Below are 71,911 nucleotides of genomic sequence, written 5' to 3' on the forward strand. Positions count from 1 at the left end.
CACTGAGACAGTCACATTGCTGAAAAGCTGCCCACGCCTCGCTGCCGGGGAGCGGCGGGGAAACACGCGTCAGTCCTAACTCCCGGGGCGGGCACCCTGCCTGATGCACATGTTAGGGACACGAGAGAAGGATGCTGCTGACCTTAAAAATCACTAAACTACGGAGGTGGTGAGAGTTGAGGTCTGGCGGGCTCTTCACAGCGGGGCTGCTTTAACCTTCGCCTGAATCGTGTGCGACACAGAGGGGACGCAGAGTGGTGGCTCAGGCAGGCAGCACGCGGGGGCCTGACGGCTGGCGGGAGGGAGCCGCGGACCATCTCGCCTGCAGGTTCTGCGTCCCTCAGCACCGATCCTCTGCCGTCCGCCAGTGCCACGGAGCTCCCCGAAGAATCAGTCTTCGCGGCCCCGAAAGGGCAGCTCGCTTAGGGGTGCTCCTCCCTGCCTCCGCCTGAGTCTTCCTCCTCTCCTCCCACCCCTCGTCTTTGTTTGAGGAAACTTGGTTATTTTTCTGGATTTCTCAGAGGGAAATAAGGGACAGATTTTAGTGAAGTCGCCGTGGGAACAGTACCACTGTGGCTGTGTCTACGCCAAGCCCAGGAATTCCCGCTGCAGCTCCCTGTGGTCTGACCTTTCTGTTCTGTGGCAAAGGCTTCTTATAAACCAGAGCAGGAACTTTCTAGGTCAACGGACAGAGTGAAATTCAGATGCATAGAGGGTCGAACCATTTGCTTCTCTGAAAATCAGTGTCTTGGGGCTGAGTTACCGAAGTACTAAAGCTACTCAAGTAAAGGAGCGGCCCTGAGGGCTTTTTGTTTTAATTTTGGTAAAAAAAAAAAAAAAAAATCATAGATCATTTAATACTTTAAGGTTTCCAAAACACTTTCTCCTCCACTTGTTTTTTGTAGTTTGATTTTCTTAAAATCCCTGTAACGTGGAACAGTTCTTCTTATTTCATAAAAAAGATCACGGCGCAGGGCTGACTGGCCCGCTGGGGCCGCACAGAGCAGTCGCTGGGCCCGGTTCATCGACGCCACCCTTTACCTCCAGAACCTCCACAGGTTCACAAATGCAAATACTCTTTTGGCAAATGATTCTCCACTAACACCATTTGGAAAACTATTTGTGTTGACACATTCATTCATCCTTGTGTTCATTCATTCATGTATTTCTACAGCAAATAGTAATCAGTGTGGGCTCCCACGAATTCCTACGTCTTGTAAAATACAGGCCGTCTGTCCTAATCAGACTTGAATGGGTGGGCATGTATTTGACAGCACTAAATGATGTTATTTTGTTATGAATTTATTCAACATTTTAAAATAAAACATCACTGCACTAAACTACACGTCAGGAAATGGGGGTTAGGAGTCCCACCCTTACTATGTGATCAAATGAGCATTATTGACACATATTAATCAGCTTTTCTTAAAAAAGCTTGGCAACTTTCTAACAGCCCTTCACCTGCTGATGCCTAAGGCTACCAGGCACCGCGCGTCTGGTCTCCTCAGGTACCTGCAGTCTCTTCAAAAGCTTATAATCAGATAAACCATGAACATTTAAGAGGTAATCTTAGGTCATTTTCTAGATGCCTGATTTCTAAGCCAAAAGGTTCAGATGATGCGCATGGTGATGAAATGAGCAACACCTTAAACATCGTTGCTTGTTTCATTATGTGCACTAGAGACAAAGCAAATGCAAAGTCCTTCTTCAACACAACGGCGTCAAACATACGAGTGTCTCGGAGATGTCCTGACTAGGGAGCAGGTCACCTCGCTGGAGGAATGACACGCAGAGACGACGCACGGGCAGTCTGAGAGCCGTGCCCCGACCCAAGGAATGTTTGCTTTTGCAACCCACCTGCACTGCCCTGAGGCTGTGCAGGAAGAATCACGAACTTAGCATGAAGTTTTGCAAACAGAAATTGACACGGGAGAACTGTGACTAAAAGTTTAATGAAAGAATATCTGGAAGATATTATGCAGTGAAATATATTAAGTTATAAAAATGACAGAGCCTAATAGCTTTACAGACATCCTGCGGAGAGTGGAGTTGAATCTGTTCCTTGAAATACGTATATTTCTTTGGTAAAGGCATATTACACAAATGAGCCTGGAGCTGAGTAGCCATTACCCAATTTAAATAATGGAACCACAGTTGAGGAAAGTGTGAAATGGGAGGGTGACTGCACATGAAAGGAGGATCTGGAAAAGTCAAGTGGAAACAATTTTAGAGGAGCATAATGAGCGGGTTAAAGCTGATTTATAGGAAAAACTACTGCATAAAGGGTGACCACAGGCAGACGAGTATTTTTAAGGTGGTGAGTTCAGCCAAAAATAAAGATGTAGAAAAAGAAATAAAAATTTCATCCCCAAATATGTTTTCTTTTCCAAAAATATGATCAAATATTCTTTGAAGTCGATGTAGAAAATCAATAATGTCATCAAATATTGTGAGTCATCACATAGTCTTCATCTTGAACAACGAGGGGAAATCTTAGCGCTTAGAAGCGAGCACGGGTAACCGAAACGTTGCTATGGAAAGCATATATTTTTTAATGTACTGGAAGCTCTTTTTAAATAATAAAATGATACAAGTTTAGAAATATTTTCTACCAGAATTCGAACAATAAGATTCAAGATTAAATTCACACCAAAATGTGAGCTTTTTACTTTTCTGTTTTTTATCATCAGGCTCCAATCCATTTCAAGCCTTTAGGGAGGACTCTGAGCTTGAGACCCTGCACTCGCCTCCCACTGGCCCCTCGGCCTTCAGACCTGTAAGCCCCTTAATGATTCTCCAAATTAGCGGTTAGCAAACAGCTCCAACTCGCTTCAATATTTGTTTTAAAATTGAAGTACCAAACATTTAAGGAAGAAGTTAGGCCAAATCCCTACAGGTTCCTTCACAGGGTGAAGCAGAAGAAATGCTTCTAAGGCACTGCATGAGGCCAGCTTTATCCTAATGTGAAGACCAGGAAAAGACATTGAAGGAAATAAACCTGTGGAACAATATCCTTTATGAACATAGATACACAAAAGCTCAACAAAATATTAGCAAATTGAATCCAATGATGTATAAAGAAAACTGTATGCCATGACCAAGTGGGATTTATCTAAGATATGAAAGACGGTTCAGTGTTCGAAACCAAGAGATTTAATTTGCTATGTCCAGAGACTGGAAAAGAAAAATCACATGATTATCTCAACAGAGACAGAAAAAGCATTTGCCAAAATCCACCACTCAATCATGATAAATAACTAGGGACAGAGAGAGGCTTTTTCAACTTGGTAAGTACTATCTACAGAAATTTGTAGCCAACGTCATACTTGCTGATGAGAAATTCTAAGCTTTTCCACTAAGACCAGGTACAAGGCAAGGCTGTTCCCTCGCATCACTCCTTTTCAGTGCCATACTTGAATTTCCAGCTAATGCAACGAGACAAGAAAAGGGAATAACTGTGTACAGACTGGGAAGGAAAATGCAAAATTCTTTGTTCGCACATGACAGTATCATCCATGTAGAACATCTGAAAGCACTGGCCCCCAAAAACGAAAGGAAGGGAAACCCTCCTGGGACTAATGTGTAATTATTGCCGGACACAAGGGCAATGCACAAAAGTGATTCGCGTTCCTTTATGCCAACAATTAACAAGTGGAATTTGAGGTTAAAAACACAACTCTGCTTACGTTGGCACCCCCACTAAATGAAATACTGAGGCATAAAACTAGCAAGTTATGTACAAGATGTATATGAGGAAAACTACTAAGCTCTGGTGAAGAAAACAAAAAAGTACCTAGAGAAACGGAGCGATGGCTCATGCCCACGGGCAGGAAGACTCCCTCCAGTCAAGGTGGCCGTCCTTCCCAGCGTGACCTGCAGACTCGGTGCGGTCCCAGTTCAGGTCCTGGCGTGCTAGTTTGTGACTCTCAGGGGGACACGGGGAGGCAGAAGACCCAGAACAGACAACATAGTAACGAGGGAGAAGAACAAAACTGGAGACTGAAGCTCCTCGAGGTCAGGACCAAGGACCAGCGGCAGCACAACAGAGCAAAGATTGTCTTCCCAACAGACGGTGCGGGAACAGCTGGACGTCACGTGCAGAAAGACGGATGAGACACAGATCTTACACCCCCCCCCCAAGAGTAACTCAGTACAGACCATAGACTTACATGTAAAATCAAAACCATGAACCCCTAGAAAATAACGCGGGAGAAGAGGTGGGTGACTTTGGGCCTGGTGACGATGTGTGAGGTACAACACCAGTTCATGAAAGGGCTCACCGAGAAGCTGCACTTCATTAAAAGTAAAACTTCTGCTCAGTGGAGACAATGATGGGGAAATGAGAAGAAAAGTCAGACCGGGAGAAAATGTTTGCAAAGGCACATCTGATCATGGAAAAAGCACACAAAGAACTCTTAAAACATAATACGAAAACAAGCAGTCTGATTAAAAAAAACTGGCTAAAACCTCAGCCTATGCCTCATCGAAGAAGAAACACAGATGGTAAATAAGCATGTGAACAGATGCTCCGTGCTCTGCGTCATCGGGGAAGTGCAAACTAAACAACCAGATGTCACAACACATCTGTCAGAATGGCCAAAATCCAGACATCGACAGCACCAAATGCTGGCACGAACGCGGGGCTGCAGGAGCTCACTCGTGGCTGGTGGGGCTGCAGCACTGACAGCCAGCCACCCGGGAAGACAGTCTGGTGGTTTCTTGCAAAACTAAGCGCACTCTTATCATCCAGTCCAGAAGCCATGCCGCTTGGTGTTTACACAAAGAACTTGAAAACTTACATTCACACAAAACCCCACACACAGAGGTGCATAGCGGCTTTATTCGTAATTGCCAGATTTGGAAGGAACCAAGACGTCCTTCAGTAGGCGAATGAATTGACAGATTGTGGTCCATTTGGACAGTAGAGTGTTACTCAGCCCTAAAAAGAAACGAGCTACCCAGCCATGAAAAGACACGGAGGAAACTTACATGCATGTTACTAAACAGAAGACACCAATCAGAAAAGGCCCCCTAGTGTGTGGTTCCAACTACGCAACATTGTGCCAAAGGCGCAGCGGAGACGACGAAAGGGGCAGTGGTTGCCGGGGGTGGGCGGAGCACAAGCGGGCGGAGCACAGAGGACTCTCAGGGCAGAGAAGGTACTCCGTGTGATACCAGGCTGGCGGTCCCACGTCCCTGCGCGTTTGTCCAGACCCACAGGGGGTGCAGCACCAAGTGAGCCTTAGGGCCAGCTGCGGTCTTTGGGTGACCGTGAGGAGTCAGCGAGGCCCGCCGGTGGTAGCGTCCCCTCTGGTGGGGGACGCTGACAAGGGGGGAGGCTGTGCACGTGGGGGCACAGTGAATGGGAGCTCTCCGTATCACCCTCGATTTTGTTAAAAAGCTAAAACTGCTCTTAAAAAAATTAATTAAAGTGACCAAACATTTTTATTTAATACCTTACATGAGTGTGATATAGAAAACTGCTAAAATAAAAGACATGCAGTGCATCTAATCAGCATGTGGAGAGCAATTTTATATTGTTTGATACATGATATGAAATTCAGGGAAAAGTGATTAAAACAGAGGATTTAGCCTAGAACCTTACATTATTTGGTTGACACCTGTCTGGTACCTAGACGTGCAAGAGATTTACTAGATGGCAGATGCAGGAGAGGCTCCAGAGTGAGAGGCTGGCACGGCCCTTGGGAAGGATGACGGAGAAGGAGGAGGGTCCTGGGAGGAGCCTCAGGCTGCGTCTCTGAGGATGTCTGCGATTCCGAAGGGACACGAGGGAGTCACGAAGTGAGAGAGTAAGTGTTTCACATTCTTAATATTCTATCAAAATAATCCCATCTTCATACAGTGCATTGTCAGCCCCAGTTCAAGCACAAGGACATTCTTTATGTCTATAAACTAAGCAGGCTGGGAGGAGGGCGGAGCTCAGTGGTAGAGCGCACACCTGGCATGCACGAGGTCCTGGGTTTAACCCCCAGCGCCTCCATCAAAAAATAAGTAACACCAATTACCCCCCTCTAAAAAAAGGGTTTTAAATAAATGAAAAAAATAAGGTAAGCAGGTGGGCACTACCGTTTCAGCCTCCAGGAGAAACTGGCAAAAAGGCAGCAACAGCGAGCCACGTGCTGCCTGCGCGGACGGACGGCGGCCCGAGGGCTCGGGTGTGGCGCTCTGCCCGCGCCCCCAGACTCCAGAGGCACATTCTGTCCATTTCCTGCCCACAGTCTGAATTCCATTTAAAATGGAATTATTTTAAAGTTAGTTCTTCAATAAATTTAAAAGAACATAAGCCATGCACAAGAGGAATGACTTTTCCCCGGACGTCTGCAGCTCAGATCCAGGGTGCAGGCTGCTGAGTGTGACCCAGACCCACCCGGGTTCCTGCAATCCCGCCCAAGCTCCGAGCTCTTTGTGTCCCCAACTTAAGTACCGCTTTTAAGACTGAAAATTTAAAGGTCACCGCGCTCCGCAGCACGGTAGCTTGTGTCCCACGTCCAGGAAGAGGAATTTCCGCCTGTGCCGACCCGGCCCGGGGTGGTCCTGTGGGCGTGGACGTTTACTTCACCTCCTTGCCAACGAGCCGCTGAGATAGCACGATTGATCTTTGGTATCCAGATGTGCTGATTATTTAAAAATTGCGCATGTGATTCAGTGGGAAACAGTTCAAATGTGTGGCTGTGTCTTAGAAGAAAATGGAGCATTTAAAAAACCCCGCTCCCCAATTTGCATCTTGCACGTAGAACCAACAGGCAAAGCACTTAGTCGAAGAAAAATTGAATTAGATTTTCCCCATCGTCCACCATTTTCTTCTCTTTCAGTGGGAACTTTCCAGAAGCGGTCCCTGCGCTGCCGAGGCAGCCTGGAGCCGGGTGGGAGGGAGCGGGTGTCCCAGCCACCGAGCTAGAGGCCCCGGGCGCACATCCTCTCCTACATGTCAGTCCGAACAGAAAGTGGAGTAACATTTTTCCCCGCAGAATCTCAGTAGATTCAAGGAACAATACAAGAATATTAAACCTGAGAGAAAACTTAGACTTGCTTTATTTTATTTACTTTTTTTATTACCTAAATGTAGGAACTGAAGTCTAGAGAGGGGAAGCTATTTGACCCCAAATCAACAGACAGCTGATGACAGTGGGGAACCAAACGCCAAGAGAGGAGTTATGACAAAAGCTATGATCTGTGTAGCTGTGACACTGCAATACAGAGAGAGCCGTGAACTTGGGGGGGAGTGCCACGGGTAAAGCTCGGTGATGAATCCGTCAAGAAGCAGGAATGTCGGGAAACTGACTTTATTAAGGTTGGCACTACAGAGAACAGAGGCAGATTGGGGTTCTCGTGGCAGAACTGACTGAAGTTTGGGCAAACGTTCAAGTTAGACCGAAACCACTGTATTTCAAATATTCTACAGTTTTACTACAGAATTAAGACCTAGAAATACATCAGAAGAAACTGTAAGCTGAAAAACTGGGTGAACGCCTCTGGTGTTTCCCCACCGGGTGCTTTCTGGGCTCCCCGGGTCCGTGGTTTAGTGCCTGACACTAACCTGGGGGCGTTGGCAGACGGTGCTGTTTCACACCTTCCCTCTCCCCGTCCCTCTTTCTGCCCCCCTGGCTGTCCCTGACATGTGTGGGACACGCTGGTCTGCTCTGATACAGGGAAAATGGGACGCAAGCGGAGTCCCTGGGATGCGCCCCACCAAGTGACGATGCGCCCCACCAAGTGACGGTCCTTGGCTTTGCACAGGAAAGAACTCGGGAGCGAGCCGTGGCTGAGTGAAGGGCCGTCCCAGAGGCGAGGGAAGGTGAGAGCGCCCGGGACCTGGGGCTGCTGGGCTTGTGGGCTCGGGGTGTCCTGTGCTGACAGGGGGAGGGCTCCTCTGACTGCTTTGGGGGAGGGGCTGGGAGTCCCGGGGACCGAGCCGCCACCCACTTTTCGGCCTTTTACTGTCAGCTCTGGAACTGTCCCGGCGCCTGTGGGAGGGCCGGTTAGCAGCCGACGTGTCGCGGTGCGTGTGCAGTGAAGCCTGAGGTCCCCTGAACGTGGCGTCTTCGCCATCTCAGTGGTAGTTTCTGCGTCGCTCTTTCCACGGCTGTGCCCTGCCCCTCCCTCGCATCTCCGTGTTCCTCAGCCTTTGTTCTCTTTGCTCTCAAGGCTGGGGTCTCTGCGTGACACCCTCCGGCGGCTCCGGGATTCCTGCCCTCGCGTGCGCAGTCGGCCGTGGACCCATCGGAGACGCTCTGCCTTTCCTTTGCGTCACCTTTACCTCCAGCACACGCCCGTCTTTCTCAGGATTTCCGTCTCCGTTTGCACGGCTCGCCTGTCCTGTGTGTGCTCTGCTCCGCCCGTTAGAGCCCGAGGCATGCTGACCGTCGTGTTTGGAGTGCCCTGTCTGGTGACTCCAGCGTCCTGCCGCGTCTGGTTAAGGTGCTCGCTGTGCCTCTTCAAACTGGCTTTTGCCTTTTAGCCCGCCACGGTTCTTGCCCTTCCTGATAGCCAGGCTTGGCGCGCCAGGGGGCTGAACGCGGGCCTTCAGCGACGCGCTGAGGGGCGGGGGAGGGGGGCGTTCCGCGCCCCTGGGCTGGACCTTCTCGGGGCTTCTCAGGATGGCCAGAGGGGCCTGCAGCTGGGCGTCTCCCTCCCTCCTCCCCCAGGCTAGTGAAGCTCCGACGGAGCCTCCGGGGACGAGCCCCCCGAGGGCAGGCCTTGCTAAGAGCAGAGGGCCCTGGCCTATTTCAGAACGGCCCCCTTGGTCTCCCCTGCCGGAAGCCCCAGGCATTCCTCCCATCCAGCGAGAGCTCCAGGGGCAACGCTCACCGAGCGTGCGGGCCTGTGTCGGGCCCTGCCCAGCGCCGGGGTCCGCCGGCCTCTGCCCGGGGCGGTCGTGAGTCTCTGAACGTGCCTGCCCGTCAGTCTCCAGTTCCGGGAGCGGCAGCTTGCCCTGTGACCTCACTTCTCTCAGGGTCTGAGGACACTCATTCCCTCCTCAGTTTGTCCGGTTTCCTCTGCTGTCAGGATGGAGCAGTGACGTCCGGCTCCTTACCTGCTGGGCTGGAATGCATGTAAAATTGAGAGCAGTTCACATCAAAAATTTATAACACAGGGATTGTAACTCAGGGACTTTGTCTTCTGAAATTATGTGATTATTAGAAACACTCAACATTCGTGCAGTAGACGGTTGGTCGAATATATTATGGCTGAGCTGTGAAGTTTGAGAAGAGTATTTTGTGACAGAGTATGTCCCCAATATGCTGATAACCAAAAGCAGAGCATCAAAGACAGAATAAAAGCGACCTTGCCAAATGTAAGGACAATTCACATAGAATTCCTGCACATTTTTCTACCAGCTCCATGAAGGTAAAAATTAAACATTTACTCTGTCTTACTGATACTAAAAGACAGGCATGTAAATATTTGATGTGCGAAGCTATCAAACTGCATTGTGTAACTAAGGAGAGGAAACAGTGGGAAAATGGGGGACGACCCTGGAAAAGTGTGGCTTCTCCTCCGGCTGCCCTGTAACTGCGGGGTTCCGCCGCATTCAGCGTGCGTGCGCGTGCCTGCGTAAGGGGGCCTGACAGGTTGAATCTGAGTCACCAGCAGTAAGGGAGGGGGGCTGGCTACGCTTGCTTCAGAATGTATTGCAAAGCTGCGCCAGTAAAGGCACAGAAACCATTAACCAGGTTAGTGGAGCCAAGTAGGGGTCTAGAAATTTGCCCTCACACGTGGGCACTGGACATGTGACAAAATGCCGATACAGAACAGCAGAAACTGATGATCATTGTAATAAGAGGGGCAGGAATAATCATGCATCCACGTAGGGAGGAAAAAGAGAAATTTTACTCTCATTTGCAACACATAAAATTCAGGTCATGGTGGATCATAGATGTGAAAGGCAACACGATGAAGCTTTTCTCCGACTATAATCTAATTCTTATTTTTTATTGACCTGCGGTCGACTTACAATGTTAGACTCAGAGGTACAGCAAAGCAACTCAATTATACATGTACATACATTTTTCTTTCAATTTCTTTTCCATTATATGTTATTTAAAAAAATCGAATAGTTCCCTGTGCAACACAGTAGGTCCTTGTCATTTATCTGTTAATTCCAAATTCCAAATCTAGCCCTTTCCCCCCGGTAACCGCAGTTGGTTTTCTATGCCTGCAAATCTACCAAAACCTCACAGTAGCCACAAACCAAACTCTATGATAGCTGTGCACACAGAAGAGCAAGAGGAATTCAGATGTAACCTTAGAGTCATCAGCTCATGAGAGAAGGAACAGAAAAGAAAGGGAGAGAAAGGCCGACAAAAACAAACCCGAAGCAACGAACAGGACGGCAATAGGAACAAGCACATCGATGTGCACACGCGACCTTAAATGTGAATGGATTAAACGCTCCGGCCAAAAGGCACAGACTGGCTGAATGGACACGGAAACAAGACCTGTGTGTGTGCTGTTGACAGAGACCCGCGTCAGAGCCAGAGACGCACGCACACCGAAAGTGAGGGGACGACGGAGAAGGGTGTTCGCGCAAACGGAAACCGGAAGAAAGCAGAGGAAGCGGAACTGCAGCCGACAGAGTGCTGTAAGGGCGACGCGGGGGCCTCTCCACGGCCCTCGGGGGAGAAGCGTTTCACACAGAAGACGCGCAGCCACTGCGACGGGAACGTCTCACTAAACGGCCGAGGAACCAGTGTGATGTGTCACACGGAGTTTCAGTTTATGTCAAATCATTTTAAGCTCTGCTTTTCGGCTATATTTTCAAACTTGATACATTAAAAAATGTACCGCCCAGGTCGTTTGAAAATCACCCGCAGCAGTGAGCAAATCCGCACGTAAACGCACGAACTAACGTGCTAGAAGTAATTTCTCCCTGGGAGCACGATTACAGGACAGGGCGAAATTTGTGAGTAATCTGTTTTTATAGTAAGTGGACTTCTTTCATAGCTGGATGGGAAAGCCATTTAAAGCTGTGTGTCTAAGCTTTACAGAGCAACCGAGTGAGTTTCTGAGCAATCTAAACTGTCAGCAGCGTGCTCAAGGGCTAGAGAGCAAAACCGCACACCAGGATGTCGTCCCAGAGACCTGGGGACGATCGCAGAGCGGCTGAACAGAAACTAGCAGGACGCCTGAATGGGACTTGACGGTCACCGTGACCCGAGGCTGAGCGCTTTGCTGTGCAGCCGTTTAGTTTTCTAGTGTTTAAAAGAATCCAAAACCAAAAAATACACATGTAAGTACATGGATGACTGAATCGCTTTGCTGTACACCCGAAGCTGACACGGTAAATCAACTACACTTCAATAAAGTTTTTTTAAAAATTAAATAAAACAGAATGCCTACACCTTAGAAAATAAATGCCACACGTAAGAAACCGCCTGGATCAAACTTCAAAGAAACTAACGCGTCCAAACCTTTAGGTGACGTTTCTATGGAAAACTGTGATTACTGACACTGGGCCTCGGAGGCATTAAAAAAGTGGGTGCAGAACAGGAGGTGCGGTCCTGCCTTGGCTGCCCCGTGTTCAGACTATTCCCGGGGCCTCGCGGTGGGGGTGCTGACCGCCCGCCCCGCCCACCCTCCACCCCGCGCCCACCCGGCCATCACAGCTGCTCCTGTTGGGGGCGGGCTGGGGGGAAGGAGAGAAGGCAAGTTTTTAAACTGTAAATGGAAGCCTTCTAACATCGTGTGAAATCATAAAATCATATGTACTTACAAATGGCTTTTTGTTCTTCCCAGCCCGAGTTTGAACACAAAGTTGTCTGGATTCAGATGAAAACGCGAAGGCAGCGTGTGACTCCTCCCTCAGGGACGACCGCGCCGGAGGGCAACGGCTTCAGCCTCAGGGCGGTCCCACCTTCCCACTAGACTTGCCACACTCTCGTGGTCTTGAGGTGAGACAGTGAACTTTGATAGCCCTGCTGGTTTTGAATATTCACATTTTATATCTGTCATTGTTGGGGAACACTGTCCAAATTCATTTAAAAAATCATTCTGTGGATCACAGGAGAGGAGAGAAGCACAAATATGTCCAGGCGACCGAGAAAGATGGCATCACAGGGACCCAGGGAGGGAAAGGCTGGCTGTGCCTCTTACAGGAGGGCCCAGGCTCAGGAGGGAGGTCCACGCTTAGAATAGGTGGTCCAGGCTTGGGGAGGGTCTGGGCTCAGAAGCGAGAGTCCATGCTCAAGGAGGGGGCCCAGGCTCAGGGGGGGGAACGTCCAGGGTCAGGGTGGGGGATCTGGGCTCAGAAGACGTGGCCCAGGCTCCCGGGTGGGGGGTCCTGGCCCCTCCAGTGTCCGTTCACCGGCTGGTGCAGAGGAGGCCCAGCCCCTCACTCCGACCGCTAACCGCTGAGGGCGCCTGTGCCTCTGGGCTGCTCTAGTTCACTTTTTCGCTCTGATATCAGCCCAGTTTCGGACCAACAGCAAGTTTTTCCTTGACCCTCCCTGCTCACCTTACAAATTACATTTTAAAAATCCTCCCCCGAGGACTGATGTGTAAAATGTAATTGGTGGAAAAGCAAATGGTTGAAAAGAGGGTCCTCCTGCCCCGCGGCAGAGACGGCGCGGAGTCGCAGGGTGGACACTCCTCTTCTTCTAAAACAAGGCAGGTGCTCCCTGCCTTCGCTCCTTTTCTCTCTGGTCCGACTGCTTGGAAACGGCACCCTCTCCTTCCTCCAACGTCCCTTTGGTGCACTTACCCCGGGTGTCCACCTGCAAACGGGCCTTGGCTCCTGGAGGGAGGAGGGGGTGCGAAGGTCTCCTGGTCCCTCCCGCGCTGGTGATGGAGCCCCCTGCCTCAGCCACCCTCCACCCATGGCACATCTGAGCCACGTGCTGTCTGTGCCTCCGGGAGCCTCCTGCCGGGGCCCCGGCCCCTGCAGCTCACCGTCCTTCTCCGCCAACATCGTGGGATCATCAGGGGAGCAGGGTGCTGTCCCCCCACCACCCGCTGCTCCTGCCGGCTGATGAAACACCTGCCCCTGCCCCTCTCAGCAGCCCCTGCGGCCCTCAGGCAAGCCCGCCTTGACGCTGCTCACGCACCCTGTCCACCCCTGTGTCCCCTGTGGCCTTGGAACATCGAGGGGACAAGGAGCACCACGCTTATCTCTGGGGCCTCAGCGTGGGTTCCGGTAAATCTGTGCAGAAGCGAGTAGATGGAGGGGCTCATCAGAGTCCCCAGAAGAGGGGAGTTAACCACAAGAAACCGGCTTTGAATTGTGGGGCCGGGGAAGTGGTGTGAAACCCACGGAGCCAAACAGCAGTGGGGGGAGGCCGGGAGCAGCGGGAGCCTGGGGCAGGGGCCCTCCTGGTTCACGGCTCCTGGCCGAGCCCGCAGACTGATGCAGTCAGGCCCACCGGGGTAATCGCCCCCTTGGCTTAAAGGTGAAAAACCAAGGGCTTTAACCAAGTCTGGAATGATGATCTTAGACTTGGTTATATAAGAGCAGACACACAGGTTCTCGTCTGGGTTGCTTGATGCATTTATGGTGATATTTCAAGATTACGTAGTTACACAAAGCAGCTGGATAAGCATAGCCTAGTATAAACCACCGAGTGCAGATGAGTTAAAACGGGTGATTTATTTAATTCAGCACAGGAAATAGGAACTTGGCGTTCAATTTATATATTCCAAATATTCAGTCCTCCACACACACAAAAATGTGCAGCCTAATAAAATACAGATTACAAAAATAGAGACTTCCACACTAGTTTTATTGCAAAATGCTACTTCGAAGCCTTCCGTTATCTCAAAAAGCATTTTCTTCTACAAGGTCGCGTGAGACGTGGTGTGCAGGCTTGAGGGAAGCTCGGCATGAGAGAAGTGACTGGTTATTAACAGAGACGTGTAATTTGTCTGAAGCTGGGTCTCACTCTGGACGCTGGCTCTGTAAAGACGTGGAGAGGGTGTTTCAGCCCCGACCGTGTCCAAAGTGGAGGCAGAGGCGAGGACGGGACGGTGGCTCTGATGCGGGGACCCCCAAGGCTGTGGGGGGAGAGGGCAGAGGGGGAAGCTGGGAAACAGGCAGAGACCGACCAGTGGGAGCGCAGGGTCCGCTCGGGACCCCACTCCACACTCGCCTTGGGGAGGGACCCTGCGGACTTGCTGCAGTGGAAGCTCCGTCCCTGGTGCCCCGCTGGCGGGAGCAGCTTCACCCAAGTCCTGTGCACACACGTGTGTGACGAGTGAAGACGCGAGGCCGCTGTCCGGAGTCGGGTCCAGGGCCTGACCGAAGGATCCAGCAAAGATCTGGAGGTCTCGCTGGAACAGCCTCGGCTGGCGTGGGCAGAAGCCACGTGGTGCTCCTCTGCCCCGGGAATGAGAGGCCGAAGGGGGCCGGGCGCTCGGGGCTCGGTCCAGGCTCAGCCCAGGGCCGGTGGCCGGTGCCCTGCGGACCGCGGTGGGACTGCCCCTGGCGAACACCGGGGAGCCCGTCTCCCGATGGGGATTCGCGACTGTTTGCTTTTCAGTCATTTATTTTCTCTTCCCCAAAAGGAAGGCACTCCTGGCGTCCAGGCTGAGCCTCCAGGCACGAGGCCTGGAATTTTCTGTCTCACAGAAGTGTCCCCTCTGCTGACTGACAAGCCTCCTGTTCGGCCCCCACGTGCTCCCTGGGCTCCAGGTGAGAGCGGCGAGGGCGGGGACAGATGGACAAACGAACATGGAGACTTGTGGGCCTCCAGGCTGGGGTGCGCCAGGCGGGAAGGCCTTGGAGATCGGCTTTCTTTCCAACACAGCATCTCTAGAACATTAGCTGTTTATTCTGATTGTTATTTTGAGCTCAGTGATAGGTCCCTCTCAGTACCAGGGACTCAGGGTGTCCCCCACGTTTGCTTAGGGGCCAGACACCAGGGAGATTCTAAGAAGTGCCTGGGTGTACCTCGTCCGCCTCTCCAGCTGGCGGAAGAGGCCGGTGGGGGCAGCACCAGACCAGATGCAGAAGCCGCCCTAACTGGGGTCTCCCGCACCTTCTTGCTGCTTTGGAAGGAGCCCGCGGTGCACACAGAGTAGCTGAGAGCCACCGTCTCCAGATGGAAGAGACAGTCACTAATGTGCGAGCAACTGTCTTAATAACCCTGAACGACAAAAATACCTCCTGGGAAGCTACTCTGTTCCAGTTACTGTTTTAAAAGCTTCACAGCGTCAGCTAATTGATCCTTCACAGGAATCCTCCGAGGGAATTTCTGTGATCAGATCCCTTTTATGGATGAAACCAGGAAACACAGGTTTAATGACTGGCTGCTAAGTGACCGATTACCCTGAATCAGTCCTTTTCTCCTTTGTCGTTCGGAAAGCAAAGCATCAGAATAGAGGGAAGTTTAAACGTCTGGCAGTGTTTCAAAACTGCTGGAGTTTCCTCTGTAATTTGACAGGATAGTGGCTAAACACGTTGACCGAAAAGGCACTAAGTTAAATGTTCATTCGGAAAGCTGTTTATCCTGGGGCTAGCATTCCTATCTGTGACTCCCTTTAAAAGCTTGTACTACAGGAAACTCAAATTTGAGGAAGAGACAGCATTTTGGGAACTGCGTTGTCACGAGAACCTCCGTCTGGTGTGTGGTCCCCCAGCGTCTCTGCGCATCCCCAAGTCCAGGTCCCCCTCTGTGATGTGGACCTTGGACCTTCTGCAGTGAGCCCCACTTGCCCTTCAGGGGCAGGGACAGGCACGTCTCAGGGCTCCAGGGATGCGGACCCAGAGCATGAGGACAGCGTCCGTGAGCCGGAGGGAAAGGCGCCCAGCAGAATGTGGTTCCCTGTTTGTTGTCTGAGCTAAAGCTGGAGCGGTTCCTGGTGTTTCAGAGCTCGAAGGAACCAGGGGCACTGAAATAAAAATGCTGCAACTTATCCAGGGCAGAGCTGATGCTGGAGGCAGCCACCCGTGTCCCCAGTGCAGACAGCTGCTCACGCAAACCCTCCACTGAGCGCGGACCACGAGGCGCAGGCGTGTGTGTTGGTCCCAGCCCCGTGGCGCCACGCGTACCAGGCCGATCAGCACCCGGGGCATCATGCGTCTCCCCGGCGCCCCGGTGATGAGAGACAGAAGCAGGTCAGTGAACGCTCGTATTTCTGTTCGGGGTCGTGACACCCGCATCTGCAGGAACGCGCAGGGCGCAGTCTCCTCAGACAGAGGACTTGGGGTTCAGACTCGTGAGAGACCTCCCAAGTTCACGGGGGGCCCGCCACCTGCCTGGGCCTTTTCTGCTTCACCCACCGCACGAGGCGGGTCTCTGTCAGAAGCCAGGAGCCCCGCTGTCTACGAGAGAGCTGCCTGTTTGGAGTTCATGTGACTTTACCAGCATCATCCTGAGCCGATCACAAATCCTGGTCTGATTTCGGTCACTTCTCTTCTACACACGACCCCCCAGAATCACTGAGACGTCGCTCAGTCACGGGGTCCAGGGAGGCTGAGTGCAGACGGGACTAAAAGACCCAGCTGTGTGGAGGACGCATTTCAGAAGGACTTTTTTGTAACTGCAGGTGCCACGTGCGGACTGTGGGGAGCCAAGTTCTCCTCTGCAGGAGGGACTGTCTGTCATGAGCATCTGCGTGACTTAATGCGCGCTGACTGAATTCAAAGATCGGCCCAGTTTACACTCAGGCAGGGCCCCTTCCTCCCGCCGCAGGGACGGAGCAGCCCCCGTGGCTGCGCGCTGGGTGCAGCCTCGGGGTGGCGAGCTCGGTGCTGCGACAGTGCGAGTTGGCGGGAACATGCCGAGCGCAGGGTCTCCCTGCAAACTCAAGCTGTTTATTCGTGTAAGAAAAGCAAATCGCTACCTAAGCCTCAGGGAGATGGTGCGCGTTTAGCAAGACGGCAAATGTCCTATGGTCGCACCTCTTTTCATCTGCGAGGAAGCGTGGACGTGCTGAGGTGTCCAGGCCCCCTCGGGCGGCGCCTTCCAGCAGCTTTTCTAAGGACACGGGAGCTTCAGAAGCTCTGCAGATGCTTGGTCGTGGACGTCCGGCCCCAAACCTGAGGCGATGCTGTTCGCAGCTCCAGCCGCCCCGTGCGTGGCACGTTGCCCCCGCGGCTGCCGGACACCAGCGCGCCCCGCGGCCCCGCCGGCTGCTGCCCGGGCCCCCGCGCACCCTGTGCCTCGTCCCACGCGTCCCGGGCTCCCCTCCATCTTTGCTCCTGTTCCAATTGGCTTGTTTATTGGGGTGCTTGTTTGATCCCTAACCTAGACTCTCGGGGGATGGCGTTTGGGGACCTCGTAGGTACTGGGGGACGGTGAGCAGAAGGGGGAGGCATGAGTGTTCGCCTCAGTGTCTCTGAAGGATCCCGCCGCTGGGACTCCTAAGTCAGTAAGGCCAAGCTGGTCTGCAGCCTTGAAGTTTAAGGGTGACAGACGTGATGGTCCTGTGGACCCGGGGCGTGTCCTCCCTCACCCCTCGCCCCAGTCAAGACACACCTGCCTCCATCCACGCGGCGGAGGGTGTCTGCGTTCCACGCCGGTCATAGCCCCCCAGGACGGCGACGGGGCGTCGTCTCACCCGCCGTCGGGGTCCCCAGCAGCGGGGCTCTGATGGCGCTTTCTCTGCTCCGCTGTGGCCCGTGCGCCTCATCTGGTCCTTGCCAGCGATCTGGGAACTTGCTGGTCGGTCGGAAGCGGATCGCAGAGTCTGTGCAGCCCGGCACGCCCCGCCCCGCGCCCCGCCCCGCGCCCCGCGCCCCGCCCCGCGCCCCGCCCCGCGTCTCCCTCTCCATTTGCGGTTTTTCCTGCAAGGCTGAGAAGCAGATGAGAACAACAGAAACAGATGCGCCACTTTGACGAGAAAAGGTTTCTCGGAGCGATCGGTATCCGCCCCATTTTCCACTCTGACTGACGTCATTTCGGTTCTGCTGAGCGCGGAACCCTTGCAAGACCGCGCCTTCTGGGACCCGAGGGCGCCGGGGTCAGGGGGCCGCTCGCCTTTAGCGATAATCCTGGACTTGGAAGAGTAACAATGTAACCTCAGGCACGAGGGAAACAGTGTCTGCCCAGCACAGATACAGAAAACATTCATCTTTGCTAACTTGGGGAGGCTTTATTTTACACTTTGAAAAAAATGCCAGGGGAAGGACAGTAAAGGGCCCAGTCAACCTGCCTGAGCCCTGCGGGCTGTGTCCACGGGCACGTCTGTCTGTGCAAATACACCCTCGTCTGCAGCCTGAACTCCCTCTGTGTGCCTCTCAGACGGGGCGACAGTAGCAAATGATGGTTTTTATTTCAAACTTTTGTTTACGGTCCGTTCGCAGCGCGCCGGAAGACGGCACGCAGACGCGGGGGCTGGCTTTCCACGCTGGGTTGTTCATCGTGTTGCCCTTTTTATGTCCAGGGCTGTTCGGGCCCTGCCCATGTTGGACAGCATGTTTTTCCTTGTGTTTTATTCATAATTTCTTCTTGAATTGTATGAAAAGTCAAAGTATTGTGAACCCACCATCTTAACAAAAATGCCATAAGCCAACTTTCTCCCAACTGTAAACAAAAACCTTTGACTCAATATTCATTGAATTAATTACACATTAAGTGCATGAATATTGACGAGGCTTAAAAATTAAGACCCGTTTTCGGGAAAGCAAAATCACCACACAAATGAATCAAGATGCTGCTTTGCTGTACTTTTATGAAACCTGTTTCATATGGTTCACGGAAAAAAACATTCTTTGCTGAAGCTTGGAAAACCAGACATGCCTGTGGTACTTATAAAAATCTGTCTGGCGTTTCCCGTAATTCACTCGGTGTGGGCACAAAGGCAAGAAAATCATCCTATAGGCCACTTCCATCTGCCGTCACAGCTGCCCCGAGAGGGTCCCACACAGGGAAATGAGACAAGCTCTTTCCGGCCACATGCCTGGGCTAAGCGCGCTGGCTCTGGGCACGCCCCGCTGCCCCACCTGGACGCCAGCCGGCTCAGGCCCGGCCAGGGGGTCTCCCCTCGGCCCACCCCTTCCTTTCTGTGCTGCTTGTCCTCCAATCACTAAGCCTCTCCTCTGGCGGGGGGTCTGCGTGGGTGTCTGGGAGACCCCAAGGACGTCTGCCTCTCGGGTCCTCCAGTTAGGATCAGATGCCCTGGAAAACCACACGTGGGTTACACCTGTCGTCTCTGCCTTTGACACTGAATGTGACCACAGAGCAACCAGAAGGAAGCCGAGGAGGCAGAGCGGAGGCGGCAGTGAGAGGTGGCTCGGCGGCCCCGGGAGCCCCCCCCCGGCCCCCGCCCCCGCCACGCGCTGTTTCCAGGAGACGCCACCTGTGCTGAGTTTCAGTCTGTGCTCTGCCCCGTGACCCGTGACCTCACACTCCTGCACTTTTTACGCAAACTCATCTTTGTCACTTTAAAGTGTCTTGCACCTCGTAGGAGTGTTCCGTTGTGCCGGGTGATGCTACAAGTTAACACGCCAACAATGAATGGTCTCTGCTCTGTCCTGACCTGTGAAGTGTGGCCTGTGGCTTTACCCCTGAGCCTGCCGGTGCGGGCATGATCCGAGACCAGATGGCACACGGGCCTGAGCCCCCGGGAGCCCAGAGGGACGCGGGGCAGCGGGTGAGGGCGGAGCCTGGTGGGGGCGCAGGAGGACTCGCCAGGCCCAGAGGACCGTGGGTTCTGCTGCGCGTGATCGCGGGTTGAAGTGGGCCTTTCCAACAACACGGTGGTGTCCAGCCTCTCAGAAGGAGCCAGAGAGAAGGTAAAACAGAGTCCTGGTCTGATAAGACGGAAACTCGGGGGACAGGGGATGAGTGTGGCCGCTCCCTGGGGTGTCAGGACCACCAGAACTTAAGTTTGGGGGGTGACAGTTCTAATGGCTCCCAGACTGTAGGACTCAGAGGTTTGGATCAGTTACAGAGGAGGAGTGATGCAGAGGATGCAGGAGGCGGGGTGAGGGTGGGGGTGGAGGGGGGACACCTGGACAGGATGGGGCGCTGAGCAGAGACGGCGGGTGAGGTCCACATCTGTGGTCTGTGAGAAGAAACAGGATGAAAGGATAAAGGTGGGATAAAGTAGCCCAGTGAGACCTCCGCCAAGCGCGGAGCGTGAGGGGGAAGCCACAACACAAGCACAAGCAGAGCAGAGCGCCTGTGCGGGGCGCGGCGCCGGGAGGACACCAGCGAAGGCCAGCGCAGCCTTCCCGCCCAATCGCGGCCTCCCGTCCTCCGCGCCCGCGTGGAAAAGACATTGCCGCCGCTGCGGGACCTGGACTCCGAGCCCAGCCACTTCACCAGAGATGTTTACATTAGGGAAAGCCAAGGTCTGTCTGAACTCTGGACAAAAATAGCAGTCGTGCTGCGTGCAGACTTCTCGAGCAGGTTTCATCATGGTCTTTGCAGTCAGGTGGACGCCCTGGAGTCTTTTTCCCCCTTTTTGGACTGCCACTTTCCAGACAAAATTTTCCTCTCTTTGAAAAAGCCGTAATTATGTCAAGGAATCCTCAATAAATTATACTCATTTAATTTTTTATGGGGGTGGAGGTTTGCGATGTATGGCTGCTCATGGAATATCAAGGTGTAGTATTTGAAGCACACTTTCCAAGAGTAGGTCTGGCAATTTTAGAAGCTTCGAGAGTTAGCAGACAGAACAGTGACGTCAGCTTCAAGAACGCAGTGCCCGATGGCAAGCGTAAAAGAAGGACACATTTTAACGCAGTGGGAAGCTAAGCATTCACGTTACAGGAAACAATCAGCAAAGCGGTAACTCTAGGGAACGCTTTCTTTGGAATCAGGGACTTTCCAAGGTGGCTGTTGAGAACAGATCGCTGTGCGAGGACCACGAGCCCACCCAAAATCTCGGCAGCACCGTCAGTGCGACGGGCATGATTCTAAAAGGTGGCTGGTGACTCGGGAGGGCGTTTAGATTCACACATAAAACGCTAAGGTGTTTTCTTCAGCAGGTGGAGTGCAGAGAGCTACATACTCTCCGATGGAGCCATGAGGGCCTCTGGCCCCGAGGGAAAGAGCCAGCCACCCGGAAGCATGAGCAGGAATGGAAACATCAAGACGCATTGAACGTGCCAGAAGCTTCCAAAGGGACGCGACTCAGGGGGCAGCAGCTCATGTGAACACACGGAATAAAGGGTCCCGGGCTGACGGAGCTCCTGGAGGGAGTAGGAGGGGTCAAAAGTCAGCTAAGTGCACACGCACACGAGTACCTTTTCAGTGGTGTGTGTTCCACGTCAAACTGTCATGAGAAGATCCAATCTGTTACCAAGAAATAGTTACTGCAGGTGATGAGTCTCTGTAATTTAAAAACAGACGAAAACCGACGGCCATGAGTGGGAGACTGGAGGCCGCAGAAACTCGAGGGACACGAAGGTGCAGCTCGAGGAAGAGCAGCCATCCTGAGGACAGCGGGCACGGAGTCCTGGGACCCGGGGAGGGCCGAGGAGGCAGGCCCCACGTCGCCAGCCACTCACTGGGGCTTCCGCATCAACCACGCGTCCCCAGAGGGGCGAAGACGGTCGCTATTTTAATTAGGCAGAACCATACGGACTCGCAGGTATTCACCCGCCTTTGACCTGCCCTGCGAATAAAGAGGCGTGTCCACGTTGCTCAGCTTCGTATCAGGCAGTCATCGCGACCCGTGCTTTTTCTACTGGCCTCGCTGGTTTCCATGGTAACCCCCTTTTCTGTGGTTCTAAGAGCACTGACTGGCTCTTGTGACCCTGGTCCTAGACTGGGACTCCCTCCCTGAGTGTGTTGGAGGAACACCAGACGCCACCGAGTCTGTGAAATGGGGACAATGCTACCGACTGCAGGAATTTGAGGGAAAAATAAAGTGAAGACCAGAAGTCCACACACGTGGTCTGCAGCACACCGGAGATGGCGATTTTCACACCTCCTGCTCTTGGAAGCTTCCTGCTCCTCCCGTGACACCCCTAGCCCCGTCACAAACAGAAGCAGGTCCCCATCTCCTCTCCTGCCTCTCCATCTACTTGGCAGCCCCTCTGCCTGGAGGACCGTCCAGTCACCTCCCACCTCGGCCTTCAGCGCTTGGCTTTTTTCCTGCTGGACTTCATGCGTTTGAACCAGACTCGTGGGAAACAACGTCTGAACTGGAATTGTGGGCCAACTCCTCCTGCCATCCAGACGGGCACGGACTTGCTGGGTCTGGGGTCAGAGCGGCTGTGGCCTTTCGGCAGAGGGGAGGACCAGACCGTGGGACTGGGGTGTTCTGACATCCCAGCGGAGCAGCAGGCCTTCCTAGGAGGGTAACTGCTGGTCTTTCCAGGTTTCTCTCACCACCAGCAACCCTTGCATCCTGAACGAGAAATTAGCTTTTTCAATCATTCTGAAGATGTAAGAATGAAGGCGAAATCAGAGAGCAGCGTATGTCGAAAAAGGGATGATCTTCAGGAAACAAGCTGCATTTTCTGAGTTCTCTCTTTCCCTAAGCCTGAAGACATGATTATTTCTGAAACTTGCCTTCCAGTAAGGCTGGCATGCCATTGTATCACACTGACATTTCCCTTTACTTATTCAGGCTAAGGATTCTGAAATTACGGAAGGCAGGAGTTGTGGGTTGCTACATGTGTGCCCAATAAGAGGAAATTTTCATCATGCTGTCTGCAGACTGGGTTATAAAATATTTTGAATGAAGGGGCTCCCCCTCCTCACAGGCTGCATTTTATTTCTAACGTGGATTTTAAACTTTAAACTTTGTGGCTGATGGTTACTGCCCCCGATAAAAAACAGTCTCAGAAGGGATCCCAGGAAGCGGCTGTAGGTAACCTGGCCAACATTCCAACGGGCATGGCCAGCTCCAGGCACCCACGGACAGCTCTGACGGCTCAGCGGCTCCCAGGCCACCAAATAGTAACCGCAAAGTGTGGAGGGTGAGGGACCAGTAAAAGAAAAACAGAGTAAACTAAAGATACGTTCCATTTGTAAGAATGAGATGGTTTTTAAGGGGCCAAGCAATGAAATATTGAGGAAACGCATGTAAGAAGTGTAGGGGGTCCTTCCCGTGCATGGATGGCATAACTTTGCTCACTGAGAAGATGAAGGGGACCCCTGAGGACCGCCCTCTGCCTTCCGTGACGTGGCAGTGTCCTCACAGGGGCGGGATCTGTCGTTTCGGCGTTTGTAGGGATTCCTGCCTGTCTACTGAGAGTCAACCGGTTCTCAACACTCATATCATGTTTTTGGTTTCTGTTTGTTTGTTTGTTTGTTTGCAAAAATAAAAAAATAATAAAGAGATTGTCTTCATTGCAGTTAGTGAAGAGATAACTTTTTTATTTGTTTTTACATTTGCTGCTGGTATTTGAGATTGTTGAGTTCTAGCATAAGAAAAAAGTAAGTACTTTAGTAGGGGTTGAGAGTGGAGAAAAATGAAGACTTCTTACTGGGTTTTCATTCCAGTGGCTCAACGGTCCGTAGCTCTTTGTTTCCATGGCTCTAATTTCATTTGTCGCTGCTGGGCCTTTGGTCTGAGCAGAATCGGCTACAAAGAGCGATGATGTGAAACTAGTGACCAGAGGCCAGGGCCCTGTCAATATCCTTTCTTCACATTTCAACTTGGACAGATGCACAAGAATGTGGAGACCTTTCGCTGCCGTTGAAGTTTGTGTTAAATAAGGCTTTGGATCATGCGTAGAATGTTCCAGCATAACTGAGCCAGATGCAAACTCTTCCTGTGAGACTGCCGATGTGCTTAAAATGCTGCAAAGTGGTCTGCCCTCCTTCCTCCCCCAGCTCACCACCCTTCTGCCGTCACGACTCTTCTGGATGGAGATTGTGGCTCTGGTGTTTTCTTTTTCATTTCAACTCAGGAGGAATAGAAAGAGCACAAGGGAACCATAACATAGGGTTTTGTGGTGGCTCCTGTGGTCTCTGGGGGCAGCCGGCACAGACCCTTGGTCTTCACTGCAGAGTGACAAGCAGGGCGCGGGCTGATAACTGAACAGAAGACCCCCTGGCTTGTTTCCTTTTCTAAGCGCGATCCACAAAGCAGTGGAATAGAGCTTGAATTCAGCCCATAAATAGTCATCTTGGGGCCAGGACCTGGCCAAGTATGGCTTGTTTGCATCTTAGGGCTGGAGAGTATTCCAAGTGCAGGAAGTTAGTGGGGGAAGGACGAGGAATAAAGGGGAGGTGTGTGGAGGGGAGTCCCTGTTTGCCTCTCCCCTGCCTTCCCCGTGGGTGAAGCTGGAATGAGCTCTACGGAAGATGGTCTTTGTCCACGGGCATCCTCCAGAGAGGAAGGCTCTTGCCAGGGCTCAAGCAGAGGGGGTTCTGGAAGGAGGCAGGGGACTCCTCGTGAACCTCATCACCACAGCCAGGCGTGGGGAGGGGGGCACCAGGGGTCCCTACCTCACGGCCCATGACCTCAGACTCGTCCTGCAAGATGCAACCGACACCAAGTATCTCAGAGGAAGGCTGTCATCTAATGTGCGTGGTGGGGCGCGAACACTGCGAGTCAGTGTCTGCCGCATTCAGCCAGAGATATCTACAGAGGGAACGTGAAGAGCAGCTCTGAGTAATTCACCCAGGATGCGGGCAACTACTTTCTACCCAGCGCGGCTACACACTGAATGAATTTCAATAATTCACTTACTTTTATTTCACACTTTCATTTTAGGAAGCACGACCTCAGGAACAGATATTTGTTTATCAGCGAAGATGCGACGGTGATCTGAGTGACGCACACTCGCCATCTCAGGAGCCTGCAGTGCAGAGAACACACGTGAACGTTTCCTGCACAGCCCAGGACTTTGGGCAGCTCCAGGGTCGCCTCGTTTAGGACTCTTACCGCTGAAGGCGATGGGTCGGAAACAGCTCGCGCTGCTCAGGGAAGGAAGGGGTAACTGCGTTGGCTCCTGCTCTGGGGACCGTGGGGCACGTCTGCAGCTGCAGGTGGAGCTGGACTCGGGAGCGCGTGTCCACTGGGATCTGGTCTCACCTGCCTGTGTCTCTGACTTGTCGGAGCCCTTATGATGCAGTTCACCTGGGGACAGGTTTCTCCCAGATGGTCCCAGGTTCACGTCCAAGGGCACAGAGCAAACGCCCGTCTCTCTTAGCAGCCTCGTGGGAAGGCCTTGGTGGATTCTTATGGGACGATATATCTACCTCTGAATGGTGGTGCTCTGATTAACCGAGCCTGTGGTAAACTCCAAACACATAACCTGCAGGAAAGAAAACACTGCTGTAGATTTAGCAGAAGTCACTGGAGAAATTGCTGAATGCAAAACTCAAGTTATTTCCATTTCAAAAGTATTAAACCTTTTATTTTTTGTGATTTTGAGTGGCTTTTCCCTCAGTTTTATTGAGAAATGACCGACATACGTTACTACGTGTGTTTCTGGTGTACAGCCTGATGGTCTGACTTACATACACTGTGAAGTGATTGCCACCGTAGGGTTAGAGAACATTCATCAGCTCACAGAGACACAATCAGAAAAAGAAAAAGATTTTTCCTTGTGACGAGAACTCTTAGGACCCCCTCTCTGAACAGCCATCCTGCGTGGCGTGCGCAGTGGTAACTGCACTCACCGTGCCCTATGTCACACCTACCATGTTTATTCATCTTAAAACTGGAAGTTTGCACTTTTTGACCGCCTTTCTCCAATCCCCAACCCTCCCCCCTCCGCCTCTGGTAACCGTGAGTCTGACCCCTTTTCTCCGAGTCTTTTTTTTAAGTACAGTCCACATGTAAGTGAGTCGCACAGCATTTCCTTCTCTGGCTTATTTCACTTAGCGTCATGCCTTTAAGGTCCATCCAGGTCGCTGCGAATGGTGAGACTTCCTTCTTTTTAATGGCTGAGCAATATTTTAGTGCATGTTCATACACCACATTTTCTCTGCCTGGCCACGCACTGATGGACACGTGGGTTGTTTTCATGTCTCGGCTGTCGTAAATAATGGTGTCATTGACACAAGGGTGCAGCTACCTTTTCAAGTTAGTGTCTTAACTTCCTTATAGATATATTCCCAGAAGTAGAGTTGCTGGACCATATGGTAGTCTAATTTTCAGCTTTTTGAGGCACCTCCATACTGGTTTCCACAGTGGCTGCACCAGTTTACAGTCCCACCCACAGTGCACGAGGCTCCCTTCTCTCCCCGTCCGTCCATGGCAACGTTTGCTATCTTTCATCATGACGGACTGAAAACTAAGTCTTTGGGGAATGCAACCCAGTGGATTCTTAATAAATGCCTGAAGGTTGAATTGACGGCAACAGAAATCTGCTTCTGCTGTTGATTGTGTCTGAGCAACACATTTCTTCTCTTGTGTCCTCTTGTCACCTGTTCCTAGAGCCATGACCAAGGAATCTGAGCTCAGTGTCACCCTGCGATCTATTCCCTAAGAGTTTTACATGACAATGTTATCAGATTAAATTGTCTTAAGAATGTCTTTAGAAAATTATATAACATGGAAACAATGCTATTAATCACATAAACTTAATTGACATTTATAGAATGTTCCAGCCAAAAACTGCAGAAGAAATATTCTTTTCTGTTATACATAAAATATTCACCAAGCATTACAGTCACATTCTGGGCTATAAAACCAATCTCAAAACATAAAAAATGCTTAAAATTGTGCAGAGTGCATTCTCTCACCATAACGGCATTAAGTAGAAATCAATCACACAGCGCTATCTGAAAAATCCCTAAATATTTGGAAATAATCCAACATACTTTTTAAGTAATTCATGAGCTGAAGGAACTATGAGAGCAGCTAGCACATATTTCCCAGTAAATAGAAGTAAAACACAGAATTTCCAAAATTGTGAGATACTACTAAAAAGATGTTTAGAATTTGAAATGCTTATAATAAAATCATTATTTTCCTATGAAATGAAAAAAGTAGATTAAAATAAACTCAAATGAAGTAGAAAGGAGGAAAAATTTTAAAAAGAGTGAAAAATCAATTCAACAAGAAATAGACAAACAACAGAAAAATCAGTGGAACCAAAAACTTGGTCTTCGAAAGGTCAATAAAATCTGTGAAACTCTAGCAAGGCTGAATATAAAAATAAGGAAGATATTATTTACTAATATGGGGGGTAAAAGATGAAACATTTCCAAGATCTTACAGATATTAAAAGAATAATAAAGGCATTTTATGTACAGCAACGACTTTGACAAATTACATGAAATAAACACATTACTTGAAAGTCACAAATTATTAAAACTGACTTAAGAAGAAATAGAAAATCTGAAAAGTCCTTTATACATTTTAGAAAAAATATTGAAAACTTTCCTCCAAAAAGTCCGTATCATAGCCCACGTAATAAGGTAACAAAAAAGGGTGTATAGATTGGAAAAAAAGTAAAAACATCTTTATTTGTAAATGACATGATCATGCAAATGAAACACTCTATAAAGACTCTACAAAATGGCAACTAGAACTTGTAAATGTGTTTAGTCGGGTCACAACACACAACACAGAAATGCAAAGATCAGCTGAATTCCTACGCACTTCTATAGGAATTTGAAATTGAAGCCCTATTTACAACAGCATAAAGTATGACTTACTTAGGGGTTAAAAAAGTACGTAGGGCTGCTGAGAGGAGTTAAAGAAGACGTGAGCACGTGGAGAGGTACCTGTTGTTCTTGGATCAGAAGCCTCACTGTTGTTATACTGTTAACTTTGCCCTTTTTGGCCAATAGACTCAAAGCAATCCTAGTCAAAATTTAATTTTAAAATTTAGTTATAAATACAAAGAACCTAAAGAGCCAAACAATGCTAAAAGAAAAGCAAACCTGTGCATCTCACGGCATCAGATTTTGAAACTTAATCTGAAGACGCCGTCATTGGGAGAGCAGGGCACTGGAAACAGAACAGACTCGCCAATCAGAGGAACCGCTGGAAAGGAAAGAAGACATGAACGGCTCCTTGGTTTATAACGTGTTCAGCAATACCAGTCGAGAGAAATGACAATGTTTTCAACCAGTGGTGCTGGGACAACTGGGTAAAAACAGGAGGGTAAAACACCTTGACATCTACTTCATAGCATAAATAAAAGTAAGTTAAAAATGGAATGTAGACCTAAGCATAAAAGCTCAAAACATAAAACTTCTGAGAGGACTCATAGGAGGAAATATTTGAGATTTTGTGGTTATTTCTTATATGGGAAACAAAAAGTATGTATAGCAGGAAAAATTTAATAATTTGGACTTTAGACAATTTTAAAAAATTAAAAAATAAAAAAGAAGAGAAAGGCAAGCCGTGTACTGGGAGAAAGGATGAGCTAAAGGACTTACATCCAGAACATAAAGAGCACGCCGGCAGCTCGGCCACGCAGGGGGCAGCCCGGCCACGCAGGGGGCAGCCCGGCCACGCAGGGGGCAGCCCGGCTGAACGCGGAGCAAGGCATCTGAGCAAGCACTTGCAGATTGTTCATAAGCACATGGAAAGATGCTTCCACATCTCCAGTAAACCATGAACATTAGAGCTGCGATGACCATTGCCGACATACTAGAACATGAATTTGAAAGTCTTACATAACTTTTTAGAATATTTTCATAAAATCTAAGTGAGAACACAAAGAAGAAGTAAGGTAGAAATGAATGTTCACTGCTCCGCATTAGAAGCAGGGCTGTGCTGGAACAGCTGCCCTCTGATTTAACCCTCACGTTCCCCGTGAAGACTATACCCCACTCCATACAGAGACGGAGTAGGTTTAGTCTGAGTTCTCTGAGTCCAAACCCTTGTCGTGGTCGTGGTATCGCACGGTCAGTGGGGGGACAAGATCACGTGCCACGGGACTCTCCGCCGTCCCTTTCTGGATCCAGCCCCAGCCCCACATCTGCGAGGGGTGCGAACACGAGGTTGAGGCGGTGAAGGGGAGGGCTCGCAGATCCCTGCAGGTTTCTGGGGTCGTTGGTCTTGTTCAGAAGCCACTCCTGGGAACCAGCACACCTTTGAACTATGGAAAAGCAGTCACCTTCAAAGACAGCGTATTGTCTCTAAATCTGGGACAAATCTTGTTTTGAACTCTGCTTGTTTGAGGAAAAATACGCCATCAATTTTAGCCTGAGCCTGTGAACCACAAAATAGTCCAGGAAACAGACACGGTCTCCAAAAATCTATCAAACATCTGAAAAGAACTGAGTTAAATGTTACCACAGCTTCAAGTATGTTGACAGAATCAGCGCATTCCTTTGCTCTGTACTGAGTTTAAATCTGTCACACGTAGCTTAGTCACAGGGCCCTCGCCGTGTGTGAGGTCAGCCTTATTCTCATGCCAAGTGACTTGCTGGATAATTTTTACGTTCAGTTGGGGACCTGAGGTCAAGTGCTTCTCTTGCTCACAAGCAGTGTTTCAGTTTGAATGGTCTGAATGGTCTGAATGGTCTGAATGGTTACCCCTCACATAAACTGGGTGAAGTGGAGCCAGCTGGAAGCCAGCACTTCCTAAAGACAGAGAGCGTCTGGTTCCTTACCTGGAAAACCTTCCACCAAAATAAGGACCGTCCTTTCAAACAGGTAGGTATGTGAGGCTGCTCGGTCCACCTGCGACGTCGGTAAGAGACGGAGGATGCCAGAGAGGCTCCGATGGGTCACTAACTTGCTGACAAAGACAAACGCAAACTTTGCAGGTTTCCTTTGTGTCCGTGTTTCTGACCACGTCCCTCCTCCCCTCGGAAGCTGCCGTCTTCTCTGTCCGCCACCTTCTCTTCTGTTCCGACCCTCCCTTCTTCCTCTTCTCCTGCCAGGCTTGGGGTTAACTAAGTATTTCTTTAGGAAAACATTTTATTTCTGCTCTTTCTGCTTTTCATGCTATAGTCCTTCACGTTGTATTTCAGTATTATTACAGGGTTTATAAAATCAATCCTTAATTTAATAAAGCCTCTTCTAAATTGATATGATATCACTCTGTACATAACGCAAAACCCTTTACAACAGTGTGATTCCACGCGACTCCTCTCACCCTTTGTGCTGCTGCAGGTGATGTATTTTAGTTCAACATGTGTTGTCGGCTCTACGACGCATTATTATACCCTTTAAAGAATCAGTTACCTTTTAAAGATATTAGTGTTGAAAAGCCTTTTATACTTATCTACGTTTTCATAATTTCTAAACTCATAAATGGAAATTCCAACTGAAGGACTTTCTTTGGCCATGATGGCATGCCAGCAACACATTCTTTCAACTGTTGATCCTGCGGAAGTATCTTTAATCCGCCTTCCTTTGAGAGCTATTTTAACTGGCCATAGAAACCCAGGTTGGCACTTTTCGTTTCTGTCACTTTACAGACGGCACTGTGTTTTTTTGTGGCCTCCACTGTTTCTAAGGAGACATTCTCATTCTTACCATTAGTCCACTCTATAAAATGTCTTTTTAATCTGCTTGCTTTGAAGAATTCCTTTTTAAAATAAACTTCTCATTTTAGAGTAGTTTTAGATTTGCAGAAAAACTGCACAGACAACGCAGAGTTCCCACGTGCCACACCCAGGTTACTGTCAGCGGAGCACCGTGGTGTGACCCACTGACCACAGCCAGCGACTCAGGCTTACGTATTATTATTAACTGACGTCCGTAACTAGTTGAGATTTTCTTAGCTTTCCCCGATGTCCCTGCTCTGCTCTGGGACACCATCCAGGGGCCCAGGACGCTCCGTCATCTCTTTCCTTAGCCTCCCTTGGGCTGTGGCGTTTCTCAGACTCGTGGGGAGTTCTGGTCGGGAATCTGGCAGGATGCGTCCCGGTGGCGGTCTGTCTGTGTCTTCCTCGTGGCTGGACGGGGGGCAGATGCTCCGGGCGGGAGGAACACGGGGGTGGGGGCCGTCCTTCACCGGGCGTCCGGGGCGTCTCTCGTGTCTGATGATGTCACCTGACCACCTGGCTGAGGCGCTGACCGTGAGGTGTCTCCCCTGTGAAGTCACTTTGCTCTTTGGAAGGAATCGCTGTGCGTGGCCCACAGCCAAACAGGAAGGGCTTACGCTCCACCTCTGACGAGGCAGAACATCCGCGTTAATCATCGGAGCTCTGCGCGTGTCAGAGTTGTCTTTTTGCCCCCGTTCTAATGCACTTTGCGGTTTATTTTTACAAGTATGAGCTCATAGATGTTTCTCTTGCACTTTGGGTTATGTTCCAATCTTGGCCGCTGAGAGCTCTTTGGCTCCAGCGTCCCTGGAACGGACCTCATCTTTGTGCATTTGTGAATCACGTCCTTGCTCTCTGTCCTTACAAGACACGCAGGCTCATCTGTGCACGTCCTGCCTCGTCCCTAGAAACAGCCCCTGCTCCGCGGAGCCCCAGGGCGGCTTCCTTTTCTCCTTGGGCTTGGTAGGCTTGAGCGCCACGGGCCCCAGCTGGTTCTCCGTGTGGCCAAGCTGCTCGCACCTGTGGGCCGGCGCTCCCTGTCACGCGTGGGAACTGGCGGCTGCCTTGGCCTGCCCGTCTCCTCGGCTTCTCTTCGCCTCTTCCGCCCGGCTCTTTGCAGACCGCGCGCCGACGCCGACGCACGGACCTGGGGCCTGGGCGGCAGTGAGGCTCTTGTTTGGTTCTTTCACAGAGTTTCCTTACCACCCCTGAAGTTCTCCATCGCTTCACCTGTTCGACCTCCCTTTTCCTGGAACGTGTTTAGTATTTTTTACGACAGATCATTGAGAGTTTTGCCACGCTGCTCCCAGCGTCTGGGCCGTCTGCGAGTGTGCTGAGGCCACCACTTCCCTTCGGCGGGCGTCACGTTTCCCCGCTTCTCTACAACCCATACACCTTTCTTTTAATGGCCTGCTGGCCATTGTGAATGACAGACTACTGTGCGGAGGCTGTGTCTTATTATTTCTCTTCTCTGAAGAATGTTTTATTTTGTTTTAAAGGGCAATTGAATTACTGGAAAATCATCTTGATTCTGAGGAAGGTCGGTCTCAGACCCTTCAGCTCCATCCGCAGACCTGAGACGTGAGAAGGCCGTTCCCCACCGTGCACTCGGAATCCGGACCCCAGCCTCTTCCTCTCCGTCGTCACACTGACCCCAGCCTTCCCGCTGCTGCTGGGCCATGGGGTGGCCTCACGCTTAACGCAAAGATTTAAGGAAAAGTCCTGTGCCGAGCTCAGGGCTCCCGTTCAGTGGCTCCCTCCCTAGAATTTCTCCTACACCAGCAGCCATCTTTGTGTCTTTAAACTCTGACCTTTGAATTCCCAGCCCCATAAGGCAGCCGTTCTCCACCTCAGCGCCCCCGAGCTGGGTTTTCTCAGGCCCAGAGCCTCACATTCTTCGTCCGTCCAGTTCTAGGAGCACTGGGTACAGACAGGAATGGCGGAGCAATGACCCCACGCCCACGGACCTGAGAAACCATGCACAGCAGAAGCCGATGGGAAGACGTCTCAGTGCTAATTCCAGGGTCGGTCGAGGCCGTCAGCAGCCTGAGGCCTGCGCCCCCGCGCGCCTGCCCCGGGCTGGGAGTCGCCACGCTCTTTCTCTGCCCTTTTATGTAGCTGTTCTTTCTCTTTTTTCCACTCTATTTTTATTCTGGGGGGGGGACGGAGGTACCTAGGTTTTTATTTACTTATCTTAGTGGAGGAGCTGGGGACTGAACCCAGGACCTCACGCCCGCTGGGCACGCACTCGCCTGAGCTGCACCCGCCGCACAGTTCTTCCAGACACAGCTGGCGGCCTCGGACCGCCACGCGCCGCAGGCGGCACGAGAAGCAGAAGTGAGGCACGTGTCTCTTAACGCTGACCTTCAAGTCTGCACACTCGCCTGCATCTTGACACCGTATCTTGTCTTCCGTCTTCCTCGGGGCTGATCGCACTGCGTGTTCCCTGGGTCTCATCTCCTAATTGCCCCCCGACGCCCGTCTCTCTGTCCCTCCTCGCTCTCAGTTTCTTTGTATTTTCTACCACCTAAAGCCGCACCCACTTGTTAAGACCCCTCCCCTGGTCCCCGCCCTTGTCAGTCCTGCCACTCTTCATGCTCTCAACTGGGCTCAGCCTGTTCATTTCTTCCCCACTTTCCACGTCTTTGTCTGTTTGGCTGTCATTTTCCTCCGCGGTAAAACACACAAAACGTAACGCTTACATCCGAGCGGTTTCTGAGTCCAGGTCAGGGGCACTGAGCACACTCACACTGTTGTGCCGCCATCGCCACGCCGGCTCCGGAGCGCTGTTCATCTCGTAAAGCTGAAGCCCTGTGCCGATTAAGCCCTGGCCCCCAGCTCCCCCCCACTCTGCCTCCCGCCTCTGGGCGCCTCGCGGGGACTCACAGGGTCTGTCTGTTGCGTCTGGCTTACTGCGCTCGGTCTCACGCCCTCGGGTCCGTCTGTGCGGCAGCACTTGCTAGAACCACCTTCCTTTTTAGGCCTGAACATTGAAGCCCCCGCTGCGCACCCCCCCCCCGCGTCCTGTTTGCCCCCCCAGCCACGGGTGCACATGGGGGCTGCCTCCTCCCCTTGGCCGTCGTGAGAAATGCTGCTGCGAACGTGGGTGCACAGATATCTCTTCAAGGCCGTGCTTTCAGTCCTCCTGGATGTGAGCTCAGAAGCGGGCTGGCTGGGCTGCGTGGAGATCCTCCTCAGTTTTCTGAGAAGTCACCGGTGTTCCCCGCAGCAGCGGGGCCGTCCCGCGTTGCCACCAGCGGCAGAGCGTCCCTCCCGCTTCTCCTCTAGCCCCCGTGCCCTTGTTTTGCACCAGTTACTTCCTGAGACTGTTCCTGACAGGACTGCTTGCCCTTCCACTAAGTCTGAGAGTTCCTGTTCAGTCCCGATCTGTCTTCATTCATCAGTAAATATTACTGAGGCTTATCGTGTGCCAGCCATCATTCTACTTGCTGGGGAAATAGTAATATGAGGCAGGAGAGAAAAATTGATCTCACTGAGCTGTGTTGATTAAAAATAAAAAAATTTAGAAAGCATGTATGCTGATTATAAGTGGCTTGACACCACACTATAAACTCACTACATTCAATAAAAGTATATTAAAAAAACCGTAAGTGGCAAGAGGAAAACTCAAGGCAGAGACAGTGCACAGGAACGTGGGTGAGAAGAGGCTCATGGCGGGCAGGGGGCAGGCTGGGAGAGCTGGGTTAGCAGGCGCTGAGCGCTGTGTGCGCAGCAGATGAACAACAGGCCCTGCCGTGCCGCGCAGGGGCCTACGCTCAGCACCTAGCAAGAGCCGGTAGTGAACAGGAACACACGTGTGCAGACGTGAATCACGACGCCGTACCCCCGAAATTAACCCAACATTGCGAATCAACTAGACTTCAGTCAAAAAAGGTATTGAAAAACGTAAAGAACTGGTCGTGGAGAAATCACTGAAATGGCGGCATCGGTGTACAAAGGAAATGTGCGCCAGAGCGTGCACTTAAGAATGAACTTGGGGGCAGCTGATACCTCAGTAAAGCAGTTTAAAACAAATACGTTGTTGAGAAATTTATTGTCATCAGTTAAAAAAAAAGAGAGAAGAATCTGGTTTGAGAATAGGGGAAATTTTGCACTAATTAGACAAGTGGGCTTTGAGGCCACAGCAGAAAGCTAAGGCGCGGGTGCCGCCGGGGTGGCGGGAGTGCAGGACGAGGCCCGGGAGGGAACCGGGTGAGCGGTCGCAGGCGCCCCGGGGGCCGGCAGGCCCGCCTGCTTCGTCACGGCCCTCCTCCCAGCAGCCGAGATAGACTCCTTTGCAAGTGTCACTGCCTCCTTCAAACCACTAGCTCTGGGTTCCTCTGTTTGTATTTTACCCATCGACAGACTGTGACTTGTCTCCTGAGACTACAATTGGATGCTTGCAGTTCATGGCTAAATTTAAAGGTCATTTAATTCTCGTGAGACACACAGTCACAGTTACTCACCTCACCGTCACGTAGATGCCGTCTCATAAGAGACAATGGTAGTGCTGTTGTGAAACTTAAAGTGCATTCTAAAACATTGAACCCATTCTCCATATAACTTATGTGGCTTATGGAGTTTTTGATCTGTTTTACATTTGGTCAAATACAGAGTGCCAAATGCAGAATCAAATTCAAGGCACTGATTTCAAGTTTCATTTCATTTCAACAAAACTGGGAAGGTTTGGTTCAATGAAAGAGATTTCCAAGGATTACTGGTCATTAAACATTTCTTATAAGGAGCTTTTTCAAAGACCTAACGGTAACTTAATCAAATGCACATGGTTGAACATGGCTTTGCAAATCCAGGGGCTGAGGGGAAACAATTCTGTGCACAGTGTGTTTGCCAGGACCTTTCAGAAATAAGCTAAGATGTGTTTTGTTGAAAATGAAAGGCTGCCGGTTTCACCCATCCCTATCAACAGAACCGCTGAAAACAGACCGGCCAGGGCCCCGAGTGGTCCGGCACGAGGACCAGATGTGGATTCTCACATGGGGAAGGTTTCACGACGTTCCAGAAAACTAACACTACAGTCTGGTCCCCATCAAACGGAAGCCTTGCAGCTGACGGGCCCCAGGCCTTTGGGGCTGTTTCTCCAGAAGGGTTTGCCTGCTGCGCCCACGCCCCGGGGCTCGCTGTCGTCCCTCTCTGAGCTAGCATCCTTCCACGTTAGCATAAATCTTCAGCACATCACACGTATGCATGCACAAGCATCCCCACGCGCGCACATGGCCATTTTTGAATTAAACAGAACCCTGCTCTACTGCATCAGCCTGTTACAGAAACTCGCCCAAGCCTAAGAGTCACCAGCACGGCGGGGCGAGCGTCGCCAGTTCAGCAGAGTGTCTGGAAGGAGGCCCTAATGTCAGTGGCAGGAACCCAGGGGTCTCTGGTGTCACTTCAGCACAGCCCTGGTTTGGCGACTCACTGTGTCACCACACCTCTGTGTCTCATTTATGTGGCAATCCGTATTTTTTCAGTTGTAACAGAAATCCAACTTGATCTAGAATAATAAAAAACAGGATTTATTTGAAGAGAAGGAAGGTAGATGGCAGGACTGTGGGAACACTGAAAGGAGCCTGGGCACCTTGCAGGCCCCTGCCAGCAGACCCTCCTCTCCCGCCCCCTCCCTCCTCCCCTCCCCGCCTCCTCCCTCCCCCTCTTCCTGCCCCCTCCCTCTCTCTCCTTCTCAGTGTCTCCCTAATTTGTCTTTGTTCTTTACTGTTCTCTCTGTGCTGGCTTCGCACTCTTGTTAATTTCATTGCTATATTTTTTTCTTTCTTTTAAAAACATCCTTACTGTGGTGTGATTCCTGTAAAGCAAACGACACGGATTTCAGATGTGCACTTTGATGACGTTTGCTGGCTGTGTGCCCCCACGAAACCACCACCACCACCAAGATCACTGACATGTCCATCACTCCCCAAGGGGTGCAAATTTCGAACTCCAAATTTACCCCTTCCCACCCCCTTTTGCCGCTGGTAATCGCAAGCCTGTTCTCCATGTCTGTGAGTCTGTTTCTGGTTTGAGATAAGTTCATTGGTGTCCTTTTTTTCAGATTCCACATATAAGTGATATCATATGGTGTTTGTCTTCATTGCTTCCTTCGCACAGCTGGCCACCCAGATGCTGGGAGCTCAGGAAGCGTGTCCTCAGAGAGCTGGGAGAATGTAAAGACGATGACCCCAACCCCCGGAGATTCCGACAGGAGGCGTTGGCCTCTGGAGGGGGTGTCCGGCGGCCGGCCCTTTCCTCCTGGACCAGTCCTCATTCTGGGGCGTGGAGCACCGCTTCCCCCAGCCCAGCAGGCCCGCCAGGCGCCGGAGGGTGGGGGGCCGTGGAAGCACCCCTCCTGCAAGAAGCAGATGGTCCGGAAGGAGCCCAGTCCCTTTACCAATGGAGGGAGGGATGTGGTTTCAGGCAAAATAATTTCTGTTCACTATAAAAGCAAAACAATAATAAGCTACAATTAATGCCATTGTGTGGTGTGAGTGTGTGAGTGAGTGTGTGTGATTTCACACACCATCTTTGTCTTCGAGGCTTTCCAGGAATACTAAAATATGAAAATAATTGAACAATGTGGATTTTTCAAATCATTAGAGTATTTTTAAAAATTTGGATAAATAAATCCTGGCCAAATGATGGTGGCAGTCTATTCACAGCGCAGACGAGCAAAGAGAAGATGCAGATCTGCCGTGGGTGGTTCAGACGCTTTTTCAGCAAAGAGGTGACTTGGAGAGTTCTTGTCCCCCGTCATGACCTTTGACTCTTTCCTGAGAGCGCTGAAGCCGTCAGATGTCACCCCGGCCCCGTGAGGTCTCCCCCACCCTCCAGCCTCCGCTCTCAGCCACCTGCTGGGGAAGCGAGTTCGCCCGGCACCAAGCGCTCCGCGCTGCTCCAGGAGCCGGCGCCCCGCAGGCAGTGCTACGCCGAGGCGCCCGGACACCCTCCGCATCCTGGGCGTCGCTCCTTGATTGTTTCCCTTCCAGACACGTAACAGCTCCTGCCTTATTCTCCATGTCTCAGTTAACAGAGCATTTTTATAAGGCGATATTAAATCGAGTATTTTCAAACTTCTTTTTCCTTTTGTTTAGATACAGTTTTTTCAACAGCGTCTGACTCAGGCACTGCGGGAGGGGCTGGGCGGCCCCCGGCCGCCCTCCGCCGCTTCACTTGACTCAGCAGTGCGCCGCACTTCCTGAAATACTGTAACGTGGACTGTTTTTTTTATTACTTTGAACGTCCAACTCTTCCACCAGAAAGCGATTTCCATGGAGCAAGGGTTTTATCTTCTCTGTCTGATCCCCAACCCCAGCACCAAGAAAAGGGAAGTGTCTGGCCTCTTCCAGTCTCCTAAAGTCTCTTTGCTGAACTGGGCACAAATGGGACATGATGTCAGTCTTTAAAGAGATGTTGCCTGTTGAGGAAAGCAGACATCCGAACGGTGATGGGCGAGGCGGACGCTGCCTGTGGCCGCGTCCTCCGCTCAAGCTGGACCACGGGAGACAGAGAGGATCTCAGCAGTTTCCACGCAGAATGGACGGGAGGAAGGCCACGACGGAGCGCCTCCTGTTCAGAGTGTGTTTCCCTCATCATCTAGTCCTAGTCCTTGAACGCAAATCGTTAAACTAGGTTTTGTCACTCAACAGAGAGCTGTTTTTCATTCTTGAACTTAGAAGAAAATAATAGGAAAATGGCCACACGGGGGATTTTCAAGACCCCACTTGTACTGAACAGAAAAATACAGACACTGCTAATGGAGGCGCCTTCTTTCTCTTTTTTAAAAAAACAATTAATGAATTAATCTGTTTTTGTTCTGGGGGAGGTAACTGGTTTTATTTATCACTTACTTACTTTAGTGGAGGCAGTGGGGGTTGAGCCCAGGACCTTGTGCGCGCTGAGCACGCGCTCTGCCGGGCAGCTGCCCTCCCCCGGGAATGACTTCTTTCTGGGGAAGCCTTAGCCTTTTCCCCTTCTCAAGTCCAGGGATGTTGCTCAGGCAGCCCAAGGCAGGCAAGAAAGCCTCCTGCTTTGAAAGTTTCCCGACACCCAGGCCCCGGAACCCAGGCTGGATGAGGCAGCCGGTTAGGATAAGCTGGGGGGCGCCACTAAAGCTTTGTCACCTGCTGGGCCAGACAGACCCGGGGCCGAGGGAAGGCAGCCAGTGAGGAAAAGGCAAAATCTTATCTGAGCGAATATTAAGGTGAAAAACTTAAGGGCGAAAAGCTCAGGCCACACGCCAGCATGTGGGACACGGCTGGTGACGTTTCTTATTCGGGCTGAGCTGACCTGTCAGAAGACCTGCAGGTGTGCCAGCCAGTGCGTTGCTACAGATGAGTCACCTTTAAACATGTGTCGTGGGACCAGCCTTTCCCATCAAGACGCTTGGTAAATTCATTTTGCGTTGGTTGCTATTTGGCAGGTGTGGCAGAGGACCTGGGGACTGGATGGTGCCTATGAGATGGTGAACCTGGAGATCCCGGGGATCAGGGCCAGGAAGGTCACCAACACTTCTACAAGAAAGCACCAAATTACTGACCAAATCTGATTTATAAAGTCCCAAAAGAAATCACAAATATTTAAAAGAGGTTCTCAAATGTGAATGTGTCAAAAGAATACAAACATTTTAAAAACGCATGTTTCCAAGCACCATTCTTAAACATATGTGCATTTGCACGCCTGCCTGTATGACACACACGTGTGTGCACACGGTCATTTACACAAAGCACACGTATGCTGTGTACACACATGTATATCCAGGTACATCCCTGCACACGCTTGTGCATGCAGCGGCATCCGTACACACGTGTACAAGCACATGTGACTTGTTCCAGGAGGTTCCAAATGGAAACATTCACTCTGTCTGACTGCCCCTCGGCACCCACAGGTGGATGGTCCCAGGAGGCCTGCAGCTGCGGGGGGTATCCTTGCCGACTGATTTGGTTTTGGTGACAGCAAACACGGCTCTGGAATGTTGAGAGCAGGCCGGCGCAGGCTGCGGGGGAGCGTGGGAGAAGGGAGCCAGCCCGCCGTGTCAGGTGCAGGAAGGAGACTCTCACCCACCGTCCCCCCGTGATCCACACAGCAGTGCTGACGTCGGGCACACCCTCTTTGCTGGGCAGCCGGGCGAGCGGCGCTCAGGGTGATTAAGGACATGCCAAGGCCTCACCTGGTGCGGGGCTCCTGGGGCTCCGGGCACTGGCCTGTCCACGGCCCCACTCTGGTGCGCGGGCTCCGAGCTCCGGTGTTGATCCTGGGGCGGTGTGTCTGGGGACTCCTGGGGCTCGGGGGGGGGGTGCACCTCACGCCTCGGTGGTTGCGCAAGTACACGTGCTTGTTTATCAAGCTGTAACTTCCAGATTTGTGTGTGCTTTGCTGCATGTACATGCACCTCGATTATTAAAAAAACAAATGACCAGATGTGCCCTCAGAATTAGACTTGGGAGCTAGAACAAACCAACTCATTCATGACAACAGGGTTCCTGGACTTGGGCCCAGGCTCAGAGCAGAAGTGACAGCGGACGGGCTGCAGAAGTGGACGCGGCCCCGGAAGATGGTGGGACCTCGTGCTGGTGAGACGCCCGGAGCAGGCGGGCGCTGCAGACCTCCACCAGGGGACAGGGAAGCTGCCCCTCCTCTGGCTGCTGGGGCCGGCGCTGCGGCCGCCTGCTGTCGCGCGCTGAGGACGAGCACGCGGCAGGGAATGAATTTGAAAAGAAAACGGAAAAGAAATGAGAATTGATGGAGACATGAAATCAGTGGGTTCTTTTAAAAGCACATGAAACTTACAGTGGAAAACGCTGTTCTAATAGGTTTTGAACCAAACCCTGACCTTATATAATTGCGTGGTGACTGCATGCGTGGGGAGTCCCCTGTAACTGGGAGTTCACGGAACCTGAAGCCTGGGCCTGAGGCTCGTTCTCAGGGGAGAAGCCACCATGTTGTCTCCAAGTAGGATCTGGGCAAAGGAACAGAAACATATATAATTTCTTACTGAACTTGCTGACAGAAGTCATGGAGGAATCATTTTGGTGGGACGGTGACAACAGCAGGGTTAGTCGCTGTCGCTGGAGATTCACCTCCTTTTTCTCCAGCCCCTCGGTCGCACCGTCCACATACAGATAGACTCTGAGAGCCGTTCAAGCACGTTTTTATTCTTTGCTCGGTCTTGGATAAACTCTGCAGCTGGACAGAAAGGACTTTCTGTGGGTAGATACGAAAAAAGCATGAAACCAGCCGAAATTACCTCTGGCAATAAACCTCTCACCAACGTTACCAACGGAAAACGAGATCTCCTTTTTCTGGGAAACACACGACTTGAAATAAGCTGCAGGGATTTTCGGGTCCTTGCCACGCTCCCTTCTGCTCTTCCCTCTGTGGGAACATTTCAGAGTTTGTAATCTTTTCCTTAATTTTGTGATCCTTTATCAGCACCTGTCCCTCCAGGGACTGCTCCTGTCCGTTCACGGAGCATCTCCAGCGCCTGGGACAGCACAGAGGACCGGACCGACGTTGTCAGTGCTAATTTAGGGGCAAGATAGGAGCCGGCTGAAGACGGCGGGTGGTAGGCGGGGGGCGGTTCAGACCTCCGACGTCGGAGAGCCTGCAGTCAGATTGGGGAGGAGCGGTGACGGGAGAACGTGAGGATGTGGGGGAGACTGGGAGGGCCTCCACCGCTGGACAGCACGGGGTGGACAGAGGGGGATCCAGGGGCTTTGAAACAAAGAGAGCAACAAAGACAGAAGCGAAGTGACCTTCTGAGAGACAGTGGGGGCTTCCCGTGTAGACCTGGTTTGGGGAGTTTAACGCCAGTGCGCACGGTTACAGAAGGATGAGGGGAGGCTGCCTCGTGCCAAGTGACGAGCCTGAACCGATCTGGCCGGGGCTGGGGCCACGGAAAGGTCAGGGCCAAGCGGGGGTCAGGATGGCAGTGGAGCAGGATGACTGGGTGGTCGTGTCAGAGAAGTGGTGTAAACGAGGCAAGAGTCTCCACTTGGACGACAGCAATGTGAACGGGGGGAGAGGAAGTGATGGGAGAGGCATTCTGATGGAAGAACAAATACGTTTTTGCCATCTGGTTGTGGCAACAAAGGAACAAAGGCCAGCAAAGCGGACCCGTGGGGCTTTGTGACTTCTGAGAGTGCTGTCTCCGTCCACAGGAGACTCTGGGCAGGCGTCACGGGGTTTGGGAGTGACAGGAGAGCAGTGGGCGTGGCTTGGAAGGTGTTTGTGTGCGAATAGCCCGCCCCAGCCAGCTGTCTGGCCAGAGCAAGTCAGCTGTCTGTTTACTGTTATTTTTATTGAGACACATCGCCCATCAGATCAGATTTATTCTGGCTTAGCGTTTAATGACGCTGTGACACATGGAATATACAGCTGGAGGGGGAGTGTGCGGGCTGGTCAAAGCCGTGCGGGCAGCTGAGGACTCGTGGGGAGAACAGACGGGGGGAGAACGAGGACGAAGCTGAAGCCTGAGGAACAACGCAGCTCACAAAGGGAGCGCGGGGGAACCGGCCGCGAGCACAGACCGAGCATTTGTTAAAGCAGACTGCTCACATCGGAGGACGTACAGCGGCGGGGCAGAGGTGCCAGACGACCTTATGCCACAACTGGACGCTGGAGGGGGGCTGGACTGAGCGTGAATTCAGCTCACGGGAGAGCCGCTTGTACACAAGTGTGTTAATAGAAAGGAAAGAAGAAAGGCGGCACTCTGGTGAAGAGAAGGGGCTGCTGCCTCTGACATCCTGCTGGAGGAAGGCTTGATTTGGCTCAAAACTTAGTGATAATGGCTTTTTTCCCCCTACAACCCACTTCCAAAAAATGTGCAAAATAAATAAGCAAAATTTCTAGCTTTGAAGCCCAAGTCCCTCCCCTCTCAGAAGCCAGGGATCGAAGGCAGTGTGCTGGTGAGCGCGCTCAGACGCCATCGGAGGACGTGACGTCGCTCTCGGTGCTGCTGGCTTGCGAGGAGCACGCGCTGCAGTGAGCCCGGCCAGGGCTGACGCCGGCTTCTCCTTGGAGCCCAGGAGTCGTGTTCACAGCTTGTGACCAGGAGGCTGCATTTATCCAAAAGGAAGTCCTTTATCTGACTCCCTGAAAGGCTCCTGAAACCGGAGCTGAGTCTGCTCAATAGATGTCATCAGCCTGAGTGGAGGGGCCCCTGCCTGGGTCCGGGTGGCACAGCTGGCCTCACGCTGTCCTTTGAATTGGCCGCACTGCCCGTGTTAGCCGAAAGCTTCCATCCAGTGAGAACAGAAGCCCCCTCCCTGAGGCTGCTTATAACTGAGCATCAGAACCCATGAAGAAGATGGGCAACCTGTCTGAGGACCACGGTCGACCCGACACGTGTGCTGAGTCACCAGTGCCTTGCAAAGCTGCCGCCCCCCGGGGGCCAGAGGGCCAGAAGCCGTAGTCCAGAGCCAAACACCGGGGCTGTGGGCCTTCTCCGTCTACTTAGACATGCCAGAAGATGCAACGATGCAAACAGCACAGGGACAGCTGCTGCAATCACACAGCCACGCAATGTCCGTTTATGGTGATAACTTGTCACGTGAACGTAAGGTTCACCGCATGCAAACTTATCAGTTTCATTTTCAAAGCATCCCAGGAACTAGGTGTTATTTGCTAGATTTTAAAGAGGAGAATATAAAAACCCACTGCTTATGTGACGTAATAAAGGCCATGTGACAGCCCGGACTGTGTACATTAGGGAAAAAGAAAGACCTAACTCCATAATTCAAGCCTTCCGCTTAGGAAACGACAGAAAAATGAACAATTTAAATATAAAGAAATCGGAAGAAACAAAACTTTAAAAATTAAAGCAGAAGTCAATTGGAAACAAAAATAGAGAAAACCAGCGAAGCCCAAAGCTGGTTCTCTGAAAATAACCAGTATCGTTTCTCACTTGAAGGATCACGTGAAGTCATCTGGACCTAGCACTTCCTCTGTTGGAAAGTTATGAATTAACAGTTCAATTTCTCTTATGAGTTTGGGCACATTCAAATATTCTTTTCTCAAATGCGTTTTGGTAGTTTGTGTCTTTCAAAGTATTGGCCCATTTCATCGAAGTTATAAACGCAGGCTGCACAGCACTGCCCACGGTACTCCTCTGCCTCCCTTTTAATGTCCAGGAAATCGGGGGCGATGACGACGCTTTCATTTTTGACACTGGAAATTTATATCCTTACCATTTTTATCTTGGTTAGCCTAGCTGGAGTTACATCAGTTTTATTGATCTTATCAGAGAACCAGCTTTTTTTCTAATATACACAGTCAATGCTATGCATTTTCCTCAAAGTACGGGATTTGCTGAATCCCACAGTATTTTATGAGCTGTATTTCATCTTCGTTGTTCAGAATCTCTCCTAGCTTCTCTTTTGAGCCTCCCTGTTTGACCCGTGTGCTCTTCAGCGGCGCGCTGTTTAGTCTCCACATTGCTGGACTTCCCAGCTGTCTTCCCACTACTGATTTCCAGGACAATTCCAGGCAATCTCAGGACACACTCTGTGTGATTCTTATTCTTTTAAATGTGTTTGTGTGTTTATCTTGGTTACTTTCCACATGAGCTCGGGAAGAATGTACGCTCTGCTGCTGCCGGCTGGAGGATTTTATAAATGCCAGTCAGGTCAGGTGAAGGGCAGTGCTGTTCAGGTAACGTGTGTCCCTGTTAATATTCGGCCTGGTTTGTGTAACGCAATGAATCGTCATTTCTTTGAGAAGAACTGACGCCTTAGCCATTATGTGATGCCCGTCTTTGTCCTTGGTAGACGTCCTTGCTCTGAACTCAGCTTAGTCTGGACGCGGCGCAGGCACTCCTGCTGTCTTCTGATCATCGCCAGCATGACGTGTCTCCCTCCAGCCCTTAGCTTTTAACCTACGTAAGTCTTTGTACTTAAACGTCTCGTGGACAACGCAGAATTGGGTTTTGTTTTTCCACCCACTTCAGAAATCTGTCTTTTGATTAGTAGATTTAGACCTTCAATATTTAACTGAGTGTCAACATAGTTCAATCACTATCTACCCTGTTTTCTACGAATTGTACTTGGTTTTTTTCTTTCTTTCCCTCTTTTTATGCCTCTCCTGTTTTTCCCGGAGCCTTTTATGTAATTTCATTTTCTTGCCTCTCTTGGCGTATCAGTGGGCACTTCTTTTCTAAATGGTCTCAGTGGTCGCCCTGAAGTCTGCAATGTGCCTTTGTAACTGATCTAAGTACATCTTTGAATAACATCGTGATGTTTTACACGCAGAGCAAGAACCTTGTAGTGGAGCGTCTCCACGCGAGTCCCCGCCCCCTGTGGCGTAGCTGTCACTCACGTTACTCGTCCAATGTCAGGATACTGCTGCTCTTACTTAAACAATTACATCTTAGATAATAATGAATAAGAAAAATAAAAGACTGTATTTTTGCACAAAATTTTGTAGTTTTATTCATTCCTTCTCTACCACTCTTCCTTCTTCTGCGTGGATCCCAGCGTTTGTCCTCCATCACATGCTTCCTCCCTGAAACGTGTTTCTTAACACTCCTCGTAGGTCAGGTCTGCCCGCCCGGCTTTCTCTCTGTTTCCTCTGAGGAAGTCTTGATTTCCCCAAGAAATCAAGGGGAAATTGATTGGTTTTTGAGAGTTAATTTCATTGGATACAGAATTCTAGGCAGACAAGGCTTTTTCCCTTTAACTCAAAATATTTCACTCCACTCTTCTCCTGCTTTCATGGTTGTTGGTGAGAAGTTTGTTGTAACTCCTACCCTTCTCCTTCTGTAGATAAAGCTTCTGTTTGTTTTGTCCCCACCTCTGACTGCCTTCAGGCCCTTTGGAGCCCCTCTGACTTTCTCGTTTGAGTGCAGTATGCCTCAGGATTAACCATACTTAGTGCTCTCTGAGCTTCATAGATCTGTGCTCTAGTTCATGCCATTGGTTTTGGAGATTCTTGACCATTATTACTCCAAATATTTTTTTCTGCTGCATACATACTCTCTTTCCTTCTGGCTTTCTAATTACATGCTTGTTAAACCACTTGAAATAGGTGACAACTCTTGAATATTCTTTTGTTTTAAATTCCTTTTTGTCCTTGTATACAGTTTTGGAAGTTTTTGTTAACCTGTCTTCAGTTTCACTGATTCTCTTCTCAGCCATGTCCAGGATACTGATGAGTCCATCAAAGGCACCTGTCATTTCTGTTTCACTGCCTTTGATTTCTAGAACCTCCTATGCACCTTTCTTAGAGTTTACATTTAACTGTTTATAATCTTTATCTCTTCCCACTTGTTGTCACTTTTACTTTGAGAGCCACTAGCACATTAATCACATTTATTTTAAACTTCCAGTCTAATGACTCTAAAACGTACGTTATACCTGAGCGTTGTTACAACTTTTCCTCTTCAGACTACTTTTCTTACCCTTTCACGTGCCTTATACATTTTTTGTTGTTGTTGAACGTTGAGTGTGACAAACCTGATAACGGAAACTAAGACAGACAGATCTTTAGTGCGCGATTTTATGTTACTCTGGCCGGGAGCTGAGCTGTGCTTAACGTTCTCTGCAGTTACAGGTACCAGCGTTTCCATTTCTCTTGGTTTGCTTGTGTCGTCCCCGCCGTGTACTGCAGGCTTCCTTAAGCGCACCTCCTCCTAGAGAGTCTGAGACTCGCAGCTCTTTCGACTGCGAACCCACCGTTGACCTACTGGAGCCCTGCTCAAGCGGGAGCAAGGCGGGGGGAGAGGTATGGCGGCGTCCTGTTTTAGAAGGCTTCTGCCCTGATCTGTGACTCCGCCAAGTCTGCACTTGCTCTCTCCTTGCGTAGGTGACGCAGGGAAGCTGGAATGGGCTGAGCTGAGTGATTGTCCTTCCTTAGCTCAGAAAACGCTCAGAAAACGCTCAGGCGAAGTCCTTGCCCACAGAGGCGGGCTTTGTCTTGTGGAGGCTCCGGGTGGCTCTCGCAGCTGCCACTCTCACAGCGCCCCCGTCACGGCAAAGAGGGGGCCTTCCTTGAGGTGCGCTTTCCCAGATCTTCACCGCGAGAGGCTGGATTGCTTCCGGGAGGTGAAGTCAAGGAAAACTTTGCGGCCTCCGCAGGTCTGCAGCCACCTGGACGCTCTCTCAGCTCGTCTGTGCTCATCCTCAGACCGTTCATCCAAATACCAGCGAAGCGCTGCCACCGCTGACGGCCCTGCCACTTGTGCTGCAGCTGTGACGGTGCTCAGTGTCACCCCAGGCTCAGGAATGCCAGTCTGTTCTGTGACTTTAATTCTAAATTAATCGAAGAAAAGTCATTGCTTTTCAGTTTGTTCAGCATTTTTCTTATAAGAATGGGAGTGAAAACTTCCAGGTTCTCTGCATTTTGGGGGCTAACATTTTATCTACTTTTGCTTTAAGGGAAAAATAGCACATTTCAAAATTCTGAAATCTCCCATTCGGTATCTTGGAGTCTGTCCCGTGGCCTGTCATCATAAAAAACTACTAGTCCGTTGCCAAAGCAGGACAAATTCCTTTCTTGATGTTTTGTTTGCTTCTTTTCAACTCCATGACTGTCTTTTTTTATCGAAATAGATAGGTTTATGCTAAGTTGGAAGTAAAGATGATGAGACACTTAAGCACGAATTTTCTCAAAAGGCTAAAATATCATTTAACTAGTCAATTGACTTCACCCAGTCTTATGAAGTATTCATAGGTAATAGAAGATAAAATATATATATTTAAGGGAACAAAACTTGTTCATATTAACACAAAAAGATTCAGATTAGAATTAGAAGTAGATGAATGGGTTTTATATAATGTAAAATATGGAAGCATATAGTGTAAAAATAGACGGCAATTGTGACTTTATTAATACTACAAATGTCAATATGAACATAATAATAAAAGCTAAGACATCGTATGTGCCTCCTCCATGCTGAATGCTTTCCATGTTTTGTATTATTTAATACTCAAACTCCTTGAGTTACAAACTCTCTTAGACTAATTGTACAGAAAGCATTATCTTCTAAGCAGCTTATTGCAAATTTAGAGAAAACTCTCAGTGAGATCTATGACTATATGTACATCCACAAAAAAGATTTTACAGATAAAACCCTTCAACAATTAAATTGCTTAAAAATTAATTTTGCCATGAACAGCAAAGCATGAATTTCAGCAAAGTTTGCTTAAACATGTACAGAGAGTGTGTGTGTGCGTGTGTGTTAGTGAACTCACATGCAAAAATCTAGAGTAATTTCATGTCCAACTAAAGATCCAAGAGCCAAGGAGAAAAGTACTATAGTTTTTCTATCATTAAAAGAAAGCCAGAGCCCACTTAAGTTTGTCGTGTGTTGCAAAATATTCAAGGATCTTCGCAGGACACAGTCTAGTCAAGCATTTACAGAAATATTGACCATTGCACTGAATGGCAGGAAAGTGAGGAAATTTCTCTTGAAGCATCACTGAGTCCCTGGAGTAAAGGACATTCCTGAAAGGCCCTAACAGGTGTTCTGTTTACAAGAGGAGGACTTGAATGCGAGCAAGACCATGGGGCTGATGGTGACACCCAGCTCAGGCCTCGACCCCTTCGGCGTGGCCTCCCTGCCCAGGTTAATAAAGACAGTTGCTAAGTTCAGGATCCACATGGGCAACTTTCACTCCCAGTTCTGCTCACAGGACAAAAGCCGGGCATGAAGTAGACACTCCACAGTATTTGCTGCAGGAAGCAGGTGGTGACAAGTCAGAGAGCGGGGAAGCGGCGTGGGAAGGGTGCGGAGAGGTCACCGCCTTCCTAGAAGCCACCAGACGTGACAAAACACAAAGACACACTCCCTTCTAATGTTCACAAAATGTAAATTATTCCTATATTTACTGAACTGAATCAAGAAATATGTATGATACAGAATATCTGAAACAATTTACTTTGTATGTTTTGAATGAAAGATGAACGGCATTTTTTTCTTAAATAATGAACACGGATACTTGGCAAGCCTCCAAGTGATAGCGTGGTGACCTGACTTTGTCTTTTTAAACAACTCCTCTTTTCTGGTTCAGGTCACACATGTTTGATGGAGGTGGAGTCTCTAATTTCCACTCTTCTTTGTGTTCCTAACCCCTCTTATCCCAATCGCAGCCCTCTCCCCACCAGTGCCCGCGCGTCCCCAGCAGAGGCCCACCCACCGAAGTTTGTATTCCACGTCACTGCATCCCCAGAGCCCAGCTCAGCACCCGCTCTCACTCTGCACGCCCCACCCCACCTGACGGCATCGGTTCCCGTGTCCCAACCGTGACCTGCACACCCCGGCCTCCCAAGCCCACGACGGCAGTCGTCTCCCAGAATTTCAGAATGCAGCCCCATGCCTCAGTCTCATCTGATGTAAAACTGAGTTAATGACATTACCCATCTCTGAGCCCATCTTACGAAGATGAAATGAGTTACTGTGTGTAAATTACTGGGGAGGCATCAGGCTCATCATTAACAGCAGCAGCTCGCAGTTTAGACGCCCTGGTGGCATCTCCTTCTCAGCCGTTTGACTCCTCCTCCTGCCCCAGTGGCCACGCAGCTGGGAGGTCTCCGGTGCGGCCGCTCGCGTCCCCGCCCACAGCGGCGCCCAGGCCGAGCCGCTCACAAGCACCGCTGGCTGCACCTCTCCTCTCCACAGCCTAGAAATCACCAAGTCTTCTTAATTCTGTGTCACAGTGCTTCTCGATTTCACCTCCGTGTCTCCATCCTTACCACCACTGGGGCTTCATCACAAGGAGCTGGGTCACCCCACCGCCTTCTAGCGCGTCTCCCAGCCCCACCGGGTCTCTCTCAGATTGCACTTCCATGGGGGCAGTGCCGTGATCCGTCAAAGCACAAGTCTGACCCACTTACTTTTCTTTATACGTCTCGGCAATTCCCCAAGGTTTTCAGGATAAAGCCGCAGCTCACGGGCATGACAGGAAAGGCCCTGGTCCCTCCCAGGCCCTCGGCCCTGAGCCCACTGCCTGTCATCACACACTCGGCTCCTCCTACCCCACCTGCACGTGGGGCTTTGTCCCCTGCTGCTTGGCGCTTACCTGCGACACACCTTTACCCACTCGGTCTCCTCTCTCTGTAACACACTGCTTGCTCTCCCAAGTCTTGCTAAATTCTTATCGCCCTCTACTTCCCCACAGCACACGTTCATCACAGGCTCCAGGACAGGTGTGCCTTGCAGTCCAGCCAAGCGGTCATTAAACTGGACCCTTTCACGCAGACTTCTTTGCTCTCTGAAGTAAACATTTTCTGATTTTCTCTTCTACTTGGAATGCGTCTCCCAACCACATACTGGGACTCCGTCTTTTAACCTCCTCCAATGTTCCTGTCTTCAATCTTTAAATCTCCTTTTTGCTTATGCAGAGCATTTTAGCCACCATGTCATCGGATACAGGCTCCAGAAAATACTTAGAAAACCTCATAGTCTTGACTTAACTAAATGCAGCAATCATGAAAAGGTTCTAAAAAAAATCAGTTCTTTTCCTTAAATATATTCGTAAATTACTCCCTTCTGTTTCCTAGGACACAAGAAAATATATTTTATTATTTTATTTCCCAGGATAATGTTATTTACTAAGTTATTTTAAAAATACTACAGATAGAACTAACTCATCACACAGCTTCTCTTCCAAAGACTCAGGGAGGGCAGGTGTGGTAAACCAGCTGAGTAGTGGCAGAACCACCTCAGAAATGAGAATCTTGATGTGGGAATAGATCGTGGCCACACACTGTGCAAGCGTCTTACAAATATAAAACAAAAGCAAGTTAAATGCCCTCAAAACAACACAAAACACAAACTTAAGAGGAGAAAGAAGGCCAGCGGGGCCCAGAAAGAAAAATACAGCTCGGTGGGAAAGCGTCCAAGTGCAGATAACAGTCTCATTTTTTATTCTCAGTGTAAATTCCAATCTCATTTTTGGACCAAACGTCTGGGAGTGGGTTTGCTCTCTCTCCTTGGATCTACAGCTGTTTGCAGAGCCATTTTTTTTTTTTAAATAGTGTATTCTAAGGGTCATCAGTTTTCAATGAACTTTTGTAAATATTTCATATCTAAAGCACACAGTCATTTTTTTAGAGCTGAAGTTTGGGAATATTTCTGAGTATGTCTGTTTGGAATTTTTGTGTTCTTTTCATGGTAGCATTTTTAAAATAAACAAAAAGGACTTTTCTACTTAACTTAGGGGTGTGTGTGTGTGTGTGTAGAGGAGGAAGAGAGAACACCTCATTAAGAAGTTTTTGAAAATATGCAGGAATGTGTGATCTTCTATTAAATCCTCACTGTGTGTCACTGAACTTCTTCAAAAGAGCAGAAGACGAGACAGAACATTTATCCCCATGTCCACTCTTTTCTAAGCGCAATAGGAACACTGGGCTCTCCATGACTCTTTAAGGCAAGGCAGCTGAAACACGTGCACTGTGCCTTCTGCAGCACCGGGTGGCGCGGTGGTCACGCAGGCTTGTGAGATATAAGAACCCGTTCATCTTTGCACCAATAGTCTCATGTTTATTCTAATCAAGGATCAGCTCAACAAGCATTTAAAATAATTTTCCCAAGATAAACCAGTCGTTCATTACAGGCAATCATATTCCGAAGAACAGCCTCAAGTCAAAAATAAGCCATCAAAGTTTACTATGAATCGAGCCCCAATATTCTTTGCTACAAATGTGATTTAACTCCACTAAGAAAATGCTGCTGTGTTCTGTCACCGAGGTGGATTGTCAGCAGCCTGCAGACCAGCGCATGGACTGCAAGTTTCGATGTACAGAACTGGCGTCTCAAAGGGTGAGTTAGAACTCAGCAGACAGGCGTAGCTGGGAAGGCTCGGTTCATGGGTGGATTCGCACGGGTCCATCCACATTCCGCCACCGACTGTGTCTGTGTAGAAGTCAGCCAAGATTGTGGGAGGGCGGCAGGATGTCCTCAGGGACCTCAGAACAGAGTGAAGGGGACTGGCCACTCGTGATGGAACCATAGCCCCGACCTTATCACCACAGTAATGGCCAACTGGGTTAGCCAGCCTCCGTCATTCTGGTAAGTACGGACACACGTCATCCACGGTCACTTATCAGCTGCACACTCCGTGTTATCAGCACCAGCCTCTCTGAGTCTAGGGTTAGTCACACATTACAGACCAGGCGAGTCAAAACACATTCCTTCCTCTCAGCATCTGGAATATTAGATACAAAACAGATGGTTAAGAGCATCGCCTGTTTCCACAGTGGGTCAATTTTATTACGTAAAATGGGTATGTCCTTATTCATGTTCCTTACGGGCATTTTGCAGTGTTGTATGCTGATAATGCTTGGTCACAGAGGTAACAGAGAATATCAACAAAAAACATGCTTCCAGGAAAAGCCCTCCGTGCTGGTGACAACGTTCGTGAGCGGTGGACACAAGAGGGATACCGGGACTCCTCGCGGGGGGTCGGAGAGCCACGGCGCCTCCCGGGCACCGAGGCCGGGCAGCAGCAGGGAGATGCGCCCCGGAGACCAGGAGGCTCCTCAAGGCCAAGGGGGCTGAGTCCGGCCTAGCTGCCAGCGACGGGGGGTTTGGCGGGTGGCCTGGCGTCTGGAAGGGCACCAAAGGAAACAACAGTTTGCTTATCCTGAAGATTATCTCTGGCCCAACTTTCTGGGAAAGAAGACAAAAAGAAGAAAAAGGCAGAGAAGCAGGGACTGAAAAGCAGAATTTGCATAGTTTTGCTCATTTTCCCAGAACCCTGGATTGAGGGCCTCAACACGGCTGAATCCAGCCTCCTTCCAGATCAAATGTATACGATAGAAGCAGACTGGTGCCTCCACCGTGCTCCCCCCGCAGGTGTGGACGGTTGACGTGGGTCTAGGCAGAGGTGAGCTCATTCCTGTTAGAGCCATGGCGTTGGGTCCAGCTCAGCACGGTGCTTGGTGAAACACGACCACATCCTCCTTTTATCCAGCAGACACAGAAAAGAGCTCACTTCCCCTGCAAACAAACAAGCCCAATCAAAGCATGAGACTGTTTTATGTTCCAGTGCCCTCCACACACAACGTCTCATGTGACATGAAAAGTCACGAGACACAGTGAGTGACATGACGCTCACAAACCAGAGAAATCACTGAGCACAATGACGTGCTGGGGCCGGCAGACAGGACTTTAGAACAACCCCTGTAAGTAAACTCGAGGATTCACAGGAGAAGAAGGAGCGACGAGTGGGCAGATGAGGGAAGCGAGCAGAGAAAGGCGTGTCAGGAAAGGGACCGATCAGAAATTCTAAATCACAAAATTAAAACATCTGAATTAAAAATACACACCGGACAGAGAGCTAGGTAGAAACTATCTCAACTGAAGCTCAGGAAAAAAACCCAGGTTAATGAAAGCTGCCCCGCAGGCGGTGCCAAGAGGGCTCACATCCGTACGGTCAGGAGGTCAGGAGAGGAAGGAGAGACAGGAGCAGACAGGCATTCGAAGAAAGAAAGGGCAGAAATGCCACAATCTGGGTGGAAAGTGACCTGTACATACAAGACACCCAACAAACCCAAGAGGGACATATACAAAGCCGTCCACGCCTACGCGCCTCGTACGTGTGGAAGGCGGAGGCCAGGGAAGCCCTGCAGGTCGCCAGAGGGGGAGGAAAGCTCACACGCGAGGGACCGATGGAGACAACGAAGACGTCTCGGACACGGCGAAAGGAAGGGGGCAAGTCGGTTAGCTCAGACCCATTACTGGTGAAGTTCCCCTCCAAAAATGAAGGGGCAAACGTCGTAAACTGACTATATGGCAGTAATAATAGTTAATAATAATAATAATAAAGTGATATCATACGATAAAAAATGAAGGGGAAAAGTATGTTAAAAGCATCTATTACCAAAGAAACTATTCCTTGAGAAGGAACACATGAAACGTTTCAGAGCGACACAACCCGAGGAAGCCCGGCGCCGGAGGCTCGCCCGTGAGAAACGCAAACGCAGAGACGCCTCTTCAGGCTGGGGGAGGGGGGCTCCCCCGCCAGAGCCCGGCCTGCGGGCCGGACGCGGCGCCGGGAGCGTGCGCGCACACGCAGCAGACGCCTTGGCGCTTTCTTTTTCCTAGCTTGTAAACAGTAAGTGGACTTTAGGATAAAAACTACAACATTGCATGGGGGGGGGGGGTTATTTCACATGTGCCGTTAAAATATAGGGAACCTGGGTAAGCGTCTTACAGTATTTTGAGGGGACAAGCACATATGTGTGTGTTTGCACAGTTCTATCACACCATACGTAGTTACGTAGACATTTTATGTAAAGTGTGTCATAAATAACTACCGTTTAATGGATTTTCACTCAAAACGTCCCGTAAGCCTTTCTATGCAGATACGTGACGGTTTGATTACGTTCTCCCCCTTCTAGGGCAAGTCCTACCTTCCCCATTCTGATCCTGCTATTTAATACAGTCGCGCGCATCCTGATGTATAAAGTATTGCCCCCCTCTGACACTTACGTTACTTACAGTGTTGGTGTTTAACGTCGTATCATTGCACATGTGTGGTTCGTATATGTACAGTCTGTAAAATAAAATGAGTCTCCAACACACACAGCGCGAGGACCCAGGCGCTCTCAGTACTTGTGAGACGCCGCAGGTCACCCTCTTGCCTCCAATCTCTCCTCCACCCAGTGAGAGTCACCCCAAGGCTTCCGCTGGCCGTCCCCTCTTCTTAAATGAGTTTGCTGCACATACATGCTTCCTAAATAATGCAGCCTTCCTGCATTTTAACCATCAAACGGGCACATACACGGCACATATTCTTGTAGAATTTGTCCTCCACCTCCTGGGTTTCTGAGAACGACCTAAGGCGGCGGGCACAGCTGCAGGCGGGACGCTTTCGCGGATGTTTATTCAATACTCCATTTGGTGCCTGTCCTTTCCTGACATATGGTCTCTGATGAGCACTCGGGACAGTTCTACTTTCTGCCCTTGTTGGAACCACGGCTTTGCGTATTCTTGTAGCACTTTCCTGGAGTAAGAACAAGAATTCTTCTCAGGTTGTGAGGATTACTTTTCAGACTGGAGTTTGATCCATTAATAGATCATTAGATCAACGTAGTGGACAGTGAAATATACTTTTTGTTAAAAAAAAAACGAAATTTATTAGAAGAGAGGAGGGGATGAGGTAGAGGAGGCAAGGGAAGGGGAGAAAAAAGAAAAGTATCAGATTGCATTGCACAAAGTTAGAGAAAACGGTGCTTTGTGAACTTGTGTGTTGGCTATCTGTGTGCCGGCCTGTGATGTGAAGTGTATCCGCCACTACTTGGAAGTCCCCATAGCCAAGCACGCCATGACAAGGACTGTCCCTCACCAGCTTCAGGTCAGTCCTTTGCAGGAGTGAGTCTACCTCCCAGGTCTTCCTTTCTTCATCTGCAACGAGTACACTCTGCTTGCCACGCGAAGATTCCTGAAGTCTCAGTGTAGAACGTCTTGACGACACAGGACTCTTAAGGAACTCTCCCCCCTTGTTCCACACGGGGCAGCAGGCATGAGCTCCTGGCAGGGAGGCACCCTGTTGTTTCACAGCGTGACCTGCAGCTCTGGGGACAACACCGAGCACATAGCAGGAGTTCAAGTCCAGGACTTCCCACTTGGTAAATGTTTACTGTATAGACATGGGGTCCTGCCCTAGTGATGAGGGTGGCCCCAGGCCAGCCCCTCCTTACCCTGGGCTGACTGAGGGGTGGAAGTTTGTAACACGTGCCGGCGGTGTGTGCTCAGCTCCGGCCGGACACAGCAGGCCTCGCTCAGCACAAACATCCTGTAGCCTCTCGTTACCATCTGAAAAGCTTGGGGGATTTATGAAATGCAGACTCTCCACCAAATGCCAGTGTGTTTTGGATTTCACCATGAAAATTAGGTCTGCAGGCGAAAGAACGGCTTAATTCAGAAACACATTCACAAAGGCCCTTTGCAAAGGCCTCTTGACCTGGGGCGCAAGGAGGGAGACCGACCCCTGCCAGCATGCCCAGATCCTACTGCGGGTCTCCTCGGGGTGGCTCCCGAGGAGGACAGTAAGTAAGGCGTCCCCCCAGGGTCACCATCGGCCCTTCCAGGGCTCAGACTTCTGCAAAGACAAGTCTGCTGTTGGCTCTCAGCAAGGAGTGTTACTCCGATGCACATGCCTTCACAATGGTCCAAACAGACTCCAGAGGCACAAAGTCATCCAACTCTTTCTAAAACCTCAGCGGCCTGAGCTGCCTACTTGACGATACACCCATTTGTGTCCGACTTGCCTTTATAGTGCGTCCTCCCGCCAGCTTGAGCCCGAGAACACCCCACAGTGAGGGCGGAGGGCTGGCGGGAGCCGGGCTCCTCTGGGGGACGCGAGGCTGCTGGTGCTCGGACGCCGGCTCGAGCTCTCGTCCAAATGGCAGCTTTTCCTCCGTGTAACCCAAATGGCGCAGCCAGCTCCCTCTCCCGGCTCCGGGGCTTTTCCAGGGGAAAGTGTGGCTTTGCCCCACTTTTAGCAAAATTAATGTCTCTGTGCTTCTGCTTCACTCGTGCCTTTGAAAACATATGGACACTTTGGCCCCAAAAAAAGCCATTTCTGATTTGGTTGGCTCAAGCATGAATTTTTCCAAATACCATAAAAACTCAATTTTATGAGATGCTTTCTTCTGCCCCAGTTTCCATTAGATCGTGAAGCAGAGCTTTTCCCTGGCTTGCCCCTGACTGCATCTTCTGCTCACCTGAGAGGAGCTCTCCACCTGCCCCACGGTCTGGAAGGAAGCACCGACCTTTCCCAAGAGGGGTCCTGCTCACTCCTCACTAGGGGTGGGGGGGGCATCCCGAAAAAAAGCCCAGGGGGAGGGTGCCCAGGAGCTGGGCCAGGAGCAGGTGTGAAGCCCTGACAGCTGGTGAGGGTGTCGAGGGACGGTCAGGGTGGGGGAAGAAGAGGCGAGATCAGACCCCGTGTCAGAGCCGGTGGTCTGGATGGAGACGCGTCAGTAGGGAATTCCCGGGAAGTAAGTGATAAGGGACAGAGTGACAGTTGCTGCATGGCAGCCAAACTAGGACTTTCGTGTTCTGTGTCTGCTGAAGCCGGGCGGCCCCTGAGGGATCTGGGGAGAGTGTGATGCCTAGAGATGCTTTGAGTCAGATTCCTGAAGCACATCAGAAGTGAAGTAAGGCACGTTCATCTTAAAAGGAACACACGGAGAGTCAAGCCACGACACGGGTCAGCCTCAGGTTAATAACGCAGGCCTCTCCACAGCGCAGCTCAGCGAAGGTCTCCATACCTACCCTGTCCTGGGCCCTCTATGTTGTCCTCGGAGGCTGGTGTGGGTCTGTCCCTGTGTCCTCTGATCTCTTCTACTCCCAGCCCCAGGGCTGGGTTTTCCAAGTCGGTCATGTGGAGAAGGACAGACAAGGTGAACTTCCTGGGAGAGGACCCCTCCCTGAGTTCCCCTCTGCTCACCGCTCAGCAAAGTCCTCCCGGGAAGACTGTAGAAAGCAATGGGGTTGAAATTCCCCCAAAGGAGCTGGGCTTCTCAGCCCTCAGTTCCCTCAGCAGACACAGATTCTAACACGTCCACTACAAAGTCAAGGTACCCCCTCGCCCAAGCTCGAGGCCACCTGGAAGTCCCACATTTCACGGCAAAGCGTCCTCTGTAGAAGGTGCCATCTCCCAGGCATCCCAGGGCCGTGGGTTTCGGGCTAATCCGTCCCTGGTGGGGCTGGTCCTCAGTACAGCTGCTCTAGGCAACTTCCTGGCAGAAGATCCCAGTGGCAGCCCAGTCTCTTGGAATCAACTCTAGGTCTGCGGAGCAAAACTGGCAGCCCTGAGTGCCTGAGCACTGATGGTCCTGCGTCCTCTGCTGTGAACAGGAGCTGCGACAGCCTGGAGAGGACAGCGAGCTCACTGGACAGGGAGTCTCCTAGAAGGGGCCGCCAGGGTGGTGCTGGCCCCCAGCAGGTTGAGGAGGGCCCCGCCAGCCTCCAGCAGGTTGAGGAGGGCCCCCAGGCGTCCACATGTGGGGACGGCTATGCTTGTGGTCAGGACCTCCATGTAGGGTGGATGGTGGCCCAAAGAGGGTCCAGCTAGTCTGGGGTGAAGGAGGTCAAGGAGTGTGCCCACCCCAGCGCCTATGGTGCTGGGAGGCTTGGCACCGAGCTCTGCAGACCAGGGGTGCTGGGGTGGCCTGTGGAGACCAGGGCTCCACTCTCCCTGGGGACAGGCTCGGTCAGCCACAGGGAGGCAGGGTCGCCAAGGCCACTGGCTGCAGGTCCTTCAGCGTCTTTGGCTCCAGAACCCAGTCTGAATGAGGAAGGTCCCATCTGAATCACCATGTTGTACACCTGAAACTAATACCATATTGAGTCAGGAAGGAGGGGGCAGGGCAACCATCAAAAGAATGACACACCATTGGGGATGCGACATAAACTGGTTAGAGCCTGCAGAGCCCAGCCTGGCGGCAGATCCAACTCCCAGCACCCCCAGCCTCGTCACACGCTCACTGCAACACATCAGCTGTTAAGTGACACAACCACAGGCGCCATGACAGTTCCCAGGCTGACCGGAAAAGGCCAAACTGGTCCTGGCCCAATTTCTGGGAATCCCTGACTCTTCCCCAAAGTATTTGGGATAATCCTCCCACTTGTTAGCACATGAGGTTACCCAGACCGTAAAAACTGACAACCCCGTGGCCTCTCACCTTCTGAGACGTCCTGCACTCTGTCTGTGGATGGTGTGTCTCCCTGAATAAACTTGCTTCACTCCACTGTGGCTCACTCTCGAGCTCTCTCCTGCGTGAAGCCAAGGACCCTCACTTGGCAGGGCTTGTCCGGGGCCCGGGAGACCTGGGACACAGCCCTCCTCTCATGCCCCCACCTTCCTGAACAACACTGTAAGCCAGCCCCACCTCAACAAGAAAATGAAGGCGCTCCCCACCTCGGTCCTGGCTTCTCACACCGCCCACCGTGAGGGAGTCCGGGCTTCCCAGAGAGAAGAGGGGGTCCCGGTGAGGAAGGAGAGGGACCAGATGAGTCTGGAGTATCTCGCTGGGCCAGAAAGCAGGACGGGTGCACAGAGGGGACAGAGGAGACCAGGGCCGGGCCCGGGGTGACCATCTCAGGCCAAGACACCCAATTAAAGAGAAAGTCACAAAGTGTATGTGTCAAAAGTCCATAAAAGACAGAAATAAAACCAATGACTCCCTGCAGCAGTGATCAGTAAAGGTTTACTGTGCAGCAAAAAGACAGCCTGCAGACTGGGGACACGCAAACCAGAGCACGGAACGAGGGTCAGAGGCACATCCTGTAAACCAGCTTCTGTGGCTTGAAGGCAGTGACTGTTCATTCTTCGCAATGATCGGTTACGACAATGGATTTTTCTTAAATAAAAGGAGTTGGTTAGTGGTGACCCGTATCGATTTGGGTAACTATCAAAGTCTCCCTTAGGGTTTATAAGAAGTGGCTCAGGTCAAGTTGACTCGCCTGTCTTGGAGAACAAGCTAGATTCAGCTTTAGGGTGTGAGCGAGGGCTTTGTCTGCTCAGGGAGCTTTCAAGTTTGGCCTCTTTGTGTTTGATTTTAACACATGAAACTATGGTGTTTAAAACCCTGAAAGTCAGGCCACAAAGGAGCAGAGTCCCACGGAGACAGAGAACAACGGGAGGGAGCTCTGTCGGTTCCCAGATCTCCCTGCCTGGAGGAAGGGTCCAGGCAGGGCGTGGACACGTGACCCAGGGGAGCCCGAGGAGCAGGTGGAGCACGGGGTGCAGCCTTCCTGGGGGCTTGTCTCATCAGCAGGGCTTAATAGCTCTGGATCAAAGGCCCTCCGGACCCACTCCTCCGGCAAAGGCTAAAAGCAAAACCCAAAATGATCCAGCTGTTTCCAGAGCGGAGCTCAGTAACCCTAGTTCATTACAAAAATATCTAAAGCAAAAATAATAATTTATTGTGGGGGTTTTCAATGTTTACAAGTAAAATATATAGTAATAATTGCACAGAGTCTGGAAAAGCGTCCAGGAAGGGTAACGTTGAAGGTCCTTTCTCTGTACCCAAAGTGGTAATCAACCACAGGTGGGCTGTGTGAGTTACAGACAGATGACGTAAACCCCACTCAACCATAAAATGACACAACAAAGAACCAGAAATGAAAAAGGAAACCAAGAACAAATGGGACACAGGAAAAATAAATAGTAAGATGGTAGATTTAAGCTCAGTCCTTCAACAGTCATAGTAAATTAAGTTTAAGTGGTTAAAACGCACCTATTAAAACGCAAAGTTTGCCAGATTAGATAAATTTAAAAATCTACATCCAACTATCTGCTGCCTACAGGAAATCCACTTTAAAGACAATGACACAAAGATTAAAAGTACAAGCCGGGCTGATACGAATCAAAAGAAGGCTGGGGCGGCTGCACTGACAGCAAACACAAGCAGATTCCAGAGCAGAGCGCTCTCAGGGGTGAGGCGTATTTCATGACGAAGGTATCAGCTCAACAACAGGACACGAAAGTCCCAAATGTCTAGGTATCTAATAACAGAGCTTCCAAATACAGCAAGAAACACTTGGACTGAAAGGAGAAATGGGCCCCCAGCTACGGTCAGACACTTCGGTTCCCAACTCTAGTTGGTAGAACAAGCAGACAGGAAATGAGACAGGAGAGGACACCGGGGCCACCTGACACGCCTTCGTGGAACACGCCACCCCCCAGCGGCACGTCAGACTCCGCCCACTCGCACCAGGAACGCTCACCAAGGTGGACCGTGTTCTGGGCAATGAGTCAAGTCTCGGTGAATTTGAGACCATTCAGCTCATGTAAGTTTGTTCTCCGAAGGAAAAATTAAAAAAAAACTGTATTAACCGAGGTATTAACAGCAGAAAAGTAACATCAGAAAGACAGCTAGAAAAATCCCCAAATACTTGAAAACGAGTACACATATTTCTAAATAATCTATATGTTAAAGAATAAATCAAGTATTACATAGAAAATGGTTTTAACCGGACGACAGCACAACGTGTCCAAATCTGCCAGCTGCAGTGATGGGGGGGAACATAGGGCACCCAGTGCTGATATTAGAAGGAAAGAAAAATCTAAGATCAATGGCCTCGGCTTCCAGGTAAGAATCTAGAAACAGAAAAGCCAATGAAACAAAATAAGCTGAAGAAGGCAAATATCACAGATCGGAGTGGAAATCAGTGGAACAGAAAACAAACAATAGGAGAATGAAACAAAAACCTGGTTCATTGAGAATTCAGTACAACTGAAAAACCTCCAGCCGGGCTGAACAGGAAACAAGGAGGAAAGACACAGTTTACCAACACTGGGAAAAGCAGAGGCAAAAAGGAGCACTGATTCTACAGATATTAAATACATAAAAAGAGACTATTATAACCAACTTTATGCCGATAGGTCCAACAAATCAATGAAATTTAAAAAATGCCTCCAGAAAGAGCTGTATTACCAAAGCTTACTCAGTAAGGAATAGGTAATAGATAAAATAGATAATTAATACCACAGAAATTAAACTTGCATTTCAAAACCTCCCTACAAAGAAAATTTCAGGTGCAGATGGTAACTAGAAAAGATTGATGGATACAAGATAAATGTATAAAGAAAGCTGTAATCTACAGGCCAGCAACAGACAATCAGAAACTGAAATTGAACGCACAACGTCATCTGTAACAGCGCTGCTATAACCAAGCAGGACCCTGTTACCGTCAGTGACCGTGTGCTGTTTGTAACCGCTCAGTTGTATTGCAACCTGAACGGCTTTCCGCACGCTCTTGCCGACCAGGGGCAGGCCGGAGAGCAGGGAGGCTGCGTGGGGGGTGCGCTCCGTGCCCTGCCTTGGCCCCAGACACCTCAGAGAGGCAGCTGGGCTTCTGTCTTCGGAGTCTCGCTGTTGATGACCCACCCCCGCTGCACATGCATGTGGCTGTTTTAACCTCTTGTGGCTTCTTTGTACTTTGTCGCTTGAAGCGCAGTCCCTGCCGGTGCTAACGCTGCAACAAGAGGTCCCTGGCCTCACCCTGCCTGAAGGGAGCAGTATGTAGCAGCCTGACTTTAGAGAGCACTTCTGCACAGACCCCTTCCTAGGCAGCCTTTGTCCTAGGCACAGGACTACCAGGAGAGGCCCAGAGCCGGGGGAAACCGCCGCGCCCGGCCAAAGCAAGCGGCCCCGCTGCGTCTGCAAAGCCAAGAACAACTTTGCAGCAAGCTGCTGTCCTGTCTGCGCTCTGTCACCAAAGGAGATATTTGGATGGAAAAATCAACAAGGAGAAGAAGCCTAGTGTCATCAGACATGAAGGAAATGCGAACGCCAGCCCCAGTGAAGGTGGCCCCACGCCTGTCAGTCGGCCACACTGAAAAGTCTGACGGGGGTGGGTAGAGCTCAGCGGTAGAGCGCGTGCTTAGCATGCACGAGGTCCTGGGTTCAATCCCCAGTGCCTCCATTAGGGAAAAAAAAGTCTATTAAAGAAAGAGTCTGACCAGGACGTGGTGAAGTCCTTCCAGGACAGTGGTCTTCGGCAGGACAGCCAGGGCCTATCTGAAGGCTGAGAACCGGGCATTCCTGTCAAGCATAAGGAACATAAAGCCTCTAGGACAGGAGAGGGGCCCTTGTCTGCTGTGTCCCTCAGCCTCCAGGGGAGGCCCTTCTTTTATTTTAAGGAAAACATTTAATCTTCATTTTCAAAATAACTTCTTAGTACAGGCCCAAAAGCATCACATTGTAGCAATGGAAAATGAAGAAACTGCCTAAATTGTGGGATTTTTAGTCTTGAAACAGCTGTTTTCAGGAGGTGAGGGGACAAAGGAGGGCGCGCCGTTAACGCCACGGAGCATGGCTGGGGCTGGGCCCCAAGCAGGAAGCGAGGCTCAGCCGGGGGGGGGGGGGGGGGGCGGGCCCCTGCGTGCCCTCCGCCTTCTGCAGATGTTGCAGGTAAGTTGCTCACAATCTCCTGCTCTTAGACTGCTTTTCTCCCGAAAGAACCCCGGGGCTCTGCTTCAAGTGGCATTCATGGAGGAGCCCCAGCGAGCCAGGCCCTGGACGGGGGCCTCACCGGATTCATTCGTCATGGTAACAAGGCAGGAAGTCCTAGGTTTTTGCCTGTATTTGGTAAATGAGGAGCCTGAGGGTCAGAGAACTACAGCAACTTTTCCAAGACTTCAGAGTGAATGCAAGATGAGACCAGCACTTTCTGATGTGCGTCAGAGTGTTCTGCACACTCCCCGGTTTCTATATTTAGACTGAGTGGAAAGAGGTCTGGGAAACGCATTAGCCCATTTGGAGGTGAACTTGATACATTCTCGTTTGTTTCAAGAATATGGTGGCTGGACTGAGAAGTGGGCTCGCAGGGGAGGGAGGGAGACCAGAAGACCTGCCGCCTCACCTTAACCCCTTCCCCTCTCAGTCCCCTTCTGGAAAATTTGTTTTCCTCCCTGTGAAACTGTAATTTGTATGCTGTGCATATATTTAAATATTTCAGTTTGTCTTCTAAAATACAAGTTGGTTCCTGTGTATATATTTAATGAGCACAATCACGTATCCTCTTCAAAATAATCTGTGGCTGGAGTTTCTGCCGTGTTATGCACGGCCAGGAACCGAGGTTCCTGATCAATGCGTCAAGTTTTTTCCGTCGTGAAATGCAGTTTAAACATAGTAAGAATACATGTCTCTTCACCCTAATTTCGCTTCTCCTTGGGCAAGGAGTCTCCCCTTCTAACAGCTGAGCTCTTCAAAGAAATTAGTTTGTGGACAGATTCTTTTCAAATGTGGTGTATTACTTTCTGATAATAGAAACTTGAAGCTTTTCTTAAAAAGTGTTTCAAAAGTTTCATGAACTCAGTTAAAGAGACACTTAGGGAAAATGCAGAGCTTTGACAGATTTTTTTTTTGAATCAGTCCACCTAAGAGAAATGCAGTGCTGACACAAGCCACAACTTGGGTGAACCTTGAGGATGTTACACGTGATGTTACAGACCGTACGCTGTAAGATTGCATTTATATGAACTGCTCAGAACAGACAAATCTGTAGCGACACAAAGCGGGTTAGTGGCTGCCTAGGGCCGGGGGCGGGGGGTGGGGGTGGGAGAGGGGCAGTAGAGAGTGACTACTAATGGGTCTCAGCTTCTGTTAGAATAAAATGTTCCAAAATTACATGATGGTTATGGGCGCATAATGCTGAGGATATACGAAAAGCACTGGGGTGGCACACACATTATATCTCAGTATTGTTATTAAAATATTTAGTTACAAGAAAGAGAAATTAGTCCATGTAATTTCAGTAGTTTTGGATCTACTGGAATTTCCTGGATAAAACCTAGTAAGTAAGGTCTATTTAATACATTTTTATGGAGATTTGAGTTTTATATGAGGTTAAGTCAGTTTTTTTACCATTCCCCACTTTTATCAAATTTTCAAAAGGTATTAATTCCAGTTCTTAAACTTATTGTGTGACCTTGAACAAGTTACATAACCTTTCAAAGCCTTGTCTTCTCCACCCCTCCCCCACCACACACAAATGCCAAGGGGCGCACGCCCACACTACCAGGACATGCCTCTTTCTGGAGAAGACTTTTCAGAAAGACAGAAAAGAGAAAAGTACTGTTTTTGTATGCAATAGGCATATATATGTATAATGCCGTTCACATAATAATCCGTATTTCAGCCAGGAAGGAACATAGTTCCTTAATAGTTGACAAGTGTCTGTTAAGAATACAGAACCTTATGCATGCAAAAAGTAATAAAAATTCCCAGAAAACAGAGACTAAAAGCATGCAGATTAAAGCGTGGCAATTTCTAGATCCAGTCATCTGGGTCTTGATCGGAAACTACCCGCTTCTCACAAGTCTGCTCTTCATCTGAAGGCCGTGGGGCTGGCTGTCTTCCCCCTGAAACCATCCGTCCTGGCGTGTTGCTGACAGCCCTTTCTGTAAAATTTCCTGATGGGAAGGCGGACCCGGTGATTTAGGCTAAGACTTTGTGGGTTTTCACCTGGGAGACCCAGCCCCGGGGGCCTGTACCCTGGAGCTGCCCCGCTCTGCCGGTAGTCCTAAGCAGCTGATAGGGCCCCTTCCAACATGATCCCGAGGCCTGCTCTTTCCTTTCACTCTTAGGAAAGACAGAATCTCCAGGTTCTAAGTCTTCAAAGCATACGGAGCAAAGGCAGCTGAATCCTTCGGCTGTGAGACTGAGTACGATGTGTGAAACTTTTGAAGTACTTTTCTTTATCCGCCTGAAGTAAGGGGGTTTACGGTCGCCGGAGGGTGTGGGCTTGGTCACGAGCGCGAGCAGTCTGCGCGGAGGAAACCTCAGCGTGCCTGGCGCTGTGGACGGCTTGGACGCCACAGAGCTGGGCGGCTCTGGCCAGGGAGGGGCAAGGTGTCCGAGGCGCAGGTTTTAGTCAGAGCGCTCTCGACAACCCCAGCAACAGCGGGGAGACTGATTTGTTTTCTACGATGGGAACTGACATAGCTGCATTTATTTATGTGTTTTCTGTCCCTACTGTCCAGGCCACAGATCTCTGACAAGTGAGAGTTCCAATCAGCTCTGAGAAAAACAAAGCAATGACCAGGACGCAGCGGAAACCCCTCGTACAGCGCCATTTTACGGGATCCAAGGAGGAGCCCTGAGGACCCAGCTCCTGTGCATTTCCCATTTTATGACTCATAGACTCTTGATCGATAGACAGGCTCCAGCATTGCATTCAGCAATTTTAGTAAAATTTCCCCACTCGTGTTGTCAAGTTAAGTGGACAGTCTACCTTTGCTCTAACAGGTCGTTCCGTGGAAACCTCTTGCTACGGTCTCGTTTGAGGAACGCTGGCGCCACCAAGTGGCTGACCTGACGGTCCCTCCCGTCGTCCTCGGGGCATTTGCCGCGTCTCTTCCCAGCCTCTCTTCTCGTCTGGAGCCAGATGTCTGAGCTGTGTTGTCGCTTGGAACACAGTTACATTCGTTTGCCACCGTCTGCATCTCACCTGGGACCCTCTGGAGTCCTGGCCGGTGGCTTTCCTGCTCTGCATGCAATGCATTTCCCCTGTGCTGTTTGACAAACACCCAGAGTCCTCTGTCCACCACCTGGCACCACACAAACAATTCCATGACTCTAGTCACTTCGCCGTGTGGTCTGTTTGGACTGAATCCCTTCCCAAACTCTGAGAAGCCACGGATCTCCCTTCCACCCCAGTGTCTTTGCCTTTTCCAGGATGTCATATAAATGGAAAAATAGAATATGTGGCTTTGGGAGCCTGGCTTCCTTCACTCACCAGGATGGAGCTGGGCTTCACCACGCTCTGCGGGAGTCCTTCGCTCACTCCTGTTTCCACCGTGCGAACAGACGTGGCTTGTTTACCCGTTCTCTGTTAAAGGACAACTTGGCTATTTCCAATTTATGTTGTAAATAAAGTTGATATAAATGTTTATAAACACATTTTTGTAGCAACACAAGTTTTCCACTGACTTAGGTAAAAATTTAGGAAAAAATCTAGGCAAGTGCTTATTTTTATAAGAAACAGCCAACTGTCATCCAAGGTGGCGCCACTAATCTGGCGGTGCTGCCTGCGAAGGAGAGCTCTGTGGCCCCACGTCAAGACCGGCATTTGGTATTGTCACTTAAAAAAATAATAATAATGTGAGTGATACTTCTGCTGAGACGGGGAGAGAGAGAGAGAGAATTCTGGACGCAAGTCCTTCACTAAATACGTAACTCATGAGTAGCTTCTCCAAGTCTGTGACTTGTCTTTTCACTTTGCAAAGCAGAAGTTTTAAATTTTGACTGAGTCAAATTTAGCAGTTTTTTGCTACAACTCATGCTTTTGGAATTGTATCTGTAAACTCATCACCAAAACAAAAGCTTTGCAGATTTTTAAAATGTTCTCCTCTAGGCATTTTATAGGTTTTCATTCTACATTTAAGTCTATAATTAATTGTGAATTATACTGAACTTTTCCACCCACAAAATAATGTATTTCTCCATTTATTGAGATCCCTTTTACTCCTTTCGTCCATGCTTTGTAGCCTTCTGCATACGGAGTCTTCACTTATTTCGTTGCATGTATACCTAAGTGCTCTGTTTCAGTGCTATTGTAAATGTTATTTTTAAAATTCAAATTCTAAGTGTTCATCATGTACATAGAAATGCATTTGATTTTTCTATAAGTTGTCTACCTTATGGGCACAGAGCCGTTTGTAATAGCACTGAATCTAAACACAAGCATTTAATGCTCCAGATTCCCGTCTAACCTCTGCCTCACCTCCATCCTGCAGACTTTGACCCGTCGTGTTCTCACTTAGCCTAATGCATTGTAAATGCACTGTGAGACGTCTCTTCCGACCTGCAGGTGATACAGGAGAGCGCAACTTAGTCTCTACTTATCAAGGTATTTTCCAAATACAGTTTTTGTTTTTGTTTCCCAGCTAATTTGATTCTGCTCTGAGAATATACTTTGTATGTTGTCTATTATTTTACTATTTTTAGGGTTAGCTTTATGGTCCAGAATATCATCTATCTTGGTGACTATTTCAACCTGAGAAAAATGTGTTCTGCTGCTGGTACAGAGACTTACCTATAAATGTATTTATAGAAAAACATACGGGAGAAAGGGCCAGGGAGCTTTTGTTGGTTTTCCTAAAGAAGACATTTAAGACCTAAACAAACATAAGTTATATGCAGACGAAACAGTCAAAATCAAGAACTTTCATCTTTCAAAAGACATCAATAGTGACTTTACCAGACTGAGGGAAAATCTTGGAAAACAAACACCTGACAGAAGTCGTTTGTTCAGAGTCTACAAATAGCTTACGATGCAATGGAAGCTGCAGGTAATTCCATCTGGAAGCGGGCAGAGAGCTGACGGGGCGTTTCGGTCACAGCAGGAGAACGCTCAGCTGGAAATGACACAGATAAAAGGGCCCCAACAGCACCAGGAAGAAGCAAGTCAAAGCCAGAAAGAGACACGCTGCTCATCAGCAGTCACGCGTGACACGCGACGGTGTGACCATACTGGGCGACATGCGACGGCGTGACCGTACCGGGCGACACGTGACGGCGTGACCGTACCGGGTGCTGGCAGGCTGGGTGGGACCTTGAACCGCACTCACTCCTGGAGGGAGAGGAAAAGCCCTCTGGAAAACACTCAGGCAAGTTCATCATGTACTAAACACACACCTGGCATACGGCCCTGTCATTCTACTCAGAATTACTACACTGGAAACACAAATTCTGGGGGCTCAGATGCTTTAGCACCTTTTATTTGTAACAGCAGGAAAAAAAAAATGGAAATAATCTAAATGTCTATCGACAGGTGATGGACAAACAAAATCGCACCGTGCTTGTGAAACGGAACCCCGCCCAGCTGTGAAAAGGGCGCGCCGCTGGTCCCTGCGCTGCACGGATGCAAAGCGAGAAGGAGGACGCGCCATGAGGCTCCATCTGCAGGAAACTGGAAAACGGACACTGCTCCATCCACGGTGACGGAAACCCCACCCGTGGTAGCCCAGAGCTGAGGCGCTGGGGGCGGGGGCCAGGGCCAGGGGACGCTGGGCTGATGGGACACGCAGCGTCCTGACGGCGGCGCCGTCCTCGTGTGCGTGCACATATATCATCACTCAGCAAACAGCACTTCAAATACGTGCGACCTGCTGCACAGATTTACGCCCCTTACAGCTGTAAGGGTGCAAGATGAAATAAAGATGTTTGAGTCAAACATGTCCTGCCATGAAACTGCTTTAGGGGAAAATAGCAAAGGAAGCTCTTCAAGTCGGGAAAAAACCCTGCAAAATGGTCGCAGAGGTCAGTACGGACATTCAGGCAGAAACGAAGACTTCCACAAGGTGTAAATGTGAAAAAGAAATGTTAACTGTTTCAAACAACGGTAACAGTGTAGTGTGAGTTTTACAAGATACACACATAAAATCTTACAACATCCGTGTAGTTAAGTGCAATGGACTGTCGGAAGCGCCTTCATTTCCAAGGAACTGTTAAAAGTACGCATTTAAACATGAACTACTCAAGAATGCAGACTGTGACCTCTAGGGTAATCGCTCAAATAGTCATAAAAGAATATTAGCTTAAAAAATAAAAGAGGAAAACCGACAAAAACACTACTTCATCAGAGATCAAACAAGAAATACGGAAGAATCGAAACCAGATGATGCAGATGTAATCGAGCGGGAAGATGGGAGGGAGCCTTAATCGCGGTTCTGTCGGCAGCGACGTTGAATACGGAAACCTGAACGAGCCAATTAAAATACAAAGCTTACCGTATCCTAAATGAAGTGCCCCACGTTATGTCATTTGCAAGGGGTGCGTTTTAAATAAAAGGAGTCAGAGAGGCTGAAAATAGATGGATATAAAACGGGGGCCCTGAGAACGTTCTCCAAGAGGCCGCGGGGGCGGCTGCCTCGGCACGAGCGCTGACTTAATGCAGGCCAAGGTGCTGCTAAACGCTGCTGAAGACGCGGGGCATCTCACAGAGGAAACAGCGAGAGGTGACGCCCATGCTTCCACGTGCACCTAATGAGATGGTTAAATGTGGATGAGAAAAAAGGGGAAAAGAAATCCCACAAGCCAAGTTGAAGATTTTGCCGCATCTCTGTCAGAGGCTGGTAGAATGAACTGTTTTTTTTTTTTTATGTGAAAATAAATTTACAAGACGCAACTGTGACATACAAAGAACAATAGACCGGCATTGACGTAAAACTCCTTGTTTTCAGATGATCGAGGAACATTTAACAGAACGGGCTGGGCCACGAATCATGTCTTGACCAATGAAACGGAAACAAAGCAGCGAGCAGGCTGGCGCGGCCTGTTCCGGCGCAGGGCACGCTCACGGCTGCTCAGCAGCGGGAGCGAGAGCACGTGCACGCCCACTTCTGCCGTTTGTAAGAAGCACAGTGGAAACCAGAAAACGTTTTGAGAGGAAAGGTGATAAAAGGCAGGCACAGCAAACCTGTGGGCTGCGGCTGAGCGGCGCTCACAGAAAACGCTGTGGCTTGAAGGGCGTATGTTTAATAAGAGGAAAATCTGTAACAAAGGACCTAAGCTTCCAGCCCCCCAGGTCAGGGGGAAAACCCAGCAAATTAACCCAAAGACAGAAGGACAGAGATTATGAACCAGGAGGGGAAATGAAGACTCGTCTGCCTGAGCAGCCAGGAGTTTGACTTTCCAACGTCAGAACTTTCCTGATCAGGGAGCGGCCCAGCGGTCTCCTCACTCACGGGCTTCTGCGTCTCGCAGGCGGCGGAAGGAGCACGTTAACAATTCAAGAAACGCACGAGACAATGATGCCTCGGGGAGAACCCATTTCCAGAGGCCAGCAAGGAACCCGGAGCCACCTGCGTGTCCTCGGACCTTCCAGAGAGGGGCCGTGACGAAGCGGGGCTGCCGGCCAGATGGCCGCCTCCGCTCAGCACCCCTGCCTCCTCCTCGCCTTCCTCTGATCTCCCTGTGGCCACCCCCCAGGGTGGGCAGGGTAAAGGTCACTTAAAGAGGAAGCATTGCAGATTCAGACAGGTGAGGTCAGAGGTCAAGGTCAGGACTTAGGAAGCCTTTCCCGCCCTGTCCCTCCCGTCACAGTGGCCACCACAGCGGTCAGCCCTTGGGCCTCGGGAGACGTCAGGAAGCCACGGGCTGGGGAGCCTCCGTGATGCTGGGGGAAGACATGTGTGAGGAAGGCGGGCAGCACCGCCCAGGGCAGAGCCTGCGTGCGTGCAGACGGGGCGGGAACCCGGCCACGGCTCAGCTCTCGCATCTGACTGCTCGAGACAGGCAGATAAATTGTTCTTGTTTTTCTCTTTAAAACCTAACTAGGTAATGTCATCAAGAAGGGCCCGGGGGGGCCTTCCAGGGTCAGACCCCCCCACGTCCTCTGCTGCAGCTCCTCTCTGAAGCACCGGATCACAGTATCTCCCACAGATTTCCTGAGTCTTTCAGATGCTCAAACCACCACCAAAGGGAAGGAACGAACTACGGATGATGGAGAGCGCGGGGCCCCCAGACCTCCTGGCCCCCGGGGGTGGGGAGTGTCGACGCCCTGTGACCTCGACATCAACCAGAGAACCTGCCTGGGCTGATCACACACCTGCGCCCCCCGCCCTCACCTGCCTTTAAATAAGCTTTGCTGAAGCCCTTCGGGGAGTTGGGGGTTTCCTTGGGCGCAGCCACCCCGTCCCCTTGCTCGGCCCGGCAGTAGACCTTTCTCTGCTCCAAACTCTGACGTTTGGGTTTGTTCGGCCTCACGGTGCACTGGGGCACATGATCTTCAGTGACAGTGAAGCTCTCGGGTCAAGTCGTCATCCACCACTGCATCCTTCGTCACAGCCCCGCCCCAAACGTGGGCTCCGTTATCCCTCAGACACTTGACTAAAGAACGCAGATTCCCGGTGACACCCCACACCCACATCAGGACAGTAGAGGGTTTCTCAGCAGAGAGGGGCATGGAGGCGGGGGCAGCAGGGCCCCAGACTGGACCCAGTGAGGGTCCCCAGGCCTTTTTACAGAGCGTGTTACCCAGATGGCAGAGGGAGCCGTGCCCACAGGGGAGCCGTGCCCACGGAGGAGCCACAGACGTGCTCTAACACGGCAGCGAGGCCTCCCCTCGGCCCAACTCGTGAGCAGACCGGGACTGTCAGGACACCAAGCAGTGAGTCCCCGGCCCGGCGCTGCTGTGGAACGCAAACCCTGGACTATAAAATGCTTTTCAAATTAAAGTCATGAGAATGGACGTTCCAGCATTAAAACAGTTACATAAGAGGCTAATGAATTAAAGCCATCGAGCAGCAGACGTGGCAGGAAAGCAAGTGCGCAGCCCACGTGGCCCCCGCGTGGCCGCCTAGACAGGCCCCCGCACAGCTTATTCAGAATTTATAACATGTGAGGCTCCGGCGCCTCCTGGTGAGTCTCCACGAGGCGTTTTGACAAGCGTTTAAAAGCAGAATTAACGCTTGTAGTTCCCTTGCTCACATGTGGCTCAGCGAACAAAAGGAAAGCACCACGAGCATTCGGCTGCCGCGGAGGCAGTGATCAGGGCAGCGACGTCCAGCCCCCAGCTGCAGTGGGTTTCAGGGTCAGGGAGCTGGTGCCGCGGAAGCTACTGTGGGCTCACCGCCAAAGACCGTGCAGGAGCCTTTCCTCCTCTTGTGCTCCAGCCTGTAAAGCCTACTGATGCTCTGCAGTGATGACATTCTTTTGTTTTAAGTTTTAGAAAATTCTAAAGCAGCAGGGAAGGGAGGTTGGCCAGTCCCTGCCCCGACCCTGTGGGTTGTTCGATCTTGGGCCGTCCTCGTCCCTTCTCCAAGCCTCTGTTCATTCATTTCTAAGAAGAAATAATAATAGTGCCTGCCGCATAGGAATTTCGTGAATATTCATAGAAATAATATGACTTTCAACATCTAAATATAGTGCTTTCTGGTTGGAAGAGCTTTATTCAGCTTTCTTGCAAGTTACAGTATCACGTGTGAGCAGCTTTCTGTTTAGTCAGTTTTGCTGTTTCTCTTTGGAAAACAAGCCAGGAGACAGGAAATCAATATTACAACTGTCACCAAACCAAACTCAGGTCCACTTGCCCGCGCGCGGTGAAGCCACCCTGCTGACCCCGGCTCGCGGTGAAGGGAAGTGCAGCGTTCACTGCCGGTGCCAAGCAAGGGTCTGGGCGCTCGAAAGGCCAGAACTCCCCAAAGGCTTTCAGGGAAAAGTTTTTAAAGACAGGGCGAGGG

The sequence above is a fragment of the Camelus bactrianus genome, chromosome 8 (genome assembly GCF_048773025.1).
Source record: "Camelus bactrianus isolate YW-2024 breed Bactrian camel chromosome 8, ASM4877302v1, whole genome shotgun sequence".
Taxonomy (NCBI): domain Eukaryota; kingdom Metazoa; phylum Chordata; class Mammalia; order Artiodactyla; family Camelidae; genus Camelus; species Camelus bactrianus.